At 41.6% G+C, this 72,089-nt stretch overlaps 1 protein-coding gene across 1 annotated transcript; it reads left to right on the top strand.

Annotated features, from left to right (window-relative positions):
- The first annotated feature begins 14,927 nt into the window (after positions 1-14,927).
- On the top strand, positions 14,928-58,245 carry MRPS31 (mitochondrial ribosomal protein S31). Its single transcript, XM_004469429.5, has 7 exons — positions 14,928-15,191; positions 18,192-18,479; positions 22,873-23,031; positions 24,396-24,536; positions 27,428-27,507; positions 41,843-41,986; positions 57,945-58,245. Exons 1-7 carry the CDS (start codon positions 15,067-15,069, stop codon positions 58,172-58,174), a joined length of 1,167 nt encoding a protein of 388 aa, XP_004469486.1. The 5' UTR covers positions 14,928-15,066; the 3' UTR covers positions 58,175-58,245.
- Positions 58,246-72,089: the final 13,844 nt, after the last annotated feature.

Below are 72,089 nucleotides of genomic sequence, written 5' to 3'. Positions count from 1 at the left end.
TCAGAGAGCTAGAGACTGGAAGATAGGCTTACAGGAAATCGGGGGTAGAGAAAGGATGTAAGCTGACATTTACATGGGTGAAATCTATGATAAGCTGGTGGTAAGTATGTGCACAAGGAAGAGATAAAATGGGGGCATAGGGTTACCTTTGGGTGGGGCTTTGTGGGTTTGAGGGGGGCTAGGGATGGGCAGATGGGTAATATTGCCCAAGAAATTGGGGGGAGGGAGGGGCAACATATGAACATAGGAGATTGTCAGGTGTTGGTTGAGAGTATAATGCTGAGAAAACCTTTTCAAAATATAATTAGGAAAGTTACCTGTTTAAAATACTGAAAGGGGATAATTTGACACAGGACAGACTCCTAGGGAACATCTGAATGCTCATTTTGCCAGAGTGGGTTATACCATTGGGTAGAGAACCATATAATGAGAGTGAAGGTAGACCCACATCCTGGGGAGGACTAATGCCATCAAATAGAGGGAACTGTATCTCTCGAGAGAAAGGGTGGCTCCTAGGGCATTAGGGCAGTTGAGCAAGTCAAGCCCTCAACACTGTTGCAAGTATCTCTGAACATGGCTCCTCAAGAAATGAAGATTGACTGTCACTGTGGGCCCCAAGGGAAGGGGGAAATAGATATTGAATAGATGAAACCAAAGTAAATGTGAGGGCAAAAGAAATGCTTCACAAGAGTACACAAGGATGGATATAAAACATGTAATATTACACCAAAAACATATAGGGGACGACAGACTAATAATGTAAAGCATAATGCAAAACATAGGATAACTAAAAAATTTAGAAAACTGTATAGCCTAATGTATAAACCACAATGTAAACACAAATGTTACCTTGTTTGAAAGCTAATGTCTCAATATCTGTACATCAGTTTCAGTAAATATATGAATAAATTAAAAGATTATCGCTGTGGAAGGGAAAAGGTTTTATAATGGATATGTGGGGGTACTGTATATTGTATATATGAATTACTGTGATCTAAGGCTCTTGTGAAGAGAAACTCAATAATTAGGAAAAAAGAAAAGAAAAAGATAGGATGTAGAATTTTTCCAAATCAATATGTATTCTATATTTAACCTTTAAACTCATCACTATATTCCATTTTACTGGTAAGGGAACCTGACATTATATTGGGCTTCACTTTTCAGGAAGTTTTGGATCACAGAGTGGTTCAACAATGGCAGGGGAGGAATACTGGCATGGGATGTTATGGACAGGCGATATATGGTTGACAGGGAGTTATACAGGGCATGTGTCCAGGGTGCATGGAAATGTTTGGATATACTCATAGTAGAAACAATTAAAAACAACAGCTGGCAGGGTACTGGGTTCCTGGCTGAGGGGGGGGGGGCCTCTGTCATGGTCCCTAGGGGAGCAGCAGCAGTCCCCCAGGTGCAACGGTAAGGACCAGGAAGGAATGAGGATCCAACAGTGAGCCCCTGATACTAATGACTATGCTTGTGAGCCTATACACCTGAAATAAGAACAAGGCCTAGAGCAGCACTGTGCCTAAGAGTTCCCTCCTGACAGCCTCCGTGTTACTCAAATGTGGCCAGTCTCGAAGCCAAACTCAGCATGTAAATGCACTGCCTTCCCCCCAGCGTGGGACATGACACCCAGGGATGAGCCCCCCTGGCACCGAGGGATCACTACCAAGTACCAGCTGATGGCGTAACTAGAAAATGACCTTGAATTAAAGGCTCCACGCGGACCAGCAGAATATCCCTGTCTACATATAATAACAGGAGTTTAAAATGCTGTTTGACCTAAAGTAAGGGGGAAATGGAAAGGACAAATGAGTTCATATGGCTATGAGTCTCTAAAAAATAGTCTGGAGGTTGTCAGAAGGATTGCCCTTATGCACACCTGAGCAGAGTCTCAGAGACAGATAAAGTATATACAACCCCAGATATTGGTCCTTTTGAGGGCTAAAGAGACCCACAGGTTCTATGGTCATGGCAGATGGGGTTCACTGCCATGCCAGTTGGCCCTTCTTTGGAGCTGGTGTTTCTGCATGATGGAGCTGGACTCAGATGGGATCTCTTTTCACAAGCCTTTCATGCTACTTTACTGGAATTGTAGTTGGTGCTGGGGCTTAAGATATATCTAGGGGATTTGAATCTCTGGACTGACAATATGATAGCCAGGCCCTGAGCCTCAACAGACTTCAGCTCCTACACTCTGATTTATTGGACTTATCCTACTCAGCTAACATGGAGTTGAAGAATGTCAACCACCACACCATGGAGCCTAAAGTGCCTACAACTGAAAGCAGGAGGATTGCATCCAATATCCATGTGGAATCTAAACCCCCTCTTGACATAGATGTGGAATGGACACAACCAAGCCAAGGTCCACAGGAAGGAGGAATACAGTAAGGATCAGAGTGGACTTAATGATATCCTATTCATGAACTATTGTGGTTAATAATCGATAAAATGTGGCATTGGTGTGGAAAAAGTGGCCATGGTGGCTGCTGGGTGCGAGGAATGGGAGGAAGAGATGAGATGTGGAGGCATTCTCGGGACTTGGAGTTGTCCTGGGTGGTGCTCCAGGGACAATTGCCAGACGTTGTATGTCCTCCCATGGCCCACTGGATGGAACGTGGGAGGGTGTGGGCTATGGTGTGGAACACAGGACATGGGGTGCAGCGATGCCCAGAGATGTACTCACCAGACACAATGGATGTGTCAATATGATGGGGGAGAGTGTTACTGTGGGGGTATGGGGGGGGGGGTGGGTGCGGTGGGGGTGAATGGGGACCTTATATTTTTTGAATGTAATATCTTTTTAAAAATGAATAAATTGAGTAGAATTTGAAAAAAAAATACAGAAAAAAAAAACAAACAATGCAAGGTCTATAAACTTTATTTAGGGGAAATGCAAACCAAATATGCTAAAAGCTTATCTAGAATGTATGAAGTCCATGCTAAAGGCTTACCTAGGATGTGGAAGATATATATGCTAATTCAAGCCTATTGAAAACTGAAACAAAGGGACCATTTGGCCTTTCCTCTCTGTATAAAAGGGATTCAAAAATCTTGTTCGGGGCTCGGAATTGAAACAGAAAGCTCCCAAGTCCAGCTGGCCATCAATAAACCGTTTTTCCTTCTCAAAATCATTCCTGAGTCCTGGCCTCTCTATACACAAATAATTGAACCTCTCTCAAATTCTACAACAGTTGAGCACTGGCTTCCTACATATGAGGTCCCAGATTCAATCCCTGTCCCCAGTACCTTAAAGAAAAAAAAAAAAATACATTAGCAGCATTCAGGAGCAGACTTGAACTGGCAGAAGAAGGAATAAACAAACTAGAAGACAGGACAATCAAAATTATAGAAGAACAGATAGAGAAAAGAATAGAAGAAATTGAGTAATGTTTCAGGGACTTGAATAATTGCTTGAAGAAATATATATGATATGCACATATACACATCATGAATGTCCACGAAGGGGAAGAGAAGGGAAAAGGCTCAGAAAGAACCAAAGCCTCACAATGAAAGACAAATATACACGTCCAAGGAGTGCAATGTACTCCAAACAGAATAAACCTTAAGATACCTACTCTGAAACAAATGCTAATCAGAATGGCAAATGGCAAAGATAGAGAATTCTGAAAGCAACAAGAGAAAAGTGATTTGTCACATACAAGGGATCCTCAATGAGACTAAGTGCAGATTTGTTATCAGAAACAATGGAGATGAGTTGGGAACGGTATGATATATTCAAGTTACTGGAAGAGAAAAATTACCAGCCCAAAATTCTTTATCTGCAAAACTGTCCTTCAAAAAATGAGGGAGAGGGAAGCAGATTGGCTCAAGCAGTTGGGCGCCTGTGTATATGGGAGGTCCCAGGTTCAGTTCCCGATGCCTCCTAAAGAGGAGACAGACACAGAAGAATGCACAGCAAACGGACACAGAAAGCAGACAATGAAGCGGGGAGAAATAAATAAAAATCTTAAAAAAAAAAAAAAGACTTCTGGTGAGAGGCAATAGCTTTTGCAGTGGACTCATCAGTTTCTTCTACTGTTACAGGTAAGTTTTCATTATAATTCCACTTATATTAACTCCTAACCAATTAAATAAAATCCAGAAAAAGAGGCCCTTCCAGCATCAGTGACACCCCTGGGCAACAGGCCTTTGGCTAAGGAATGTAAATTGAGTGGGGTGGTCCAACATAATACTGCGGGCTTGTCATAAATTTTGAAGGGAGCTGCTCAGAGGCCCAGTGCTTCTTGTCTGGGTGTACACTGCCCGTCCACACGGCCGCGCCGGGAGGAGGGAGCGTGGGTCGTGGTCTTGGGCCCTTCCGCCAATGAAAACAACCCGCAGGCGTGCACAGAACAGCAGCGCGGGTTGCACAGTTTGGAGAGTGCTCGAGCTGGCTGTTTGTCGCCGTGCGTTGCTTATGGAATTGTCACAATACCCCGTGTCCAAAAGGGGCCAAGATGTCATTTTAACATGGTTCGCTTTTCCGTGGAGCTGCCCCCCAGGTCTCTTGGACTGATGCGGGAGGACGGGGGTACTGTAGTGAGGGGGACCCCTGGGCCAGCCATGTGTTACACAGTGAATCTGGAACAGGCCTGATCTGCGAGCAGCGTCGTGGGGTCGAAACACAGCGAGGGAGCAAGGGCTGTAGCAGCCTGGCCTGATAAGCTTGACTGTCAGGTACACGTCGCGGGGAATCCCTAAAGCTATGGTCCCTGGCAGGTGCACAGGACGTCCTGGGTCAAGGTCTACTCTGGCTCAGCTGGGTCCGGCTTCTGAGAGCACGGCAGTGTGGCCGGGGTCGGGCCCACCGGCCGGCAGCCTTTCTGCCTGAAGGCCACTTGAGTGAGGTCGTCCGCAGCTTCCCCCTCACCGAGCCAGTCCCCTGGGCCCTCCCTGCTGCCTGACACTCGTCCTAACCCTCGCCACAATGCTGATGCTGACGGAGAGCCTGAATCCCGAGCTCGCTGTCCCAGAGGGACCCAGCCGCCTGTCCCACCACCCAGGTGAGACCCAGGCCGGCGGCAGGGATGGCCTTGGAGGCAGCCAGGCGGTGGCACCGAGCGCAGGCGGGGCGAGGCCTGCAGGGCCCTGGAGGCCGAGCTCACCTCCCGGGGCAGAGGGAGGGGGGACACGGCTCGTCCTCCCGGGCCACACTGTCCAGAAGGTTTGGGCAGGGCCTGGTGGCGGCCACCTAAGCGGGTGGGGAAAAGGTTTTCAGGCTCTGCCCTGGTCACGGCTTCCCACCAGGAAGGCTGCCGTCGCGTCAGGGCACAGACCCCCGAGACCCAGCCTCGCGGCCTGCGCAGCTCAGCTGGGGGCAGTGAGCAATGCTTTGGAAAAGGTGCTGGAAGCTTTACACAGGGGCGAGGGGAAAGGAGCTGGGAGGCCCCTGAGCGGCCAAAGGGACACAACACTGAGGACTGTTGGGTCAGTGAGCTGAGCTGCCCCTCTAGCGGGTGTGGGAAGCTGCCTCTGGCACTGGTGTTGTATCGGCCATCTTGTTACCAAACGCCATCTTAGACACTAACCCAGTTAGGTTTCTATTCCCCCATCCTCACTGAAGTAAGTTAAGTTTCTACTTCTCCTTACGCCACTCCCCCAGGCTCCGATTGGGCACTCCCTAAAGCGCGAAAGTTTTTCCGCGGACGTTGCCAAACAACCATCTGCGCATGCATGTGGTGCGAAAACTGAAAATCTAGTTACCCAATCACTTACCGACACATGCGCTGTCGTCAGTACGTGCTACCTCCTTCATTCCTGGCTATAAATACCCCTGATTGACCCTCAATAAACGAGACTTGATCAGAATCCTGTCTTGTCTCCATTCTTCTCTCTCTTGTCCCCCCAATTCCCACTCCCTCTTTCAGGTCCTGGTTCGACTGTCCCATGGGTCAGGTCAAGTGGCGCCTGGACAGGGACCTGAGAACAAGGGATCCCGTGAGGAACGCCAACAGAAGGGCCCACGAGTCAAGAGTTAAGAGCTGAGAAACCAGATCGCTACTGAGAGGCCGTCAGCCTCCGTATCAACATCCTCAGCAAGCAAGAGGACGCCGAGAGGGAACCTGCCTCCCAGTCAAGGCCTTGGGAAGTGATCGGCGCATATGGGGCAAGCAGTGAGCAAGCATGAGGCGTTTATAGAAGGCCTCAGAGAGGCGTTAAAGACGAGAGGGCTAAAAGTTAAGATAAAAGAATTACAGAAATTTTTTACCCTCCTAAAAGAAGCCTGCCCCTGGCTTCCCTAAGAGGGAACCATAGAGGAAAAGTGGTGGCGTAGGGTAGGAGACGCTCTGCAGGATTTTTACAAAACCTTTGGCCCTGAAAAGGTCCCTGTAACAGCCTTCCATTACTGGAATGTTATCAATGACCTCCTCGAAGTCCGTCACGCCAATGCCCTTGCCGCAAGCATAGTTGCAAAAGGCGAGGAACTTTTGGCACAGGGCCAGACAAAACCCCCCTTTTTTGCATATCCGGTCACAGAGAGGCAAACTGAGAGGCAAAACAATGAGGCAGATAATGAGGCAGATGACGAGGTGAGGGTAGTTCGTGTGCATTCCACTTCCCCCTTTAAATCTTTAAAAGAGCTTTTTCAGATGTTGCCGATGCTTTGCCTTATGTTAAACAATTATTATCCGGTAACATTACATGCTATTAATACCACCAGATACAAATAATCTGCAAGGGGTGTTGAGTTTTGTCCTGAGCCAAAAACCTTTTAAACTATTGAAAGATTTAAAACAGGTAAAAATACTAAACAAAGTCAGTGAAATCAGGCTTGTAAGAAAACTCTGTTGTTAAAATGTTAACTAAGATAAGGAAACTATTCTGGCAGCAACTCTGCAAACCCCCTGCTGTCTACATAACAATGTAGCTGTGGGCTAGTGGGGCCAATATAGCTAAGCCCCTGGAAAGAGAAAAACGTGGCAACATTTGTGTTTTGTTTTGTTTTGTTTCCATGCTGATTCTGATTGGGCTTATTTGACCAAAATAATAAAATTAGTACCAAATTTTTATCAAAGTCTAAAAAGAATTTTCAGTTTTAAATCAATAGTTTTCTCCAAAACTTCAAGTCTCAGTATAGTCTTACAGAGTAATAATCCAAAAATGTGTGTTAATGGTCTGTCTAAACTGCAAAATAAAAACTTAACTACATTTATGCTGCTCAAGTTATCCTAACTGATTGCTGATAACTAATAATGTTTCCAAGCACAAGCTTGAATGTTACAGGCAACATGGACTCCAGAAGAAATCTTAATAAGAACTTAAAAACAGCTGTACCAAGAAAGTAAGAATTATGAGTTAATTGCAAACTGTATGTTTCTGTTAATGTGTTGTAATTGTTCTGTATTTGTCTGTTCGTTCAATGTCAGTGTATATTTTGATACCTCCGGATGGTAATATAAATTAATAAAAATTTTTAAAAAAGCTCTATTCAAATGGTCAAAAATTAAATAAGCACTTATATTAATACTTAAGTTTAAATGTTAATAAGATCTCTACAATAATAAAAATTGTAAGTCTTGATTAACAAAATTAACTATAAGTCTTCATAAAAAGTTGTTCTTGCCTAGATTGAAATAAATAACTTATTTTTCTTCACAGGATAACATGAAGGATGTAAAACTTAAATGAATATTGGTTAAAAGTTTGTGAAAATGCTAACTGAAATTTAATAAGTTTTTGCAAAAAGATGTGTTTTGTCCTAAAGTAGGATGGCTACTTTCATAAACTCTTAAAACTTAATTTGCATGTGGCAAGTTATAGAAAGTATTGTGGTAACTCTAAGTAAAGAAATGTATTCTGTAAAGATAAAATTTGTCTTAAAGGTATAAATAATTATAAGAAGTTTTATAAAGCATTGTTTAAATTAAAGTGTTTAAACTAACCTGAATTAATAATAATAATAATAATAAAAGGTAATTTTATAACAGGAAAAATTGGCAACAGCCAGCCTCCCCTGCCAACTTGCTTCTAGGAAACTGTTTCTGATATTGCATGCTACTAAGTATTTAAAGAAAAGTTCATTATTTTAACAAGCTTGTTTAGTGTTAACAGTATTATGTTATAAAAAGTTTGCTTGATAACTTCGTATGTAGGCTATATGGAATGTGTTTTTATTGTTAAGGAAACAGAAGATGATTTTGTCCTAAGATAAAATAATTGATTATTGGAAAGAATAGAGTGTGGGACCTGAGTAAATACTGAAAGTGCAAAAGGTTAGTGGAAAAGGAATTTTTATGGGTAAAATTAAATAAGATTTGATAAGTCTATAAAATTTTAAAAGCTTTAGTATCAAGTAGTATGCTGATGAAAAGTTAAAAATTTTGTGCTTTCTCAAGGCCTCTCAAATCAATCTGTTTTGGTAAAAGTTCTTATCCTCAATAATCAGTATACAAAGAAAGTCTGTTTTATCAAAATAGCTCCTTGTGCTTCTTGTGCTCATCATTTCCTCAGTGTTCCAAGAAAGGAAGGTTTTCTCTCTTTTAAAGGAACATAATGTTCAAAACTGCTTTCTCAAAACCAAATCCTGAACAGTAGCCTTTTATTACAAACTAATTATAAGAGATTTGTTCTTTTACCTTAAAAGAAAAATTAAAGTAATAATTGAGTTCATTTAATATGTTATAAGTTGAATAAAAAGTGTTTTAAAGTGTTATAAAATTAACAAGTTTTTTCTTTAACCCTCTGTTAATTAAAGTTGTGTGAGTAAAAAGTTTCTATAAATGCTTAAAAGTGTATAAAGCTACCAATATTTCAGCATAATATTAAAGAGAAGTACAATGTGGTTATTTATAGTTGTAATTATAATAAAAGAGTATATGTCACAGAAACAACCTCTTATCATAGATTAAAGTAACAACACTGTAGTATGCAGCAATCCCAAACACTGCTAGTTTATGGCAAGAAGTTAACATCCAGCTGTGTTGCTATCACTTTGTTTTAAAACTTGCTAAAACTTTCTTTAGTGTCTTCTTAAACAACTCAAGCCAGCTGCATTCCTCTATCTGTGAAAAACCCAACAATAGACTTTTGCAGTGCTTTTCAGGGCTGTGTGCATAGCCCAATCATCTTGTACAGTATTTACTGATAGTAATAGTAATAAAAAAGCAGCATACGTTACTTCTCAAAAAGAACAGGTTTGGCAAACTCCTTATTTGCTCAATGCACAGAGCTTTGAGCCAGCATTAAAGTTTTACAAATGTTTTAAGGCCCTTAAACATTGTCTCTGACTCTAAATATGTAAGTCTTACTGTCAAGCATATTAAAACAGCTCATATCTTTGCTACTGATGAGTTATCTTAACTTTTCACTGACTTGCAACATCTCATCAGGTTAAAACAGCATCCTATTTACATTACTCACATACGCTCTCGTACCTCTTTGCCTGGTCCTATGGCAGCAAATAATGCTCAAGCTGATTTATTAGTAGGGTGTTTACAAAGTGCTCGTGATTACCATGCTTTAACTCACATTAATGCTAAAGGCCTATGAAATAAATATCAAAAGTTAACAAGACTACAGGCACAAGAAATTATTCACACTTGTCCTACTTGTGGACCACTAACAGCGGTGCCTTTTCAGGCTGGAACTAATCCCAGAGGCCTGACTCCTAATCAATTATGGCAGATGGGTGTTACTCACATACCATCCTTTAGTAAACTACAATATGTTCATGTTTATATTGACACTTATTCTTATTTTGTGTCGACCACTGCTCAAAGTAAGGAACAGTTGCATCATGTTCGTTCACATCTATAGTCTGCTTTTGCTGTAATGGGACGCCCTCTAAAAATTAATAATACACCTTCTTACATTAGTAAATCCTTTGACTCTTTCTTTTTAGAATATGGTATTCAACATGTTGCTAGTATTCCTTATAATCCTACAGGTCAAGGCATAGTTGAATGCAGCCATCATGCCCTGAAAACTACACTTTTAAAACAAAAAGGGGGAGATAATGGTATTATAACACCAAAAGATTAATTAGCAAAAGCTTTATTTACTTTACATTTTCTTAATGTTTATAATTCAGTAACACCTGCGGAATGTCACTTTGGAAAATGTCAAACATCTACAGTAGACACAGGAAATGAAGATCAACCAATATTCTAGAAAGATATTTTAAGCAATGAATGGGGGAAAAGGCAGGATTAAAGTAAGGGGGTGAGGCTATGCTCTTATCATTTCAGAAAATGGAGAACAAATTTAGTTACCTGCAAAAAGGATTAAACCCCAGAATGAAGAGATGGAGTCTTCTACAACTTCTGATGATGGTGATCGTAAGTAATAAGGAAGCTGCCGGTAATTACACTTATCGGGCCTATATACCTAACCCCCCGTTACTTACAGTGTTAACCTGGAAGAATCCATTCTTTCATATATATCTAAATAAAACCCATATATTCCCTAAACCAATTAATAATCAATTGCCAATTAAACCCTATGAAGAAAGACAAAGAATCAATAACCTCATATTACCATTTGATTATCAACCCTTATGCATTGGTAACCATATTTCCTGTATGTATGTTAAAAATCAGGCCATAATTATCTTCAAAAATAATAATACTCAGTTTATTGTGACTTTGTTTCCCTCTTACAATTTAATCATAACCAAAAATCCTACTTATAATTGTTGGAAAATTAACTATAACCCAAAAATGCTCTATTCTATAAAAATAAGGCCTTGCCTCCTAGTAGCCACTACCCCGCAACTAACATACTATGGAGAAGGCAAACAAAAAAAATTTTACTATCCCCATCTGTGTCAAAGAGCGCCGCCTCCCTATATTAGTAGGAATTAGCCTCACAGCTTCAGTCACTGCAGCCGCCACAGCCACTGCACAATCCCTTAACTCTCTGCAGCGGCAACTAACCTCCCTTGACCAAGTAACCTTACAAAACCACAGAGCCTTAGATTTACTTACAGCCGAAAAAGGGGGTATCTGTTTATTCTTGCAGAAAGAGTGCTGTTACTACGTAAACGAATCTGGCATAGTAGAACAAAATATTAAGAAACTTAAGGATTTACACAACGGCTACTCACCTTACGCCAAACGTAATCCTTTCATCAACTGGTTCACCTCCCCAGTCATGGCCTGGCTTGCGCCTTTAATCAGCCCCTTTATCACAATCATTATGATCTGTGCTTTTGCACCCTGTCTTCTTAAGTTCTTACAGAAACGTATGGAAGCCATATCAGCTTATGCAGTATACGTCGCCCAGCTGCGGCAGTATCGGCCACTCAAACAACAGGAAGACATCACCTAGAAACAGCATGCTTACGCTTCTCCCCAGGCCTGCTGTTCCCCCTCTTGGAACCCCTGCTTGGTTTACTAATACTTCTATTGCTAGGACCTATTCTCTTTAACAAGATTATGGCCTTTTTAAAGCAACAACTGGATGCCATAAAAATGCAGCCCGTCCAGGTCCATTTTCATAGACTGGACAGGGCCGACTACGATGAGGGGTCTGACCATTACTTGCAAATGGATCCAGCCGGTAGGCCTGATCCCAGACCATGAATATCTCATCAGTATCTTCTGAGGTGCTGGACTGGTTAGTCAATGACGGGCAACTGGGCAAGGCATTCTCACGATAGCAATCGCCTAAGACAGGGACGTGGCCTTTCGCTGCCACGATTCTCAATGACGGGTAAGGTCTAATGCGATTGTCTTTTTGCCAGCCCTGACCTAAGACAGGCACAGTCCCCCCAGAACGGGCCGTCTTGTCAGTCCTTTTCTGCTAAAAATATTAAAGAAAAGGGGGACCTGTGGGAAGCTGCCTCTGGCACTGGTGTTGTATCGGCCATCTTGTTACCGAACGCCATCTTAGACACTAACCCAGTTAGGTTTCTATTCCCCCATCCTCACTGAAGTAAGTTAAGTTTCTGTTTCTCCTTATGCCACTCCCCCGGGCTCTGATTGGGCACTCCCTAAAGCGCGCGAAAGTTTTTCCGCGGACGTTGCCAAACAACCATCTGCGCATGCGTGTGGCGCGAAAACCGAAAATCTAGTTACCCAATCACTTACCGACACATGCGCTGTCGTCAGTACGTGCTACCTCCTTCATTCCTGGCTATAAATACCCCTGATTGACCCTCAATAAACGAGACTTGATCAGAATCCTGTCTTGTCTCCATTCTTCTCGTCTCTTGTCCCTGCAATTCCCACTCCCTCTTTCAGGTCCTGGTTCGACTGTCCCGCGGGTCGGGTCAAGCGGATGCAGAGAAGTTGGGTGATGTTCACCCAGCCCCGGACCACCCCCAGGGACAGGCAGAACGGTCCTGCGACGACCACACAGGAACACCCAGGACGTCCCCTGCATCTGGAGAGGGACCATGCATGTGCCACGCTGATCCCGTGGCCCGGCCCTACCCTCACAAGGTGTCCAGGAAATCTCTGGAAGGTCCTTTCAGGAGGCCACCACGCACAGCCCTGATAGCCTCCCCAGGGCGTCCCGCTGTGGGGGATCCCACCCCACATCACCTTCCTCAAATAACACACACCTGGTGGAATGTAGAAGCGCACCATCGATGCGACAACACAAAGACAGCAACAAGAAGTAAGAAAAAAAGAATAAAATTTTTTAAAAGTACAAAGACAAATTTAAAAAGAAAAGGAAGAACAAAGGCAGCACGCTGGAGAACCACGGGAAGAGTGACAGCCTCCTGGAAGGGGAGCAGAGCCCAGGGGCCTGCAGGAACGCAGGTGTGGCCGTCAGTCGGCAGGGGTTTGCAGTTCCCGTGAGACGACGCACAGGGGCCGCAGGGGAAGGAGAAGCCCACCTGCCGGAGGGGTGGGCGGAGGGTGTGAGGCCACAGGGAGTCTCAGTTTCCCACCCCCAAAGGAAGGCCCCAGGGTCGCCCCCCAGTTAAGGCCCCTGCCTGGGAGCCGTTCCCAGCAGGAGGGGGGGTCGGGGCCCTTAACTTCCCCACCATGGAGCCTGCCCCCACCCAAGAGGACCCTGCCTGGTTGCACGGCGACGGCCCCCACGATCTCCGTGACTTCTGGTCCTGCCCAGTTCTAGACTTTCCTAGGCAGGCTCAGCACCACCAGGAACAGACCAGGAACTTCACAACTAGTTTTGTTGGGGACGCCCGTGGGTCAGGGGATGTGCTCCCCACAGGCCTCACACCCTGGCCCGCAGGCTCGAAAACGTTTCCTCGTGCTGCAGTGGGCGCGCACGCCCTCCCGGGCCTCTTCTGTCGCCTGCCTGTGTGCAGGGCCAACAGAGTGGCACCTCAGAGGCTGTAAGGGAGGCTCCTGTGCCGGGCCATGTCCTCGGATCCCTTCAGGAGGTGCGATGTCGTCCCAGGGCCTCCCATAAGGGGATGGACAGTGGCAGTGGTGACACCACCGTGCCCAACAACATATGGGACTTCAAAAATATTCAGGCTGAGAATGCACAGGAAAAGATGCTCATCATTAGCCACCAGGGAAATGCAAATCAAAACCACAATGAGATACCACTTCACACCTATTAGAATGGCTACTGTTAAAAAAAAGAAAGAAAATAAGCATTGAAGCATTGGAGAGGATGCGGAGAAATAGGGACTCTCATTCACTGCTGGTGGCAATGTAAAGTGGTGCAGCTGCTGTGGAAGATAGTTTGTCAGTTCCTCAGAAAGGTAGGCATAAAATTATCATATTACCCAGCAATCTCACTCCTGGGTATATACCAAAAAAAAATTGAAAGCAGGAAATCCAACAGAGATAAGTATTTGCACACCAATATTTACAGCAGCATTAGTCACAATTGCCAAAAGATGGAAGCAACCAAGTGTCCATCAATGGATGAATGGATAAAGTGTGGTATATACATACAATGGAACATTATTCAGCCATAAAAAGGAATGAAGTCCTGCTACATGTAACAATATGGATGAACTTGCTCTGCGTGAAAGAAGCCAGACACAAAAGGACAAATTTAGTATGATCTCATTAATTATGTGAAACAATTAGAATAAGCAGTTTACAGAGTCAGAATCTAGAATATAAATTTACTAGGTGATGAACCAGGTGGGGATAGGGAATGGGAATTTAAGGTTTAAAATGTATAGAAATAATGGAAATATTTTGGTAAAGGATGGTGGTGATCGTAGCACAACATTTGGACACAATTAACAGCACTGAAATATATATCTGAATATGATTAAAAGGGGAAATGTTAGATTAAATATATGATAACAGAAAAAAAACTTTTTTTTAATCCATGGAGCTACCTCACACAAACCGTGAACCCTAAATTAAACCATGGACTTTATAGTTAATAGCATTTTTTAAATATATTATCATCAGTTGTAAGAAACGTTCCCCACCAGTGCAAGGTGGTGGTGATGGTGAGGGGGCGAACGGGGACCCTGTCTTTTATGCATGACTGTTCTGTAATTCCACAACCTCGCCAATGAAGAAAAAACCCCGCTGGTCCTTATCCCGGGGCAACAGCAGGGGCCCCGCGGGGTCGGCGGTGCGGCCCCGGGCTGCGGGTCTTGACCGCTCAGAGGGTGCGCGCCCCTTCGGGCGTCCTGGGACTCGCGGTGACGGCCTGGGGCGGCCCCGCAGGGCGGCCCCTCCGAGGAGCCCGCGCCCGCCCGGGGGGCTGGGGGCTGGCCGGCCTCGGCAGGCGGGGGGCGCGCGGGCTGGCGACCGCCTCCCCTCTCCCTGGCCCCGGACACGGGGAGCGTCCACCCGCGTCTCGGGTCGAGGCGCCGCGGCCAGGCGCCGGCCGGAAGCCCCGGAGGCCCGGGTACTGCGCGGTCCCCCAGGGGCTGGGCCGGACAGCGGGCTCTCCCCTCAGCTGACCCGACCTTGCGGCTGTGGCTCACTTTGAGGACGTCACTCTGTGGCCCCGCCCCCGGCCGGAGCCGCTGCAGCCCGCGCATGCGCGCCAGCCAGGAACCCGCTCCGCCCGGCGTCGAGGCCGGAACGCAGCGCCGGTCTCTGTTGTCCGCCGGAGCAGCAAGGGCGGCGCGCGCCCCCGGCGGGGCACCGGAAGCGCGGGGGGCGGGTTTGCCGAGGCACACGCTGCTCCCCGCTTGCCAGGTGTGCGGCGTTTTAGACGATGATTCCACGGGTCTCGGCGCTCCGGCCTCTTGGCCCACGTTCCTTCCCCGCTTTGTCGTGTGGAAACTCCGAGGCTTCCTCGCCAGCGATTCGGCCTCGCGCCGCTCGGCTGGGACCGGCCAGGTACGCGCCGGACCTGAGGGCCCCGCAGCCCCGAGCGCCCCCCGCCGTCCTGTGGCCTCAGGAGTCCTGGTGTCTACGTCGTAGCTCGCCGGACCTTAGAAGCCATTGCTTTAAATGTGAGGGGAAAGCGCTCAGAAAGATAAAGTGGCTCAGGTCAGCGAGCGAGTGCAAACGCGACCGCAGGCCTCGCCTGCCGGGGGCTCCGTGGCTCGCCGAGCCTGACCCTCTTGCCGCCGCCGCCTCTCAGCTAATGCAGGCCCTGGAAGTTGTTGCGTTTTGCTTTTGCCTTCTCCTTTCATGGTCTCCCTCTTGCCTCTCGTTTGCTCTTTATTCGTTGTTGAGGGCGCTCACAGTGTGCCGGAGCTGGTGCCACGCCCCCGTGCGACGGCGCTGCCCCGCAGAGCTAGGGCGTTCCCGCGGGTCCAGGCGCGGCGCCGTGCGTGCCGAGCAGGGCGAGCGGGGCGCGCGTCACTCGCTCAGCTCGCGCTCGGGGAGACAAGGGCGCCTGACGCTTGCAGGAGGCCTGCGAGGATCCTTTCTGGAAGAAAGGTGTGATAGAACCTCGAGGGGGACCGCCGGTTGGAGTTGCCGTCCGCTTGGTTTGGCTGTTCTTTATCCCCAGAATCCTCATGATTATGGAAAGTTAATTCCGCTGCTCCCGTGCCGGGGCGATCGGGGGCCAGTGTGGGCAGGAGCCTTGCAGACGCAGGTCGGTGGCCTTGGGGACGCAAAGCTCGGTTGGCTGGCGGAGGAAAATTGCGCCGGTAGAACTGATAGATGTTACATAGAGCACAGATTCCAGTCGGTGTCTTGGAGGATCAGGGCACTATTAATGAAAAAAGAAGAGTGGAAGGAGCAGACTTTGGAGAGATTTTTAAACATGCCATGGTTTTTAGAATACATGTACCTGGTAAGAGGCCCAAAAGATACCGAAGGGTGAAAAATAAGTCGGTCTCAGAGGGGAGCTCTGGAATGTACTTTCGGATGTGTTGCGTTAGAAGTGCTGAGCAGATGCTCTCAGCAGAAATCAACTCACGTGGGAGGCTAGGGATAGAGTGTCATCTTCTTGCTTTAGTTTTGCGGGGTTACTTCCTATACATGATTTAACTGTAATAAATACAGATTTTCTGTGGTACTGTTGTAGTTTTGAAAGGAAACATTGAAGTAAGGGTTTTATGGGAAATTTGTTCTCCTGATTGGCACCTTTCTGTTCTAATACTTTTAATAACAACTTATCTTTCAGTTGTAAATAATAACTAGGGCATTTTCCTAAATTGAATTGTACTGTAAACTGAATGATATTATGAGTGTCGGGTGTACTGATTATGAGGATACAATTGTTCAATTGATTTTTCATTCCAGTTTTTAAGTGCTTGATGTGCTAGCCTTTGACATTTCCATAAGCAGATCATTTCGTTTGTTTCATTCTTGGAAACTGCCATTTTTCTTTCAGTAAAGGCCTAGGTCCCCCGGTGACTCATACCTCTAAAGGTTTAGAGCCACTGACTTAGCATCTCTGAGTAGCAGTGTCCTTTTTTTTTTTGTAAAATGAGAATAATAAAACCTGTCCTGTCCTCTGATGAGCAGCATGACTGAACCTGGGACCTTGTTACAGCTGCAGGTTCTTGAGTCTCACCCCAAAGCTACTGACTGAGTCAGAACCCCTTGGTAGAGCCAAGAATCAGTGCTTTTCTGTGTCCTCCAGTAATTATGTCCATTAAAGTTTGGGAAGCAGTACTCTGTAGCTTGCTAGCTCTATCAAGAAAAGGACCTTGAAATTCATATTTACTAATACATCTTCAGTGCCTAATTTAGTGTCCAGCACAGAGTAGATAAAATTGTGATGAATGAATCACTTTTTACAAATTATACCTTCTTACCAAAACTAACTCATTCATAAGTTTTTAAAGTTCCATATGTTTGCTCTTCAGTATCAAATACCAAGAGATTTTTTACCTTCATGAAATAAAATTTCTATAAAATGTATTCTATTTCTCCCCCCAGAAAATGATATAGCCATTGCCTCTTACCTTTTTCTTTATATTGCCTCCTAAATCCCTGGGTATTGGGTCAGGCTTTTCTGATAGCTAGAGATGTGTACACTTGGTGTTCTATAGTTGAAGATGTCTAGCTATTTCTGTTACTTAGCATTAGGAATTCTTTTGCATGGGTCTGAAATAAATGTACTCATTTGCATTGCTCTTTTTCATAATTGTATCTAATTTAGAGGGCAGAATAACAACCGTAATGACTCAATATTCTCTTTTCGGTTCCATTTTTGCTTAGCTTACAAATGGTGATTGGTTAAATAGTATGTTTGAGCTCAATGAGAAAGTTGATCAGATTAGAATAATACTTAGAAATTCTTATTTCAAAAGAAATTAATTCCTTTACTGCTTAAAAACTTATTTATTTTTGTTGTTTAATTATGACTTTTAAAGAGATGTTATTATATTATGCTAAGTACAAGGCTTGAGAGGCAGTCAGATTTGGGTTTGAGAATAATAGATTGCCATTTATTAGCCATATCGGTTTTTCCCAACCTTTTTACTGCCATAGAAGACATAGAAAATGTTACTTGTACAGAACCCTGGGGTAAATGAAGGGACAACAGACTTGGCAACACTGGTAGCCCCACTCCCCACATGGACTCCCCAGGGACCAAAGGATTAGCTCAGCACTCACACCCATGCAGGACATACCATGTGACCTTGGACAAGTGACCATCTGATACCCAGTTTCCTTATCTGCAAGGTGAGGCTAATATCTACCTGGTGGAGCTGATGTGGCTATGAGACAGTGTATATAAACTATGTCACACAAGGCTAGGCACAAAGTATAAGCTCATTAGTTAGTAATGGTTGGCACTATGGTTGCTAATAAAAAGCAAATGAAAAGGGCTTGAAGTGAAAAATTTAAAAACATAGAAGCAGTTTTTGAGTTACTGCTTTATTATTTTGCTTTGTATTTTTCTTTTTTTCTTCAATATGTTTTTCCTAGGACAAAAAATAGTATCCAAAGAGATTTCGGCACTAACAGCGCGATCTATAGCAAGAAAGATGAACAATCTGTTCCAACCGATGAGATTTCCAAGAAAACTTCAAAGAGCCAAGACAATGTAAAAGAGAACATGAAAAAAGACTTGTTAAATATTATTAAGAACATGAAAGTTGAATTAAGCACACTAAATGTACAAACAAGCAAGCCACCCAACAGAAGACCACTTAAAAGTCTGGAGGCTACAATTGGCAGCCTTAAAATAGCTACAAACGATACTGCAAAAAAGAGGTAAATTAATTGAAATTTGAATGGTCTTATTTGAAATTAAATTTTGAAACTCCAGTAAGTTTTCTCTTTCAGAATTTTTTAAAAATTAGAGTGCATGGGAGATATTTAATCAATGAAGAATAAATATCATGTTGTGATCACAGAAACTAATGTTTGAGGAATGTTTTTATTGTTTTGTATCTAAATAAGAAGGGATATCTGTGTAAAATCTATAGTAAGGGGGAAAGTAGTGATCTAATCAAGAATTCACACATTGTCTTATCTATTCATCTATGTTATTAACTGCTATTTAATTGCCTCTTTAAGCTGTTAATTAACAAATACCTTTTACAACATGACTTGAAGGTAGTTTCATGTTTGCAAAGGACTTGCTTAGTTGAAGTCTTCCATTTTAAAAATTCCATGTTAGATATAAGTTTATGCTTACTTCTAATCGATAATTATCAATGCTCTCAGTTCTTCTATGGTTTCCTCGGAGTATTGTTACTACTTCTGCTTATTAAAAGAGTATTACATTACGGTGATTCTGAGTACAGAGAACGGTGTCTTAGCATTACATTATAGTTTAAATGGCATAATTTTATTTTAGTAATAAAGCAGTGATGTGTCTTACATCGATGTCATCATCAATTCAGGTCACCAGGTGGCGTTTGGACACCCATCAGTGACTTCTGTTAGTGGAACAAACAGTCATCTTAGTTCCGTGTCTTCCAGAATGACTTAACACTTTTATGGAACTAGTTTTCTACAGTGTATTACATATATCAAAAGGGGCTTTGGAAAGTATAATTGGGTATAGAGAGTAGGTTAATTCAAGCAGTGGTAAGTGCCCGTAATAAGGACCACCTCTCCTTTTAGAAACAAAAACAAATAGTGATATATAAATATTTATAAATAAATAATACACCATGTATAAATATATATAAATGCAAAAGTCACTCTTGTTCTCTAGGAAAACATTTTTAAACCATAAAGAAATAACTCATAATCCTATCATTCTGAAATAACTTCTTTTTACACTTTAATGTTCTAATTTTTTCTATGCTCATAGATCTTCTATCTTGTAACCTGATTTTTGCATATAGCGATTTATTGTGAACATTTCCCTGTGCTAGTAAATATTTTTACAGCATAATGCATGTGGATACATAGCACACATTTTTTTAATCTGCTACCTCTAGCGTGACTGACTTGCTGGCATAAATAATCCCCAATCTCCCTACTTACTGCTTGCCGCTCATGGGCGGTGTTGTGAACGTCTCCATGCCTGTCATAGTGAGGTTTTTATGACCCATTGTGGTTTTTCAGTATATTATGCAATTTAATCAATTAGTATATAAATAGTCTAAATGATTTGAATGTTTGAATGCTTTGGAAAGATTCAATAAAGGTAATTTTTAAAAAACTGCTTTCTAATTAGGTATGAATGAGATAAGCATAAAAGTCTAGGAGAAAAACTGAAACGGAAATGTATAGCATAGCAAACACTCTTGTGAAAAGTAAGTATTGTCAATGGTGCATATATGAGAATGTTTATCTACGGATCAGAACAAATATATGTTAATGTTATAAGATGTTAATATTAGGGTTATATATGGCAAAAATATAAGCAAAATATATTACGGACACTAATGCATAGTAATAGTTTAATCATCCTTCAGTGCTAAAAATAGATGTATAATAAGTGAAAGAAATTAGAAAAATATTATATATTAAATACTGTCTGTACAAAATGCAAATTCAGATAAATTATAGAGATGAAAATAGATTAGCAATTATGTATGACAGGAGAAGGTAAGCAAGATTGAGAGGTAAATAAAAAGGGATAGCACTTTCTGTTTTTAAAAAAAAGGTCTAGGAGAATCCTGCGAATTGCTTTGTATGTACTTTTAAGTGCTTGCTCCACTTTTCTAGTTCAAGGAAATCAAAATTGGAAATATTGGAGGATGCATTATGGGTTTGGTATATATAAAGATACATATTAAAACTCCTATTAGTGGGCCTGTGTTCAAAGAGAGGCTTTGGCCCTACATTAAAAAATTGGTGAATGAAGTACATTTGTTTTCAGTTTAAAAAATCTATCTTTTACTCTCATCATTGCTTTAAGCATGCTTGCTTTCATTTTCTTATTGTAGAATATGTGGAACCCTCATTGAAATAGTTACCATAACTGCATAACAAATTACCTCAAAACTTAGTGGCATAAAGCAACCATTTATTCTGCTCATGAATTTTGTGGTTAGCAATTTGGACAGAGTGCAGGGAAGGCTCGTCTCTGCTCCATTTGTCATGATTTGGCAGACTTGGAAGTCTTGGGCTGGAGTCACCGGCAGGTTTGCCCGCTCCTGTGTCTGGTGGTTGATACTAGCTGTCAGCTGAGACCTTAGCCGGGCTGTGAGCAGAGCCCTGCATGGGGTCTTTCTTTGTGGCCTGGACATCTTCACAGCATGGTGCCTGGGTTCCAAGGGGGAGTGTCCCAAGAGAAGGGGAACCCAGAGAACATTGTATTGTTTTTTATGACCTAGCCTTGAAGTCATATTGGATACCGTCACCCAATTTCCTGTTCCTATCTTCACAGAGATAGGATATCATCAAAAGGAATGTAGCAGTCTCATGTTAAAACTGTGAACTGCCTTGAGAACCCACATGGTGGTTCCCTGAGAGCCCTCTTGTCTTTGTGCTGCTCCAGCAAGCCTGAGGACACCGGGGGGGCCCCGAGGTCTTTGGGCCACACCCTTAGAAATTCTCCTGTAGGAGTGAAAGGCTCTGTGAGGCACATTTTTAAGTCTTCTAAGATCTTAAGAGCATTTTAGATCCTGTTTTCTGGCAATATGCTGGATTTGATCTCTGCCCAGCAGCCCTTAGCATCATTTCCTGTCTGGAGGACAGGGAATGAGGAATAGCAAGTCTGGAGTCCTTTACATGGAAGAGTTCTTTCTTAGCTTGTTTCTCCCCCCTCACGTTTTCCCCAGGCAACTAAGAAGCAGGAGGCACCTTCAGCACTGCCTGGAAATCTCCTTAGCTAGATCATCCAATTCATTAAGTATGTTTCCCGTTTTCCACGTTATCCTAAGCAACAGTGTTATTAAAAGTTCCCAGGCGGGTGGTGGGTATATAGGGACCTCTTTTTTTTTTTTCTCTCCCCTCCCCCCCCCCATTGTCTGTTCTCTGTGTCTGTTTTGCTGTGTTTTCTTCTTTGTCTGCTTCTGTTGTTGTCAAAGGCATGGGAATCTGTGTTTCTTTTTGTTGCGTCATCTTGTTGTGTCAGCTCTCCGTGTGTGCGGAGCCATTCCTGGGCAGGCTGCACTTTATTTCGCACCGGACAGCTTTCCTCACGGGGCGCACTCCTCGCGCATGGGGCTCCCCAGCGCGGGGACACCCCTGCGTGGCATGGCACTCCTTGCGCGCATCAGCACTGCGCATGGGCCAGCTCCACACAGGTCAAGGAGGCCCGGGGTTTGAATCGTGGACCTCCCATGTGGTAGACGAACGACCTAACCACTGGGCCAAGTCTGCCGCCAGACCTCATATTTTTTGAATATAACATTTAAAAGAAAATAAAGAAGAAAAAAATAATAAATAATAAAAAAAGAAAGTTTTGTTATATGTTATGTAAAGTAAAATACACCCACATACACACGTTTCTGACCTTTGTTTTAACACAGATATTAGGAGACTACAAACTAAAAAATGTTGAGTATGCAAATGTAAGTTCTCTGGACTAAAAATTGATGACTAAATTCACATTGTAGGTATTATAGAATTATTGATTATAAGTATTTTTGTGAATATGCTAATGTAAAATGCTCCGAAAGGTAATTTAGCAAGAATTTTGCCATAAAATAAATAAATGTGCTATATTCAAAAAAAAAAAGTTCCCAGTTTCCAATAACATTTACTTTCCTTAAACCCCTCACTGGCCCTTCCTCTAGGGCCATCAGGCTTTTAACAGACTCTCTGAGGACCTTTCTGTTTTTAAAAAATATTTCCCTAACATTTGCCTCAACGTCTTTCAGCTTCACTGCGTTCAATATTAAAGCATTTTCATTATTCCAGAAAAAAGGTGATATTTGCTTGCAATATAGTTTTTGAAATAAAATTACATCTCATTAAATATTCCATAAATTCAGAAGTTTTTAGGCTAAAGCCTCACCTTGTTCTGAGTATTGTGCTTCAACGAGTGTCCATTAACCCTAACTTTTACCATTCCAGAGTTTATCTAGATCTAATACGTAATATTTGAGACTTCTTGCTTTTGTCAGAAATTGAACTGTGATACTTGATACTTCTGTGAATGACAAAAAGTGTTCCCCCAAAATCACTTTACTTTTCACTGAACTTTGGAATAATAAGTAATGCTTCTTCTTCCTTTCTCATTTGTTTTTCTTTTCAGAAATGAGTCTCTCAGTCCTGAGTTAGTGGCAGCTGCATCTGCGGTCGCTGAGTCTCTCCCTTTTGACAAGCAGGCAACCAAGTCAGAGCTGCTCAGGCAGCTGCGGCAGCACGAGGAAGCCTCAAGGGCACAGAGAGAGAGAGAAAGACAGAAGGTTAGGTAGGTGATTGAGTAGCTTTCTCCGAATGCACATTTATTACGTACATTTGTATATAAAATGCTCCTCAGAAATAGAATTTTAGCAATTTGACTTTTTTATTTAAAAACCCCGTATCTTAAGATTGTAGCTTTTAAAAGACCAGTTGAGTGGTGGCTAACCTTTTCTTCTAGGAAGTTAGGTGATTTCTTCTCCATGAAGAAAAAAAAGGTGAATTCAGTCACGTTATTATAAGTAAATAAATCACAGCTACAGTGGTTATAGGCTGCTCATGCAAATACCATGAGAGGGGCTGGCTTAAACATTGGGGATTTATTTACTCCCTGTTTTGAGGCTAAAAGAAAGTCTAATAGAGGCATCGTCGAGGAGATGCTTTCTCCCCAGAGGCCGGAGTTCCTGGGGCTGGCTGCTGGAGTCTCCAGGACCTTAACTTGCCACATGTCAGGTCTCTCCCTTCTCTGCCAGGTTCAGCTTCTGGTTTCCTGTGGCTTTCTCTCTCTCCATCTGAATTCCTTCTGCTTATAAAGGACTCCAGTATCAGGACTAAGACCCACCCTGACTGGGCTGGGCACTCCTTAACTTCCGTGGCCTCATCACCAGGTCCTACTCGCAGTGGCTCATACCCACAGGAAGGGATCAAATCTAAGAAATGTTTTTCTCAGGCGCACACACCTCCAAACCACCACAGACAGGTTCTCTGAGAGGATTCACTTTTTTCAGTTAAATAATCTACTGGTTGTGTGCGTAGCGTGAACAGCTTCAGGCCTGTCGTCCTCATGTTTCTCCTCTTGAGTCAGCATCTTTACACTCAGCCGCTCCATCACTGGTTCCTTTATACCAGTTATATTACTTGCTGCTGAAACCTATCGGTGGTGATGCTTCTTTGCTTTAGTGAGTGGTCTCGGTAAGTAGTTGTCAGTGAGGGTGCATACCAGTTTTATCTTGGGAAGTTAAAAGAAATATACAAATATCTGCATTGTCAGTCAAATGACCCATTTTATCTGTGTTTGAACAAATAAAGGACAATAAGTAAATACGGCTGAATTTGAACAGGCACTGAATCTAGGAGAGATGGGTTGAGAAGTTGCTTGTAATTTCCTTTCACCTTTTCTGAATGTTTGATGTTTTTTCATAACTGACGCTTTTAGTTTATGTTTTAAAGGAGGATTCCAGAAAATCATCTTTAAAAGAGAGAAATGAGCATAAATCTTAATGGTTTATGTTTTCCTTTTGACTTAACTTTTATGTTGTATAAGTGAATAAAAGTGAAATAAGAATTGAATGATGTGAATTGCCTGTTTAAGAAAGTTTATTACTGTTACATAGCTAAAATTTTGTAATATACTATACCTCTTCATTTTTCCAGTTACAGTAACATAATATCAGACATGAAAGTTGCCAGATCGACCACAGCTAGAGTTAGTACAAGACTACAACATCAGATTCAATTTGACGAAGAATCAGAACATTATATTGATGAAGAAAAGACCACTGACCTTAGGAAAAGGTATTCAGGCTTTGCAGCCTACCTGGTTTTGTTTGCTTGGTTTGTTTTTACATTAATGATAGATTTACTTTATTGCTTAAATGTAATCATTGCTGATAGGTATCTGAGCAGTATTATTACTATTTTTTTTTTTTTTAAGATTTATTTTATTTATTTCTCTCCCCTTCCCCCCCCACCCCGCCCCAGTTGTCTCTTCTCTGTGTCCTTTTGCTGTGTGTTCTTTTTTGGTCCGCTTCTGTTGTTGTCAGCAGCACGGGAATCTGTTTCTTTTTGTTGTGTCATCTTGCTGCGTCAGCTCTCCATATGTGCAGTGCCATTTGTGGGCAGGCTGCGCTTTCTTTTGCGCTGGGGAGCTCTCCTTATGGGGCGCACTCCTCGAGCGTGGGGCTCCCCTACGCGGGGGGCACCCGTGCGTGGCATGGCACTCCTTGTGCTCATCAGCACTGCACATGGGACAGCTCCACACGGGTCAAGGAGGCCCGGGGTTTGAACTGCGGACCTCCCATGTGGTAGGTGGATGCCCTAACCACTGGGCCAAGTCCGCTTCCCTATTACTTTTTTCTCTAGGTGCCGGGGATTGAACCCGGGACCTTACATGTAGGAAGCCCACGCTCAGTCACTGAACCACATCCGCTTCTTCTGAGCAGTATTAATGCATTTATGTTTGTTTTCTTACTCTCCATACACCATTTCCTAGGGAGAGAACATTTTTCAGAGTTTAGCAGTCCTACATTTTTCTATTTCATAAATCTGAATGGGCCCTGCTTCACATCAAACCACACTGAATAAGGGTCTCCTGATTTAAAATAAGTGGAACTGACAATTCTGATGAAATGAATGTTCTATGTGAGGTGTTATTTTTCATTCTGAATATAAGTGCCTAGCAATGTGTATGCAAATACTTTTTATATCTCAATATGGACATCTTTCTTCATACCTTGGAGAAGTAACCCAGCCACAGAAAGAAAAAAGAAAACATTTAATACCTTATAGTAGTATACTGTGGAAATCTGAATTTGGTAATTTTCAGTTCTTAAAGATAATAAGCAACACTTATATAGTTATTTGGTAATTGAAAGTTGTTCTTTATTTAAATACAGTTTCTGTTCTCTCCTTCAAGCCCAGGAGGTGGTCATTGAAAAAGGGGAATCACATATTTGAAATGGCTTGACAAGGACTAACTCAATTTTATAGCAGGATGTTCTCACAATTGGAGTGTTTCCAGTGCTTTGTATATTCCCTGGAATTTGTTTGAAGTATAATCTCAGAAACTTGACTTAACCCTTTCGGGTGTTAAATTATTGATTTGTACAGGAGGGTTGGAAAAGGATGATCAGATCACACAGGAAGTTCAAAAGGTTAAAGTGACTTGGGAAGATTAATTTGATTACTAATTTAAAGTGATTATTATCTAAGACATATCATTTAATAAAGTAGACTATATGGTCATAGTTTTATTTTAAGATTCCTGAAGAATATTTAACTGAACCAGTCTTTTTTTAAATGATTCCATACATTGCAGCAGAGTGGTATATTGTAGTTTGATTTCTGATGATACTAGCTGCCGTTCAGTATAACAAAGCAGCAAGGAATAAGCTAAAAGTAGGAAAAGGGTTTCATGGTTAAAGAGACTATACTTAAAAGCTGACTAGGCAGTGTTGAAATACCAAGTTGCTCACCCTCCTCAGACTTGGGCAGGAATCACAGGGTGATTGGCTGAGGTAGCCTGGGAGACCCTGGCCGGGCTCACAGCCCAGGCACCGCCACTGACTGGCTCACACCTCCATCAGTGTCCATTTCCCCACCTATGAAATGCCGATGGTGGGACCTTAAATGGTTTTCTTGGGGAATAGAAAGGAAACCTATGTAAACAATCTAGTATTAGTAGGCGCTCAGGAAATGTTACCTTCCTTTTCTCTGTAGTACATCCTCAAAAATTCCACTCTGCAAGGCAGCCAGTCCTGTGAGTCATTTCTTCTTTATCCCAAGTGACTTTTATCCGTCATCCAGCTGATATGACGCCCAGTTGAAGGAATGCTGAGTAGGCAGAAGAACGCGTGGTGCTGAGGATAGCTCTCGAACACAAATACCTTTGTTAACAAGACATGGGACCCTGCAAGGGGAAGCATATGATTTGAGATGCTTAATCTAGTTTTAATATGGTATTTGCATTTTTCAGTTAGTTTCATGTAGTAGAAAAAATAATTTGATCCAGAAAAGAATTAAAAGTTACTTTTATAATTAGCCCTCTAATTTATAAACTGGTTTTTAATCTGCCAGTAAATTTATTCATTACAAATAGGAGTTGATGCATAAAATAGTTGATTAAAATACACAAGGAAAAACTATATGAGCGCTGACATTAATTTCCATAGTTAAGTGAAAAATAGTTTTATAAATGAAATTGTTTTAAAATTGCAGAATAACTGCCATTACTTAAAATGTTTTGATTTACATGTGCAATCTTTTATAATTAAAATTTGTAATTAAACTTTGCAGTGTTTTCTCCCTTGAAACTAAGACAAATGCTGACTTTAGTAAGTTATAATTTAGCATATTTGAGTAGATTTCCACAGCATTAAGTTTTAGGAAACCTTAATTTGAAATGGATCAAATAAAAATTGTGGCAAATTAAGCTACTGTTTTCAGTTAAATATTGTGGAAATTAAACTACTTTAACTGGTCTATTGTATTATGAAGCAAACATTCAAGTGCATATATTCCTATTTTTAGTTATCCTAAAAAGGTGACAAATTAGTCATAATGTCTGGTGTGAATCAGTGGAATTCTTTTAATTTCTATACTGAATATTTCATGTAAAATTTTTTCCATAAATGATTTAATAAATATATTAAAATATTCATTAAAATATTTGTTTTTTTCTTTCTTAGTTTGAAGAAAAGTATATTCAAGGGGAAGAGACTTAATATTTTTGAGATTAAGGCAGTTACTGAAGAGGCACCTGAAACAGGTTTGTTAAGTAAAGAATAATGATGTTTTTCAGATGGAGAAACATTCTCTTTCAAACACATCATTAGTGTGTCAGGATGGCCAAGTGGTCTAAGGCGCCAGACTCAAACACATCATTAATATGTTGATTTCATGACAGTCAAGCATTTTAGGAGAATCTTACTCCTGTAGGTTCTAGTCTGGTCAGGTTTCCCCACAGATGTTGGGTCCTGCGAGACAAAGGAGGTAAGTGCTCCTGGACCCAGGAATCCAGAGCTACAGAAGTAACTGACTCAGGTGGTTTGGTGATTGTTCAGAAGATGACAAGAAGAGCATTCTGGGAATGTATTTATCAGTAGCATGGTAGGAAGTCAGATCTTTCACATTTGCAGTTTTAAGGCTAATTGAAAGAGAAATAGGAGTGCCTTCTTGTTTGACATTAAATTTGGTTTTCTGATAAACTCTTAATACAGATGGTCTCCAACTTACAAGTGACTTGCATTCCAAAAAATTGCAAATTAGCTTTTTGGACCTTGGTAGAAGCAATGTTAAATATATTGTTTAGGTTCCTAGGCTAGCCTCAAATTGCTCACTTAATTCTTCTGTCAGTTACTTGTGTAAACATCTGATTTTCCCACTATTTGGTAAATTCCTTGGTATTAGGGGTTAGGTCTCATTCCTGTTTGTATACCTTATAGTACCTAGCTAAGTGATTTACACAGAGTAAGAATTATCTTAAACCTATTATTCAACAAATTGGTCCTTAAGATATAATCCATTGAGGAAAGAAGTTCCTTCAGTAAATGTTTGTTCATTTGAACTGAAGGTAAAACTGAGAAAATAGACCCCTTCTTTTACTGTGAAAAGTGCGTTCTATTGAGTATTATGAAAAGAAACCATAAAATGCAATTACGGAAAATGGATCACCTCTCTCTGTTGAAGTGGCATCTGTTACGCTCACCTTAAAAGGCAATTTCTTGTCAGGGCAGCTGCTCTTGTCTACCCAGTGAACAGCCAGGAGGTACATGGATTCTTGAGGATGCCAGCTGGCTTTTTAAAATCTGAAATTTTATTCCTGAAACAGATGTTAGCTGGCAAGGAGGCACTGAAATTCTATGCATTTTATAAAACAGTATGAAATGATTATATACTAGTAATGAAAATGCACAAATTTATGCAATAATTTACTCTACTGAAGGGACTGTTTAATAAGCTGTGCTTGCATGAATCTAAAGAAGGTCTTTTGTTCCCAATTAAATCCAAGGATAAGACAGTATGGAAACTTAATTAATTGTTCACTGGTGTTTCCCCAGCACCTAAAATAATGTCTGACATATAGTTGACCTGCAGTAATTATTTATTGACTAACTGAATGAATGAGTTCCTCTGTCCTGTGATTCCCACATCTCACTCCCTACAGAGCTCTTATCACTGTAACAAAAGATATAGTCATAGGCCCTCCTGGTTATCCTAGGTAATCTAGAGTTGAGAGGCTTAATTAAGCATAATTTAGTGGAAAGAGATTTGTTTGGGTGGATGTGGATTCAAATTCAGATTCTGCTACACTGACCTCTCAAAGCCTCCTTTTCCCCACCTATGAAATGGGGCTAGAACTTTTATTTCAAGGATTAAATGAGCTAATCTATGAAAGGTATCAGGTGCAGTACCTAGAAGACAGTTACATTCAATAAGTGGTGCAGCTATTAGCAAGTATACTGCTGCTACAATAAGTGATGCAGCTGTTAGCAAGCATACCACTACTACCTTAAGTTCTGCAGCTGCCAACATGTATACTACTGCTACAAGAAATGGTGCAGCTGCCAGCAAGCATACCACCGCTACCTTAAGTTGTGCAGCTGTGAGCAAGTATACCACCACTACCTTAAGTTGTGCAGCTGTCAGCAAGTATACCACTGCTACAATAAGTGGTGCAGCTGTCAGCATGTGTACCACTGCTACAGTAAGTAAGTGGTGCAGCTGTCAGCAAGCTTACTGCTGATATAGGTTGGTCAGTGCACTCTGTTTGAATATATTGTCATCCTACTATGGTAATGTCTCTATAAACATGGTTAATTAAACCTAACCGATCTTTTCTCTGTGTCAGATGGTCAAATGTTCTAGGCCACATTCTTAGTATCCACCAATCATTGTGTGGTCTGGCATGGTTATGCACATAAAGGCCCATAGAAGCAGTAAGAAAAAGCAAAGCAGGTGAAGTAAGGCTTATGTAGGTAGAAGAATAAATGAGCTGTTAGTTGGGATTTTTAAGGAGCTTGGCAAAGGTAGGTAGAGAAGCAGAAGATTGAATCATGCAATCTATGCCTTTGACCCAGAAATTTTGTTCCTAAGAATTTAAATAAATAATCATAGGTACGTACAAAAGTGTAACTATAAGGATGTGCAGCATTTAAAAGAAAGCTTGTAAATGATCAAAATGTTCAACAATAGGGATTCACTGTGATATGATACATCTATGTAATGGGGTATTTTTTTTTGTCTTTATTCATTTTTTTAATATTACATTCAAAAAGTATGTGGTCCCCATATACCTCCCACCCCCCTCACCCCACTACTCCCCCCATAACAACATTCTCCTCCATCATCATGAGACATTCATTGCATTTGGTGACTACATCTCTGAGCATCGCTGCATCCCATGGCCTGTGATCCACACCATAGCCCGCACTCTCCCATGTTCCATCCAGTGGGCCATGGGAGGACCTACAATGTCTGGTAATTGTCCCTGCAGCACTACCCAGGACAACTCCAAGTCCCGAAAACGCCTCCATATCTCATCTCTTCCTCCCATTCCCCACACCCAGCAGCCACCATGGCCACTTTCTCCACACCAATGCCACATTTTCTTCGATTACTAATCACAATCGTTCATGAATAGAATATCAGTAAGTCCACTCTAATCCATATTCTATTTCTCCATCCTGTGGACCTTGGATTGGTTGTGTCCACTCCACATCTATGTCAAGAGGGGGCTTAGATTCCAGATGGATGCTGGATGCAATCCTCCTGCTTTCAGTTGTAGGCACTCTTGGCTCCATGGTGTGGTGGTTGACCTTCTTCTTTTTTTTTTTTTTTTTTTTTTTACTTTACTGCTGTTTTATTTATTTATTTATTTTTATTGACTTTGTAATAATATTACATTAAAAATATATATGTGAGGTCCCATTCAACCCCACCCCCCCACCCCCCCTTGACCTTCTTCACTTCCATGTTAGCTGAGTGGAGTAAGTCCAATAAACCAGAGTGTAGGAGCTGAAGTCTGTTGAGGCTCAGGGCCTGGCTATCATATGGTCAGTCCAGAGATTCAGATCCCCTGGGTATATTTTAAATCCAGCACCAACTACAATTCCAGTAAAGTAAATCCAGCACCAACTACAATTCCAGTAAAGATGCTTGTGAAAAGAGATCATATCTGAGTCCAGCTCCATTACACAGAAACACCAGCTCCAAAGAAGGGCCAACTGACATGGCACTAAACTCCATCGCCATGACCATAAAACCTGTGGATCTCTGTAGCCCTCAGAAGAACCGGTACCTGGAGTTGTATATACTTTATCTGTCTCTGGGACCTCTGCTCAGGTGTGCATAAGGGCAACCCCTCTGATAACCTCCCGGCTCTTTTTCAGAGACTCATAGCCATATAAACTAATTTGTCCTTTCCATTTCCCCCCTTGATTTAGGTCAAAAAGCATTTTTAACTCCTGATATTATATGTAGACATAGATATTCTGCTGGTCCGAGTTAACCCTTTTATTCAAGGTCATTTTCTAGTTACATCATCAGCTGGTACTTGGTGGTAATCCCTCGGCACCAGGGAAGCTTATCCCGGGAGTCATGTCCCATGCTGGGGGGGAGGCAACGAATTTACATGCTGAGTTTGGCTTCGAGACTGGCCACATTTGAGCAACACATAGGCTCTGAGGAGGTAACTCTTAGGCACACTGCCACTGTAGGCCTTGTTCTTATTTCAGGTGCACAGGCTCACAAGCATAGTCATTAGTATCAGGGGCTCATTGTTGGACCTTCATTCTTTTTTGGTCTTTGCCATTGCACTTGGGGGATTGTTGCTGTTCCTTTAGGGACTATGATAGAGCTCCCCTGGCTAGGAACTCAGCACTCCCTCAGTTGTTGTTTTTAATTGTATCCACTATGAAAGTATCCAAACATTTTTATGTACCCTGAATATATGCCCTGTAGAACTCCCTGCCAACCATGTGTTCCCTGTTAATAACATCCCACAGCAGAATTCCTCCGCTGCCATTGTTGAACCACTCTGTGATCCAAAACTTCCTGAAAAGTGAAGCCCAATATATTGCCAGGTTCCATTAATAGTAAAATGGAATATAGTGATGAGTTTAAAGGTTAGATATAGAATACATACTAATTTGGAAAAATTCTACATCCTATCATTTTCTTTTCTTTTTTTCTAATTATTAAGCTTATCTTCACAAGAGTTTTAGATCTCAGAAATTCATATATATAATACACAGTACTCCCACATATCCAACATAAAACCTTTTCCCTTCCACAGCAATAATCTTTTAACATATTCATACCATATTTACTGAAACTGATGTACAGATATTGAGACAATAGCTTTCAAACAAGGTAACATTTGTGTTTACATTGTGGTTTATATTTTAGACTATACAATTTTCTAAATTTTTAGTTATCTTATGTTTTACATTATGATTTACATTTTAGCCTGTCAGCCTCAATATATTTTTGGTGTAATTTTACATGCCTTATATCCATCCTTGCATACTCTTGTGAAAGGCTTCTATTGCCCACACAGTTACATTGGTTCCATCTGTTCAATACCTCTTTCCCCCTCCCCTTAGGGCCCACAGTGACAGTCAATCTTCATTTCTTGAAGAGCCATGTTCAGAGATATTTGCAACAGTGTTGAGGGCTTGACATGCTCAACTGCCCTAATGCCCTGGGAGCCACCATTTCTCTTGAGAGATACAGTTCCCTCTATTTGATGGCCTCAGTCCTCCCCAGGATGTGGGTATACCTTCACTCTCATTATATGAGTCTCTATCCAATGATATAAGCCACTGTGTCAAAATGAGCATTCACATATTCGCTAGGAGCCTGTCCTGTGTCACATTATCCCCTTTAAGTATCTTAAACAGGTAACTTTCCTTATTATATTTTTGAAAAGGTTTTCTCAGCATTATACTCTCAACGAAATGCTTGACAATCTCCTATGTTCATATGTTGCCCCACCCTCCCGCCAATTTCTTGGGCAATATTACCCATCCTCCCATCCCTAGCCCCCTCAAGCCCGCAAAGCCCCACCCCAGGGTAACCCTATGTCCCCATTTTATCCCTTCCTTGTACACATACTTACCTCCAGCTTATCATAGATTTCACCCATGTAGATGTTATCTTACATCCTTCCTCTACCCCCCAATTTCCTGTAAGCCTGTCATCCAGTCTCTAGCTCTCTGAGGCAGCTTGGTTTATTTATTTCATATCTTTCAGGTCATGTAGTATTTGTCCTTCAATGCCTGGGTTGCTTCACTCAACATAAGGTTCTCAAGATTCATCCATATTATCACGTGTGTTTGTAGTGTATTCGTCTTAAAGCTGAGTAGTATTCCATTGTATATACCACATTTTATTTATCCATTCATCTGTTGATGGGCATTTGGGTTGATTCCAACTTTTGGCAATAGTGAACAATGCTGCTATGAACATTGGTGTGCATATATCGGTTTGTGTCCTTGTTTTCAGTTCTGCTGGATATATATCCAGTAGTGGAATTGCTGGATCATATGGTAAAATCTATGGTTAGTTTTTTGAGAAACCGCCAAACTGTCCTCCAGAATGGTTGGATCCTTCTGCATTCCCACCAGCAGTGGATGAGTGTTCCCTTTCCTCCACATCCTCTCCAGCATTTGTAGTTTTTTGGTTTTTTTCATAGCTTCCAATCTTATGGGAGTAAGATGGTATGTCATTGTAGTTTTGATTTGCATTTCCCTGATAGCTAGAGATTTGGAGTATTTTTTCATGTGCTTTTTAGCCATTTGTGTTTCTTCTTTGGAGAAGTGTCTGTTTAAATCTTTTTCCCATTTTTTAAATGGGTTGTTTATCTTTTTATTTTCACGATATAGGAGTTCTTTATATATGCAAGTTATAAGTCTCCTATCCGATATATGATTACCAAATATTTTCTCCCGTTGTGTAGGCTCTCATTTCACTTTCTTGACAAACTCCTTTGAGGTGCAGACGGCTTTAATTTGGTGGAGGTCCCATTTATCTATTTGTTCTTTTGCTGCTCATGCTTTTGGTGTGAAGTTCATGAAACCATTTCCTATTACAAGGTCTTGTATATGCTTCCTTACACTGCTTTCCAAAGTCTTTATGATCTTGGCTCTTATATTTAGGTCTTCAATCCATCCTGAGTTGATTTTTGTATAAGGTGTGAGATGATAATCCTCTTTCATTCTTTTACGTATGGATATCTAGTTCTCCAGGCACCATTTGTTGAAGAGGCCATTCTCTCCCAGTTGAGAGGGTTTGGTGGCTTTATCGAATATTATATGGCTATATATATGAGGATCTATATCAGAAGTCTCAATTCGGTTCCATTGGTCTATATGTCTCTCCTTGTGCCAATACCATTCTGTTTTCACTACTGTAGCTTTGTACTGTTTTGAAGTCAGGTAGTGTCATTCCTCCAATTTCATTTTTCTTTTTCAATATGTCTTTGGCTATTCGGGGCCTCTTTCCTTTCCAAATAAATTTCATAGTTAGTTGTTCTAGTTCCTTAAAGAATGCTGTGTTGATTTTTATTGGGATTGCATTGAATGTGTGCGGCGGCTTGCTCGGTCGGTAGAGGTGGGGTCTGGCTGCGGACGAGGGGTCGGTCCAGCTCTGGACGAGGGGTCGGTCCCGCTTGGGACGAGGGGTCGGTCCCACTTGGGACAAGGGATCGGTCTCACAGGGGTTGCGCGGTTCGGCTGACGGGGTCGCCCGGCGAAGCCGGCGACGAAGGGGTCGCCCGGAGAAGCAGGCGACGAACTGGGGACAAGGGAGGCCAGGCCCTTGTCGGGGGCTCTCAGGACTGGAGGGCGCACGGCAGAAGAAATACTGCGGAGACAAGGTAAACACGCAAGTCCAACTTTATTGAGGGAGAGGCAACAGTTTTATAGGGGCTGGGGAAGGCTGATTGGTCGAAGCCACGCCCTGTTCTGATTGGTTGCCGGAGAAAGGTCAGTGGGAGGTACTGGACGGGGGAGGGGTGGTGGTTAGGGATTGGCTGTCGCTGTTGCTGGGGGAAGGGGCAGGGTTTAGGGATTGGTGGCTGCTGTTGCTGGGGTGGAGGGCAGACTTGAGTTTCCCGCCCACGCCTGGCTGTTGCTGCTGTTGGGGGAGGGGAAAAGGGCAGACTGGATTTTTCCGCCCACGCCTGGCTGTTGCTGCTGTCGGGGGAGGGGAAAAGGGCAGACTGGATTTTTCCGCCCACGCCTGGCTGTTGCTGCTGTTGGGGGAGGGGAAAAGGGCAGACTGGAATTTTCCGCCCTGCGCCTGCGCAGGGAGAAAAAAGAAGAAGGGTGCCGCCCCACAGGCATCGTGTGGCGCCATCCGGGAGGAGGGGCTGCCGCGGAAGCATGGCTGCCGAGAAGGGGAGACCCGAGGGCACTCTGCGCCCATGCCGAGCTCCCTTCAGGGGTGGCGGTGAGTCCGACCAGCCACCCTATTATGGGGGCAGCGGCTTGGCCTGCCACGGCTGCTCCCCCGCCAGGCCAGCAAACCACACTTCAGCCCGAGGGGTGACCGCAAATGTGTAGATCAGTTCTTGTACGATAGACATCTTAATAATATTTAGTCTTCTGTCCATGAACAGGGAATATTCTTCCATTTATTTATGTCTTCTTTGATTTCCTTGAACAGTCTTGTGTAGTTCTCTGTGTATAAGTTTTTTACATCTTTACTTAAATTTATTCCTAGGTATTTGATTTTTTTATTTACTATCGTAAATGGTATTTGTTTCTTGATTTCCTCCTGAGCTTGCTCATTATTGGTGTACAGAAATGCTACTGATATTTGCGCATTGATCTTATAACCTGCGACTTTACTAAACTCATTTATGAGTTCTAGAAGCTTTGTTGTAGACCTCTCAAGGTTTTCTATGTATAGGACCATGTCATCTGCAAATAATGAAATTTTGACTTTTTCCTTTCCAATTTGAATGCCTTTTATATCTGGTTCTTGCCTCAGTGCTCGAGCAAGTACTTCTAAGACAATGTTAAATAGAAGGGGAGAGCGTGGGCATCCTTGTCTTGTTCCTGACTTTAGAGGTAAGGATTTTAGGATTTCACCATTGTGAATGATGTTGGCTGTGGGTTTTTCATATATACTTTTTATCATGTTCAGAAAATTTCCTTGTATTCCAATCTTTTGGACTGTTTCAAGAAAGGGTGCTGTATTTTGTCAAATGCTTTTTCTGCATCTATAGATATAATCATGTGATTTTTTTCCCTTCAGTATGTTTATATGGTGTATTACATTGATTGATTTTCTTATGTTGAACCATCCTTGCATACCCAGAATGAATCCCACTTGGTCCTGGTGTATAATTCATTTAATATGTTGTTGAATACGGTTAGCAAGTATTTTGTTGAGGATTTTTGCATCTAGGTTCATTAGAGAAATTGGTCTGTAATTTTCCTTTCTTGTGGTGTCTTTGTTTGGCTTTGGCACTAGGGTAATGTTGGCATCATAGAATGAGTTCAGTAATGTTCCTTCTGTTTCGATTTTTTTGAAGAGTTTCAGCAGGATTGGTGTTAGTTCTTTCCGGAATGTTTTGTAGAATTCACCTGTGAAGCTGTCTGGCCCTGGGCTCTTCTTAGTTGGGAGGTTTTTAATGACTGATTCTATCTCTTGTGATTGGTTTGTTGAGACCATCAATTTCTTCTTTCGTCAGTATAGGCTGCTTATGTGTTTTTCGGAATTTGCCCATTTCCTCTGAATTGTCATTTTTGTTGGAATATAGTTTTTCAAAGTATCCTCTTATGATAGTCTTTATCGCTATGGGGTCAGTGGTGATATCTCCTTTCTCATTTCCTATTTTGCATATTTGCATCTTCTCTCTTTTTTTCTTTGTTAGTCTCGCTAAGGGTTTGTCAATTTTATTGATCTTCTCAAAGAACCAGCTCTTGGTCTTGTTTATCTTTTCAAGTGCTTTCTTATTTTCTATTTCATTTAGTTCTGCTCTTATCTTTATTTCTTTTTTCTTCCTTTTGGGTTACTTTGGGTTTTTTTTACTAATTCCTCCAAATGTGTGGTTAGTTCTTCAATTTTTGCTCTTCTTTTTTGATGTATGAATTTATGGCTATAAATTTCCCTCTCAGTACTGCTTTTGCTGCATCCCATAAGTTTTGGTATGTTATGTTATCATTATCATTAGTTTCAAGGTAGTTATTAATTTCTTTTGAGAGTTCATCTTTGACCCACTATTTTTCTAAGAGTGTGGTGTTTAATTTGCATATCTTGGTTTGAAATCTGGCCCTCTGGCTCTAGCAGATTTCCAGTTTCACTCCACTGTGGTCAGAGATATTATTTTGTATGATTTCGATCTTTCTGAATTCATTAAGCCTTTCTTCGTGGCCTAGCATATGGTCTGTCTTGGAGAATGATCCATGTGCACTTGAGAAAAATGTATATCCTGCTGTATTCGGGTGTAGTGATCAGTATATGTCTATTAGATCCAGCTCCTCTAATAATACTGTTCAAATATTTTGTTTCTTTAGTGATTCTCTTTTGAGATGTTCTGTCCAAAGTTGATAGTGGTGTATTAAAATCTCCCACTATAATTGTAGAGGCATCTATTCTTTCACTTAGTTTTTCCAGTGTTTGCTTCATGTATTGGAGGCATCCTTGTTAGGAGCATAAATATTTCATTCTTCTTGAGAGACTGTCCCTTTCACTAATATGTAGTATCCTTCTTTGTCTCTCACAATTGTTTTGCATTTAAAGTCTATTTTGTCTGATATTAATATAGCTACTCCTGCCTTTTTTTGGTTATTGTTTGCTTGTAAGATTGTTTTCCAGCCATTCACTTTCAGCGTCCATGAATCCCTGGGTCTAAGATGTGTTTCTTGAGACAGTATATAGATGGGTCATATTTCCTTATCCAGTGTCCCAGTCTGAATCTTTTGATAGGTGAGTTTAATCCATTGACATTCAGTGTTCTTACTTTCAAGGAATTATTTATGTTAGCCATATTTTGATTGGACTTGTGTTTGTCATATTTTGTTTGTTTCTTCCTCTTTTGTCTTTTTTGTTGCTCTTACACTCTCCTCCAAATCTGCCTCTCCTGTTTTTTCCTTTCTTCCTGCAGAACTCCCTTTAGTAATTCTTGAAGGACAGGGTTCTCGTTGCCATACTCTTTCACTTTCTATTTATCTGTGAATATTTTGAACTCTCCATCATTTTTGAATGCTAGTTTAGCTGGGTAGAGTATTCTCGGTTGGAATTTTTTTTCTTTTAGTTCCTTGACTATATCATACCACTGCCTTCTGGCCTCCATGGTTTCAGATGAGAAATCAGCACTTAATCTTATGGAGCCTCCCTTGTATGTGATGGTTTTCTTTTCGCTTGCTGCTTTTAGAATTTTTTCTTTGTCTTGAGTGTTGAATAATTTGACAAGTATATGTCTTGGGGTGGGCCTGTTGGGGTTTATGATGTTTGGGGTGCGTTGTGCTTCCTGGACATGTACATCCATCTCTCTCAGTAGATTTGGGAAGATTTTAGCCATTATTTCCTGCAACATCCCTTCTGTCCCCTTTCCCTTCTCTTCTCCTTCTGGGATGCCTATAATACGTATGTTTGTGCATTTTGCATTGTCATTCAGGTCCCTAAGTCGTAGCTGGATTTTTTCTTTCTTTTTATTGGTCAATTCTATTATCTGTTTGATTTCCGATGTACTGTCTTCCACATCGCTAATTCTCTCCTCTGCGTCTTCTAATTTGCTGCTATTTACTGAGAGTGTATTTTTGATTTCTTGAACTGTGGTGTTCATCCCCATCATATCTGTTATCTTTTTGCGTATGTCTGCAATTTACTTTCCATGTGTTTTCTTCATATTGTTTAACTCTTCCTTTACTTCATTAAATTGGTCTCTAATGTATGTTTTGAGATCTTTAATTACTTGTCTGACGTTCTGCTCCCCTTCCTGGTTTTTAGTTTGTTCATTGGATTCAGCCATGTTTTCCTGATTATTGGTTTGGTTTGTAGTTTTTTGTTGCTGTCTGGTCATCATTTTATCTTGATGGGTTAATCAGTTCCTTAGCTTCTTTGTCTAGTCTTGGGGACTAATTAGTTGTTATTCTTGCGTTAAGTGTTATGTCTTCTCTTTGTCACTTTGTTCTTACTCTAATTCCTTGTAGCTGGCTAAGTTCACTTTGAAGGAAAATATTAGGGCCAGGGAAAGCAAATTGTGTAAGAAAAGAAGATATGTAAAGTAGTATTGGTAATAAATGTTAACAGAGCAACAATGTGAGATCTGGGAGAATGGATATTAGACTCATGTAAGTTTTGTAGAATTATAGCAGTAAGTAGAGTACCTACAATAAGATAGTCAACTGAATATGGGGCGGAGTATAGTATGAATTAAAAAGCCAGTGTTTTCATGAGAGAGGGAAAGAGAAAAGAAAGTCAATAATATCAAGAGTAGATAAAAGACAAAACAGAACAAAGGTATTAGAAATTAAAAGTTAAGACAATTTGGGGACCAAAGAAAAGGAGGTGAAATGTAAGAGAGACAGTTGATGATGGAGGAAAGCAAGATATGGGGGAAAGGGGATAGTGTAGGTGGCCAAAATCAATTCACACAGAAACGAGGAAATGGAGGATGAGGAAACACAGCAAATTTGAGGCACTCCCTGCAGCTCCTATTGTATAAATAAAATAAAATAAGAAGAAAAAGAGAGAAAAGAGAAGAAAAAAAGGGGGGGGGGGTTGGGCAAAGAAAAGGAAGGGAAACAAGAAAGAAAAAGAAAAGAGAAGAAAAACCTAAATAAATGAAAAAGGACCTTGGGGGATACAGTGGGAGAAAAGAGCAAGAGATAATGCAATATTAGCAACCAAGACAATAAAAAAAAGAAAAAAGAGAAAAAGAAAAAAAAACAGAAACGCCAAGGGCTAGGACAATCAAGGACCTCAGATGGGCCTCAGGGCGTGGTGGATGCAGGGATGGGAAGTCTGTGATATTGCAGAGTCAAGAGGTGTGAGTCTCTGGGGTGTGGGCCACCAGGGTTTAGGGGACACAGACCTGGGAACCAGACATCTGGTTAACAGGGAGCCTGGGAGCTCCGCAGCACAACACAGCCTTCAGGGATCCCCACAGCTGTGTGCCAGCCCTAGGGGGAGGGGTCATGCCCACAAACTCTGGCCTCTGTGTCAGAAACCCAAAATTCCACCTCTCACAAGAGTCTCTTCTGTCACTGTCCCACCAAATCGACTTGCAGACACCTCCCGCCCTGCAGTCCCCCGAAACAGCCTGCTGGGAGCCCCGCTGCACTATAAACAATTCAGGCACCGCAGCAGATGGGCTGCCAGCCCTAGGGGGAGGGTCTCTAGGCAGAAGCTCTGATCTCCATGTCAGAAACCCAAAATTCCACATCTCGCAAGAATCACCTCTGTCTCTGTCTCCCCAAATTGACTTCCAGACACCTCCCACCCTGCAAGCCCCCGAAGCAGCCTGCTCAGGGCTTGGGGACTCCCCTGCGCAGCAAAGCCTCCAGGAGTCACCGCTCCGGGCCACCAGCCCCAGGGGGAAGCGTCCTGCGCGCAGCCCCGATCCCCGTGAAAGAGACCCACAATTCTACCTTTTACAAGAATCTTCTCTGTCACCGTCCCACTAAATCGACATTCAGACACCTCCTGCCCTGCAAACACCCGAAACAGCCCAGTCCAGCAGGATTCCAACCCTACTCAGCCACTTCTTTGCAGGAGAGATTATAAGGTGTACTCCCTCAGACGCCATCTTGCGCTGCCTCCTGTAATGGGGTATTAAGGCAGCCATTTTCAAGTGAAAAAGGAGGTCACCAAACTATATGATCCTAATTTATTTTAAAAGCAATATTACACAGAAGAAGAAAAAGAGATCACAAAGACTTAGGAAAAAAAAAACGGATAAAATTTTAGGGGAAAATTATGGCTAAGACATAGCTATTGATGTCACTCATTTACCCTTTTTTTATAACTTTACTATTTATGTGGAACAAACTACACACATTTAAAGTGTACAATTTGGTAAATTTTGAAAATACGCCACTGTGGCCGCGGTCCTGAATGTCTGCTCAGACGGTCCTCCTGCCCCTTCTCAGTCCACCCCCCATCCCAGTCCTTAGACAATTGTCAAGTGATCAGCTTCCTCTCAGTGTGGGTCAGCTTACATCTTCTCGAATTTGATGTGAATGAAGTCACACAGTTGTGCTCAGGGCTAGCTTCTCTCATCTGAGGCTTATCCATGCCATTGCGTGAATACTAGAGTATGGATATACAATTTGTGTCCGTCCTCTTGTTGATGGACATTTGGATTGTTTACAGGTTTTGGCTATTACAAATAAAGCTGCTGTGCAAGTCTTTTTATGGACATCTGTTTTCTCGGGTAAATATTGAGTGAAGTGGCTGGGTCATGTAATAGACATGTGCTTAACTTTTTAAGAAACTAGTTGTATAATTTTACAGACCCACCAGCAGTAAATGATATGACTCATTCTTGAATTTCAGAAGCAAGGGAGAAATGGAAGTGTGTGATGCCACAGTGGTAGTCAGCTAAGCCACCATACTGCCTTGCTCACAGAGTGGGTGTGAGGGTAGGACGAGCTGCTGCCCAGTGCCCAGGAGGAATATCTTCATTATTATTTTTACAGTGAATCTGTTGGCTTCTTTAATCTTTAGTAATGGCAGTACATTAGCACTGTTCTTCACAGACTCTAGAAGGAAACGGGCTGTAGTTTAAAGATGAAAATCACATGCTCTATAAAAGTTGTCCACATTAGGTTAAAACATCCTTATACAAAATACAAGTTTAATTTTCCCTTTACAGTGGAGGGGGCAGTGAGACTTCAGGGACTGGTTACCTGACACTGAATTAAAACAAAAGTTAAGGCTTAGGAATTATTGTAGAAATAAGCTTTGTATATCATTTTAATTGTGATTTTAGCCCTCAGTGAGTGATCTTTCATTATTCAGATACTATTTAGTTATGAGTGTCAAGGTCTGAAAATGTAGTAACAATTCAAATTTGATTGTCACATTTTTTTTAAAACAATATCTTTGCATTGACTTGTGCTTATTTGAAATGTTTTGTTGTACAGAGACATTGCCTTCACTTTGGGATGTGGAATTTGCTAAGCAGTTAGCCACAGTCAATCAGCAGCCTTTTCAGAATGGTTTTGAAGAGATGATCCAGTGGACAAAAGAGGGGAAACTGTGGGAGTTCCCAATTAACAATGAAGCAGGTAGGTCTTCAGGGGTTTTGTGAAATTAATTGATGGACTTTATTTCTGGTAGATGTTTAGTTTTAGAGTCTGTATATTTACACGAATTTCAAAACTTTGGGTAAGCATGGTGTCCTAAAAGAAATCTGACAGTATCTTAAAAAAAGAATGGAGTTTTATTTAATTCTAGATGTCTGGTAAGGTAAATGAAGAAATAAAAGCATATGGCAAAATAGAATCATGAATTTTGATTAAAAAGTGTCAAGAATACTTGATGACAGTTACCTAGTTGGTCAGCAGATTACCTGGTGAATCTTTTAATATACAAAATACTGGGTATGAGATCAGACTTCAGTTTTGCATAACCTCACAACTTTTAGTCTTCTGTTGTTTTTTATTCATAAAATATTACATTAATAAGGTGGAAGGTACTTAGTCAAAGCAAAACTGTCAGGAGACTGGGATTCTTTGGAAATCTTTGAACTGGTAGTAAGCTGTTATCTCCTTTCCCAAGGATTTCCCTGGAGATATTACCTTTTCCTCACCTAAAAGAAAAACAGTATTAGTATGCTATTTGGTTTCTTAGATTTATTTTTATTTATTTATTTATTTAGCCTCCCCGCCCCCCATTGTTTGCACTCTCTGTCTGCTCATCTTCTTTTTAAGAGGCACTGGAAACCAAACCCAGGACCTCCCATGTGGGAGGAAAGCACCTGATTGCTTGAGCCACCTCCACTCCCTGCTTGTTGTGTCTCTTGTTGTTTCCTTATTGTGTCTCTTTGTTGCATCAGCTCACCATATCAGTCCATCATGTCATTGCACTATCTTGCTCATCTTCTTTAGAAGGCACTGGGAACTGAACCCAGGACCTCCCATGTGGTATGCGGGTGCCCAACTGCTTGAGCCACATCTGCTTGCCTGCTATTTATTTTTTATGACACTCACGTTGTTATCAACTAAGGAAATTCACAGGATTTTATAGATGCATTTTTTTAAATAAAATTATATTGAATTTTATACATACATGAACATACACAAACAAAAGGTATAATAAAAGTTGTGAATTATACAAGGCTCCCATACATTGCCCCACCAACACCTGACATTGTTGTGAAACATTTGTTAGAAACTATGAAAGAACATCGTCAAAATGATCCTAGTGGAGGGATTGTGGGAAGATGGCAGCAGACTAACAGGCAGGGCTTAGTGCTCTCACAACAACAAGGAGAAAGAACCAAAAGGCTGTATGAGGGACCTGCTTTGGGGGTCAGCAGACCAGGACAGTGCTACACAACTCCCAGGAGGATGAGGGACAGAGGAACGAAGACGCCGACAACAAATACAAATGTGAGTTACCAAGTCCCCATGGTGGCCCGGAAGGGCCCCCTCCCCCACCCCCCAGATATTACGCTGCAGTAAAACCCCTGGCTCAGTGCAGCTGCTGAGAGGGGAGCATACATCTTCCTCCCTGTCAGTTGTTTCAAGGGAAGAGGGAGAAGAAGTCAGGGTGCTTTTCTGCCAGCAGAGCCCACTTTGAATCTCTGATCTGGAGATTCAACACAGGAACAGAGGAAAGCTGAGACTGAAACACCTCAGTGCAAAGGTGTGCTGACCAGAACCACCTGCTGACGAGTCTGGCGATTGTATGGACAAAAACTATTCTCAGCACTCTATATCCTACCCCTGGAGAAAATCTGTACTCCACTAGTGAGTCCTGGCCCAATTTTGATAAGCTGGGCAGTTTTAAAGACTTAGAATAGTTGAACCAAATATCAAAGAGCTGGGGGGGGGACAACAATAGGCAAGAGAAATTGACCATCAGAGTAAATTCACCAGCATATTCAGATGCGTAGACATCAAAAAATTACAAGCCATACTAGGAAACAGGAAGAGATGGCCCAGCCAAAAGAACTAACCAATATCCTGAAGAGGTACAGGATTTAAGACAATCAGTGATAATCACACAGCTCTCCTAAATCATTTCAAAGAATTTAAAGAAAATCTAACTAAAGAATTAAAGGCTATTAAGAAGACACTGGGTGAACATAAAGAACAATTTAAACACCTGCAAGAAAATTAACAGAGCTTATGGGAAGGAAAGACACTATGAATGAGATTAAAAATACATTAGAGGCAGATAAGAGCAGATTTTAGTTGCTTGAACACAGAATTAGTGATTTGGAAGACAACACCTAAACTGGAAAGGACAGGAGAACAGAAACAGAAGAGAATGGAAAAAAATGGAACACAGTCTCAGGGAATTGAGTGACAACGTGAAATGCACAACCATTTGCATTTTTGGTGTCCCAGAAGGAGAAGAAAACAGAAAAGATATTTGAGTAAATAATGACCAAAACATCCCAACCCTTTGAAAGACATAAATATCACCTCCAAGGACAATGCACCCCAAACAGAATAACTCCAAATAGGCCTATACCAAGACATCTTTTATTTCTGAATGACAAATATCCTAAATAAAGAGAGGATGTTGAAAGCAGCAAGAGAAAGCGAAGTATCACATACAGGGGAAACTCTATAAGATTAAGTGCCAACCTCTCATCAGAAACCATAGAGGTGAGAAGAAACTGGTATGATGTATTAAGATACTGAAAGAGAGAAACTGCCAGCCAAGAATTCTGTATCCAGAAAGACTGTCCTTCAAAAATGAGGGTGAGTTCAAAGTCTTCACAATAGAACGAACTGATAGAATATGTTATCAAAAGACCAGAATTAACAGGAGATGCTAAAGGGAGTGCTACAACCTGAAAGGAAAAAAAACAAGGGCAAGAGATTTGGAGAAGAGTTTAGAAATGAAGATTATTAGGAACTGTAAAGGATAAGAAGACAGACAATGGAACGATATGTCAACAGAGAGCTGAAGGACAAAATGGATGAAATAAGTAATGCCTTTACAATAATAACATTGAATGTTAATGGATTGAACTTTCCAATCAAAAGACATAGACTGATAGAATGGATTAAAAAATATATGAACTGTCTATATGATATCTACAAGAGACCCACCTCAGATGTAAGGACACAACCAGGTTAAAAGTGAAAGCTTGGGGTGAACGAGCAAGATGGTGACGGAGTAAGGAGCTACTAGAGTCAGCTTCTGCTACAGGGCAGTTACTAAACACCCAGTGCCCTCTGGAGCTAGCTGAAGCACCTGTTTGGGACTACAGGAGACCAGAAGAGGATCCTGCAACATACTTGAAGGAATGGAAGGAGGAGACTGCCCATCTGCAAAGAAGATTCGTAAATAGAGCACTCCACGCCATGGAAGCCAGTGCCATCCCACTGGAGGCACGAGCCACCTCGGGAGCTATTCCATGGCTGGAATTGAAAGCTCCACTTCCCAAAAACGGGAGGAAGAGATGGCTGGACACAGACTTCAACTATTGATGAGTAAATTGAGCAGGCTAAAGTATAATCCTGAGAACAACTAAAGTTTGAACCTGTCCAAGCCAGAAAAGAGGCTGGTAGCGACTATCTTAACTCCATGCCTGGCATGAGGAAAAGCGGGGTGGACTGAAAATCACAGTGCTGGTAGGAACTGGCTTCTTTCCATCCAGGTCAGATTGCAGCAGTAGCCTAGGCCCCAGCCCCTCTTCCAGCAGGCAGGAAGCTGGGGGAACCTGTGCCAGCCTCTCCAGGAAATTACCAGCCAAGCCACGGAAGCTGGTGGTCATCCTACTTTGGCAGCAGAAACTGCCCAGGAGCTATTCTGTGGCTGGAATTTGAAGCTCTGTTTCCCAAAAATGGGAAGAGGAGATGGTTGGCCACCGATTTCAGCTACTGATTGGTGGATTTGGCTGGCTAGCGTATAACCCTAAGAACAGCTAAAGTTTGAACTTGTCCAGGTCAGAAAGAGGCTAGTAGCTGCCATTTTGACTCCACAGCATGAGTGGAAGCCAGGCTGACTGAAAATTACAGTGACGGTGGGAAACAGTTTGTTTCACCCACATCACCCTGCAGCTCCAGCCTAGGCACAAGCCCCACCTCTGGCAGGGAGGAGGCTGGTGGGCCCTGCACCAGCCTGTCCAAGTAACTGTGGTACCTTTTGCCGGCATAGACTGAATAATCAGAAGTCTGTCGGGGCATCCACAGTCATCTTGGACCCGCGCTGCATAGATTGTTGCCCACACCTGCAGTTCCTTACCCACCCAGGCAGGGGAGAAAGGGGCATGAAGCTTCATCAGTCTCTCTGGGCAACTAGAGTCTAGACCTGCACAACGTGGATTTTTCCACACAGCCGTGACTCCGTCCCTACCCCTGGCAAAGGAAGAAGTTGGGAGGAGCTTCATTGGTCCCTGGGGCAATGAGAGTAGCTTGAGCCTCCATAGCTTATAGTACTAACTACATCCTTGGCTCCTGCTGTATAACCAGCAAGGGAGAAAGGGCAGGAAGCCCTAAACTAAAGAGAGAAACTGCACCCAAAATAAATACTTTAGTAAGCCAGATGCCAAAACACCAACAACAAATTACAATCCACACCAAGAAACAGGAAGCTGTGGCCCAGTTAAAGGAACAAGGTAAGCCTCCAGATGACATAAAGGAGTTGAGACAACTAATCCTAGATGGTCAAACAAATCTCTTTAATAAATTCGGTGAGATGGCTGAAGAGATTAAAGATATTAAGAAGACATTGGATGAGCACAAAGAATAATTTGGAAGCATACATAGAAAAATAGATCTTATGGGAATAAAAGGCAAATGAAATTTTTTTATAAATATTGGAGTCATATAATAGATTTGAGGAAACAGAAGAAAGGATTGGTGAGTTTGAAGAAATGGCCTCTGAAAGTGAACATACAAAAGAACAGATGAAGAAAAGAATGGAAAAAATTGAACAAGTTCTCAAAGAACTAAATGACAGCAAAAGACATGTCAACATACCTCCTTCTGGATGTCCCAGAAGAAGAAGAGAAGGGAAAGGGGGCAGAAGGAAAATGTGAAGAAATAATGGTAGGAAATTTCCCAACCCTATTGAAGGACATAGATATCCACATCCAAGAAGCACAACGTATGCCCATCCGAAAAATACAAATAGAACAACTCAGAGACAGACACTAATCAGAATGCCAAATGCCAAAGACAGAATTCTGAGAACAGCAAGAGAAAAGCAATACATAACATATAAGGGATACCCAGTAAGATTAAGTGCTGATTTCTTACCAGAATCCATGAAGGCAAGAAAACAGTGGTATGATATATTTAAGATACTACAAGAGAAGAACTTCCAGCCAAGTATCTTATATCGGACAAGATTGTCTTTCAATAATGAGGATGAGATTCGGATATTCACAGATAAACAGGAACTGAGTGAATTTCTAACCAAGAGACCAGAATTTCAGGAAATACTGAAGGGTATATACTAGAGCCCAAAAAGTAAAGACAGGAGAGAGAGGCCTGGAAGAGAGTCTAGAAATGAAGATTGTATCAATAAAAGTAAATGTATCAAAAAAGTGGTGAAAATGATACATGACAGATAAAACTCAAATAGGAATAAACTTAACCAACGATGTAAAGCACTTGTATTCAGAAAACTGCAACTCAGTGTTAAAATAAATCAAAAACAGCCTAACTAACTGGAAGAACAGTCCATGCTCATGGATTGGAAGACTAAGTATCATTAAGATGTCAGTTCTACTCAAATTGATATTCAATGCAATCCCAATAAAAATTCCACCAGCATTTTTTTAATTGAAAACACGATTATCAAATTTATTTGGAAGGATAAGGGGTCCTGAAGAGCCAGAAACATCTTAGAAAGGAAAAGCAAACCCTCGTCTCCCAACTTTAAATAGTATTTCCTAGCTATAGTGGTAAAAACAGCACAGTACTGGCATAAGGACAGACACATAGACCAATGGAACCAAACCGATGGTTCAGAAACAGCCCCTCGCATGTGTATGGTCAAATCGTTTTTGACTAGCCTGTCAAATCCACACAGCTCGAGCAGAACAGTCCATTCAACAAATAGCCAAAAGAAGAAAAGAGGACCCCTATCTCACACCTTATCCAAAAATTAACTGAAAATGGATCAAAAAACTAAAAAGCATGAGCCATAAAGCTTCTAGAAGAAATTGTAGGAAAATAGCTTCAAGACCTAGTGGTAGATAGTGGATTCCTGAAGGAGATTCTTAAAGGAGGAGGACTGAGATGGACTACTGATGTTTAATGTATGTAGAAGTTTTCATTAGCTTTACTGTAAAAGTGTGGAAATGTATAGAGTGGATGGTAACAAATAGTAACAGCTAGTTTATAAATGGGGATGTAACTGAAAATGGTAATATAGTTATATAAATGCCAATTGACAGAATGCTAGAGAATAATTTAGGAAATGAATAGCACAGTAAACCAAGAAGTTGAGAACTGTGGTTGATGATACAGATGCAAGAGTGTCCTTGTGAGCTAGAGCAAATGTACATCACTACTGCAGGGTGGTGGGAAGGTGGAGAAGCATGGGAAAAATACAGCTGGAGTGACCTAGGGACTGTGGTTAGCAGTAATAATGTAATATTCTTGCATCTATGCCAAAGATGTACTGTGCTGATAATGTAGAAGTATGGAAAATGTGTGCCAACCATATACTATGGACTTGGTAATAATCAGATCATATTATCTTATCTGTAACAAATGTTCCACTACAGTGTGGTGTGTTGTTTGGGAATTCTGCACATGTGCATGATTGTTTTATAAGTTTGCAACTTCTGTCATAAGAAATATATTTTTAAAATAATAGGGTGATTGGGGGGGGGAATACACCAAATGTAAAATAAGGACAGTAATTATTAGTAAGATTTTGACAAGATTCTTTCATAATTTGTAACAAACATCTCACAACAATACAGGGTGTTGGTGGAGGGTTGATACATGGGACCCCTGTATGATGTTATGCATGTTTGCTTTGTAAATTCAAAACTTTTACTATATACTAATTGTTTATGTATGTTCGTATATAAATGATATAAAGATAATAATAATAGGGTGGGTTGGGGGAAAAATACTTTGGTTAGTAGTAATATTTTGACAATGTTCTTTAATCATTAATTAAAAATGTTTAACAACAATGCAAGGTATTGATGTTAGGGTGCGTTATGAGAGTCCTGTATGATATTACATATGTTTGTATTGTAAGTTCACAACTATTACTATACACTTATCGTTTATGTATGTTTATGTATGAGTGATATACTTCAATAAATTTGTTTTAAATGTGTTGGGTAATTTTCCCTCCTTTTCAATTTTTTTGGAAGAGTTTAAACAGGACTGGTGTTAATTCTTTTCAAAATGTTTAGTAGAATTCACCTGTGAAGTCATCTGGTCCGGACTTTTCTTTGTTGGGAGATTTTTGATGACGTATTCAATCTCTTGAAATGTGATTAGTTTGAGTTCTTTTATTTCTTTTAGCATCAGTGTAGGTTGTGCCTTTCCAGAAATTTGTTCATTTCATCTAGGTTGTCTAGTTTGTTGGCATACAGTTTCTCAAAATATCTTCTTATAATCCTTTTTATTTCTATGGAGTCAGTCGTAACTTCCCTCCATTTCTTTTTTTATTTTTTTTAAGATTTATTTTATTTATTTCTCCACCCTGCATTTCCCCCGTTGTCTGCTGTCTGTGTCCACTTGCTCTGTGTTCTTCTGTGTCTGCTTGTATTCTCATTAGGCGGCTCCGGAACCGATTCTGGGTCCTTCCGGGGATGAGGAGAGGCGATTACTCTCTTGCGCCACCTCAGCTCCCTGTTCTGCTACGTCTTCTTATTTTCTTTCCTCTGTGTCTCTTGTGTCATCTTGCTGCGCCAGTTCTCTGCGTCGGCCGGCACTCCTGTGTGGGGCGGCTTTTCCCACGTGAGGCGGCATTCCCACGCAGGGCGGCTCTCCTGTGAGTGGCCACATTCCCACATGGGCCGGCACTCCTCAGGCGTCAGCTCGCCCTCACCGGGAGGCCCTGGGCACGGAACCCTGGACCGCCTGTATGGTAGACGGGAGGCCAATTGGTTAAGCCACATCCGTTTCCCCCATTTCATTTCTGATTGTATTTACTTGCATCTTCTCTATTTTTTTTGTTTGTTTGTTGATCTAGCTAGGAGTTTGTCAATTTTATTGATCTTCTCAAATAATAAGCTTTGGTTTCATTGATTTTCTCTGTTTTTTGTTCTCAATTTCATTTATTTCTGCTCTAATCTTTATTCTTTCCTTCTGCTTGCTTTGGGATTGGTTTGTTGTTCTTTTTCTAGTTTCTCCAGTTATTCAGTAAAATGTTTGATTTTTAGCTCTTCTTTTTTCATATAGGCATACGTGAATTTCCCTCACAAGACTGCCTTCATTACATCTCATAAGTTTTGATAAGTCGTGTTCTCATTTTCACTCATCTCAATATATTTACTGATTTCACCTGCAATTTTTTCTTTGACCCATTGATTATTTAGGAATGTGTTGTTTAGCCTATACACATTTGCAAATTTACCTCTTTCCTCTTATTGATTGCCAGTTTCATTCCGTTATGATCTGAGAAGGTGCTTTGTATATCTTTTTATATTTATTCAGAGCTGCATTGTGCCCTAACATGGTCTATCCTGCAGAAAGATCCATGGGCACTTGAGAAGGTAAAAAACTGCCAAACAAAATTTTCAAGACTGGCTGTATCATTTTACATTCCCACAAGGAATATATAAATGATCCAGTTTTTTATCCATTCTGATAGGTATATAGTGATATCTCATTGTGGTTTTAATTTGCATTTCCTTAATGGTTAATGAACTTGAACATCTTTTCATGTGTTAGGTTGCCATCTGAATATCCTTCAGTGAATTTGTCTGTTCATGTCTTTTGCACATTTTCTAATTAGATTTTTGTTTTACTTTTGAGTTTTGAGGGTTCATTATATATTCAGATACTAGCCCTTGAGTAAGAGTGGCTGAGAGTAGATCAGGCCTTGTTCCCAGAAAGTCTGCAGTCGTTTTCCATTAAGCATGTTTGTAGATGTTCTTTATCAAGTCGGGGCAGTTCTTCCCTATTTCTAATTCTTTCTAAGAGAGTTTTCTTTCATCATGAATGGATGTTGGATTTTGTTAAATGCTTTCTGTGTCCATCGATATGATCATATTTTCTTCTTTAGCCTGTTGAAACAGTAGATTACATTAATTTTTTTATGTTAAACCAACCTTGCATACCTGGAATAAATCCCACTTGGTCATGGTCTATAATTCTTGGATTATAAGTATATAAGTCTGTTTGGGTGGTAGTTTTTGTTTGTTTGTTTTTTGTACCATCTTTGATTTTTCTAACAAGGTAATAATACTAACTTCATAAAATGAGTTAGAAAGTGTTCCCTCCTCTTCTATTTTCTGGAAGAGATTGTTTAAAATTAGTGTTAATTCTTTAAATGTTTGGTAAAATTCTGCAGGAAGCCATTAGGGATCTAGGGATTTCTATTTTAAGACCTCATAAATTACAAATTCCTTTGTTAAAAAATGGTTATAATACTAGTCAGATTATCTCTTTTGGCTGAGTGTTACCAAGTTTATGGTTTTGGAAGAATTGGTCCATTTTTTTTTTAAGTTGATTTGTGAGCATAAAGTTACCTGTAGTATTCCCTTATTATCCTTTTAATGGTTTCAGGATGTATAGTAATAACCCCTGTTCATTCCTGATATTGGTGATTTATGCCCTCTCTCCTTTTTTCTTTGTCAGATTTGCTAGAGATTTATGAATCTTATTATTTGAAGACACTGATTTTTTTTCTCTACTTTCCTTTTTTCAGTTTTATTGATTTATGCTCTTAATTATTTCCTTCTTTCTGCTTGCTTTGGATTTATTTTGCTCTTCTTTCCCTAAATTCTTTTTTTTTTTTTTTCATTTATTTCTCTCCCCTCCCCCCCCAGCCCCAGTTGTCTGTTCTCTGTGTCTATTTGCTGCGTGTTCTTTTGTCCGCTTCTGTTGTTGTCAGCGGCACGGGAATCTGTGTTTCTTTTTCGTTGCATCATCTTGCTGCATCAGCTCTCCATGTGTGTGGCACCACTCCTGGGCAGGCTGCACTTTTCTTTCGCTCTGGGCGACTCTCCTTACGGGGCACACTCCTTGCGCGTGGGGGTCCCCTACGCGGGGGACACCCCTGTGTGGCACAGCACTCCTTGCGCGCGTCAGCACTGCACATGGGCAGCTCCACACGGGTCAAGGAGGCCCGGGGTTTGAACCGCGGACCTCCCATGTGGTAGACGGACGCCCTAACCACTGGGCCAAGTCCGCAGCCTTTTCCTGGATTCTTGAGGAGGAAACTTAGATTATTGATTTGAGACTTTTCCTCTTCTAATATATATATTTAGAGCTATAGATTTCCCTCTGAGCACTTAAGCTGTGTTCCACAAATTTTGATATGTCATTGTCAACTGAGAAATAACAAACCAAGCTATGGGGCAACAAAGGTGTTTATTGGAGTCTTCGAATTCCAATTTGGGGAGCACAGACTCAAGTAGCAATCCAAATTGTGTCCCATCTTAGTGCATCCGTGCAAAGCTTTCTAAAGAAAAAGAAGGTACATAGTTGTTGTGATTGGTAGCTATTCAGAGTGCTCCCGCGTCCTTCAGGTTAGGTGGCGTTCTTATTTATCTTGCGGTTTGTGGTCCGGGTGTCCCTGGGTCTTGAGGGGCGCTCTTGCTTGTGGCTCTGCACCCCCTGGCGGGCGTTTGTGACAGCTGGTGAGAGGCGCCCGCGGGGCCTCGGGTGCGCTTCCCGCTCCACTTGACATCTTTAGACGTAGAGGCTCCATTCTGCTAATGTCTTTTCACACTGTTTTCATTTTCATTCAATGGTATGTATTTTTTTTAATTACCTTTGAGACTCTCTCTTTGCCCCACCGATGGTTAGGAACACATACTTAATTTCCAGATGTTTGAAGGCTTTTCCTGTTGTCTTTTGTTATTTGTTTCTAGTTTGCTTCCATTATGATTGGAGAACATACTGTGTTTCAGTTATTTTAAATTTGTTGAAGTTTGTTTTCTCACCCAAGTATGGTTTAGCTAGGTCAGGAGTTCTTAACCTTTTTTGTTCCGTGGACCGCTTACTAAGTGCACACTGTATGTGTGTTATTTAGTAAATACATCACACCTACACCAACCCGTCCCCACAGGAATAGTGGGTTTTTAAATTTCTCTTCAAGCTCATGCCCCCCACTTAAGAAGCCCTGCTGTAGGTGAATATTCCGCAGGCACTTAAGAAGAACGCGTATTCTGCAGCCATTTGTTACCAGAGCTTAAAAAGACAAAACCAGTCATCTGTTTGATAATATGGATAAGTCATGCCTCAGTTGCTCTAAGCAAATCTACATGAAATTTCTGAATACAAAAGATGAAGAGAAAATCCTGAAAACTATTCTGAAAAAGTTGCTGTTAGGGGATGCTGAAATCCCTAACTATAATTTGGATTTTTCTGTTTCCTTACATTGCTCTCCATTTTTCTTTCATGTATTTAGAAACTGTAGTTTGGTGTATACTTACTAGGATCAATGTGTCTTCTGGGTGGATTGATCCACTAGATAAAATTGATCATTTATTATATATATAATTTTCCCCTTTGTCCCTAGTACTCTTTACTTTATCTAATATTTGTGTAACCACTACTATTTTATTTTTTTCAGTTAGTATTAGGAAGATATATCTTTTTCCATCCTTTTACTTTTAGCCTTCCCATGTTTGAAGTGAGTTTGTTATTGGGTAGTGGTTTTTGTTTTTTGGTTTTTTTTTTAATCCACTGCCAAGCTCTGTCTTTTGATTGGTATACTTAGCCCATTTACATTTAAATCATTGACATGTAAGGACTTAAATCTGCCATTTTATTTATTTTTTGTTCATTCCCTCTAATTTCTCATTCCTCTTTTTGTCTTTCTTTGTTTCTTATGGGTTATTTGAACTTTTTAGGATTCTATCTTGTTTTATTTATGTCATTTAAAAATATAGTTTGTATAGTTTTTTTAGTGCTTGCTCTAGATATTACAATATACATAGCCAACTTGTCACAGATTACTGATACTGACATTTTACCACTTCAAGGAAATAATGAAACCTTCCATTTAGGCTCCTTTACTCTCTCCACTTTTTACGTTTTTTAATGTTTTTTTTTTTAACTTTTTATATCAATGTTACAAGTTACACTGTAACACAAGGTAACTACAGTAACAATCTGTCTTGGTCATGGTTACGCTCCGCCCTTATTTTTGTTCACTCTTCAGTCTTGAGGGATTTGGGACCATGTCCACTCTGACTGCTTCAGGCTAAGGAGGGACGTAGGAATTACGGGGCAGGGGAAAGGAATTGTTTTGCTTACAGTTGAAGGTGCTCCTTGTCTTTGGGGTGCAACTTGTCCATCATCATTGTTTTATTAGTTGTCCAGGGCAGGCCCAAAGAACTGGAAAGTGGGCGTTGGCTGCAACTCTGCTGAGTTCAGGGTGCCGCCTGCATATGAGCAATCCAAAAATTAAGAAATGTATCTCTGAGAAATATACTTAGCAAGTACATTGAAATTGCAGAGTCAAATAAAAGGATAGAAGAATCGTGACTAGAAGTATTGTAAATGACTATAAGTACATCATATTGGGGAGCAGACTTTCCTACATTCCCAGCTAGGGTCCTCCGAGGCGGGGCTGGGTGCCTTGCCCAAAGCGCGTGACCTCCCGGGGCCCTGGAAGCACTTGGCTGTTCGAGGCTTAGTGTGCCGTGGCAGTTTGTGAAGTTTCCTGAGACCTGCGGAGGCACAACCTCAGGAGTGGGCTCCCAACCCACTTTGAAATCTCTCAGCCATAAAAACTATTTTATTTAATATTTTCCCTTTTGGTCAAAGTCTTTTCTAAATGCATCACTGGCAATAATCCCTCAGTGCTGGGTAGGCTCATCTCTGGACATTATGTCCCACATCTGGGGAAAGGTAGTGAATCTATTTGCAGTTTGGCATAGAGACAGGCCACATTTGAGCAACAAGTTTTCCGGAGGCAACTCTTAGGCATCAATTATCATTAGACTTAGCTTCACTGTTACAGAAATAAGGTTCAAAGTGTAGGCATTTAGATCAAGGGCTTAGCATATTGGCCTCTTTTCTTTTATTAGAAAATGCATATATGTTCCAGAGTTTTTTGCCATATTGAGAAAGTAGCAGGACTTTCCCAAGAAGTTTAATATTTTGTCAGCTACTGTGTGGACCTCTGTCTATCCAGAAGCATACCTCTGGCAACAAGGACACACTTACATCCCATAGAAGTATGCTTTAGGTGCATTTTCCTCATAGACCATCCCACTATCAAAACCCTGTACTAGTGATGTGTTGTTATAGCTCCTGGAAGAACATTCTGATATTTGCATTATTAGCCACAATCCTCAGCCTCCACAGAATGCACTGTGTTTTACACAATCCCATTTAGTCCTCTAGCCTACCTTCTAGCAACATGTATGCCCCAAAACTTGCCCTTTCAACCATGTTCACACACACACTTCAGCGCAGTTCATTACACTCCCACTGCCGTGCCACCATCACCTCTGTCCACTTCCAGGTATGAATTCTGCACAGACTAAGCACCAGCTCACCATTCTGTACTCCCTTTCCGTCTCCTGGGAACCTTCTTCCAAATTTTACCTCCATGGGTCTGCTCATTGGTTCATATCAGTGTGATCGTACAATATTTGCCCTTTTGTGTCTTGCTTTTTTTTTACTCAACATAAGGTCCTCAAGGTTCATCCATGTTGTTGCTTGCTAGGACTTCATTCCCTCTTAAAGCTAAGTAATAGTCCATCATACGTGTACACCTCATTTTGTTTGTCCATTCTTCTGTTGGTGGGCACTTGGGTTGCTTCCGTCTTTTGGCATTGCGAATAGTGCTGCTGTGAACGTTGGTGTGCCTGTATCTGTTGGTGTCCCTGCTTTCAGTTCTTCTGGGTATATGCCTAGCAGAGATGGCCGATCATATGGGAATTCTGTACTTAGTTTCCTATCCCTCTCCACTTTTTAAATATGATTATCTCGAGTAATTTCTCTAAATACATTGGACATCACAAGAGATGTTATAATTTTTGCACCAGCCATTATAAATGATTTAAGAAACCAATGTGAAATGGATAGTCTGTTATATTTACTCTTTTTTTTTTTTACCGATTCTGGAATTCTCTCCTTTCAGACGTTCCAGACTTCCTTTGGTTATCATTTCCTTTCTGTTTGGATAGCCTGCTCTAGCCATGCTTTACAGTTAGTCTGCTAGCAAGAAATCTTCCTTGATTCTTTTGTCTGATAATTTCTCCATTTCCCCTTTATTTCCAGGTGATAGTTTTGCCAGATATAGAATTTGAGGTTGACAGTTCTTTCCTTTCAGCACTTAAAAATTATTGTACCACATCTTTCTGATCTCTTTGCTGTCAGATGAGAAATCCACTGTCATTTGAAGTAGTGTTCCCCTATAAGTAAGGCATCATTTCTGATTGCTTTTAGATTTTTGGTCTTTATCTTTTAGAAGTTTAATTATGTGTTTTGGCATGGATTTTGTTTTATTCTCGTTGGGGTTCTCTCAGTTTTTTGAATCTGTAGGTTTGTTTTGCCAGATTTAGAAGTTTTCAGCCATTATTTCTTTAATTACATTTCAGACCCACGTTCTTTCCCTGCTCCTGGGGTTCCAGCCGTGGGAACGTTACATCTCCTGTAACGGCGTCCCTGAGGCGCTTGTCCTTGCTTTCAGGTCTGCTTTCCCTCTCTCAGGTAGAGCAAGTAATTCTATTCATCTCTCCCCAAGTTCAGCTCTGCTACAACCTCTGTTTCCTTGCTGAGTTTGCTTTTTCATTTGTCTCACAGGAATTCATAATTACTTGAAAGTGCATTTATGATGCCCACCCCAAAATCTTCGTCAGATAATTCCAGCATCTGCCCGTCTCAGTGCTGGGGTCTGTTGATGGTCTTCTCTCATTTAAGCTACAATTTTCCTGGTTCTTGTCACCATGAGTGATTTTTCTCTTGTATCCTCAGCATTTTAAAAGTTATGTTAAGCAACTCTCGATGCTGTTTGAATATCCTCTTTGAGCAGCAGTTGCTTAATTAAGGTTAGCATGTAGATCTGGGGCCCTCCTGGGCAGTTCCTGGGTCTCTGCGGAGCGCAGGCAGGACCATGGCTTTCAGTGGTGGGGGGCGATGGATTGGGCAGCTTGGGCCCACCCATTGTAGAGTCCGGGAGGGCAGGTAGGTCGGCCCCCAGCCCCCGGCCCCCAGCGTGGCACTCTCTACCAGGTCCCTCCCGGGCTTCCCCAAGCGCCTGCCAGCCTCTTCCCTCCTGCTCCTTTTCTGTCTGTGCTGGCAGGTGCAGTTGTAGGACTCCCGGCGCCCAGTTCTGCCTCTGCAGCAGGTAAAATGAATCAGGGCACTCACCACAGTGTCCTTCTTTAAGTGTGCTTCCTAGCCAGTCTGTCTTCTCTCCACCTTTTATGGATTTCTGTTAAATTATTTCCAGGGTGTTTAGTTGTATTTAGGAGTAGGGAAAGTGCGTTTCAGAACCAGAAAACCAATTGGTAATGTGTTTGCCCTTTCTTCATAGAGAATAAGTAATGGTAAGTCTTAGAATTGATGGTTTTTAGCTTGTTTGAAATACAGTACTTGAAATTTTTTCTGTGCATATACTTTATTTTTAATCAAGCCAATGCATGTTTTAGAATATACATTTTCATATACCAGGCATTGGAAAAGAACTTTTATATATATTAGATTTATACAATCTCTACAAAAACTCCATGAAAAGGTACCATTTTTGTCCTCATTTTTATACTGGAGGAAGCTAATGCATAGAGAAATTCATTAATTTGCCCAAAGTCACACAGTTGTTAAATTGGGAGGCAAACCAAGGGCTAACTCCAAAGTTCGTGCCTTTAACCATAATACTGTATTACCTCATTAATACTAATTTTATAATGTACGTTTTACATTCAAAATGATACTTTTTTTTCTCATTTCCTAGGTTTCAATGATGATGGTTCAGAATTTCATGAACATATATTTCTGGATAAATACCTGGAGTATTTTCCAAAACAAGGACCAATTCGCCACTTCATGGAGTTAGTGACCTGTGGCCTTTCCAAAAACCCGTATCTGAGTGTTAAACAGAAGGTTGAACACATAGAATGGTTCAGAAATTATTTTAGCGAAAAAAGGGATATTCTAAAAGAAAATGACATACAGTTCAATTGAAGATCATGCAAATTTTTATTTCAAGCTATCGGGTATGGATTTAATCACTAAATAAAATAATTTTACTAGAATTTTTCCTATTTTTGTATTAGTTACTACATCCAATTTGGCATAAATATTAGTTTTTAAAATATATGAAAAATATTCTCTTGCTGTACAAACATCATCAGCATTCACAGGTTCAACTAGTAATTCCTAACAAAAAGTATCTACGGGAAGGGGAGTGGCTCAGCTGATGGAGCGTCCGCCTGCCATATGGAGGTCCAGGGTTCAAGCCCAGGCCTCCTGACCCGTGTGGAGAGCTGGCCCGCACGCAGTGCCGCCACACAGGGGCACCCCACCTAGGGGTGTACCTCACGCAAGGAGTGTGCCCCGCAAGGAGAGCTGCCCCACGTGAAAAAAGTGCAGCCTGCCCATGAGTGGTGCTGCACACACGGAGAGCTGGCACAGCAAGATGACGCAACATAAAGAAATGCAATTTCCTGGTGCTGCCTGATAGTACAAGCAGATGCAGAAGAACACACAGCGAATAGACATAGAGAGTGGACAACTAGGGCGGAAGGGGAGAGAAATAAATAAACCCTTTAAAAAAAAAAATCTGACAATTAGTAATAAGTTTAAGACAAATGTATCTTTTTTTTTTTTTATTCAGTGACCATACTTCTTTGGAGTACAGTTAAGAGCCATATATCATGTGTGAAGATGTCATAGTATTATAACGTATGAGATGATTTATATGTCCAGAACATTATGCACTTATATATATATACACACACCCATAACTACCTGCAAATATGCATATTAACATTTTATTTTTCATGCTCAATTAATTACCATTGCCTAAGTCTGGGTCACTGTAGAGTAGTAACCTTGTTAGAAATAAACGGCTTTTTCTTATCCCTTCTAGTACATTAGGTCTTCTTCATGCCAGAGTTAGAACTTTGATTTTCCATTATGGGTCTGAGCAGTGTGACAAATTCATACAAGAAGATTCTGAAGGGAAAAAAAGCTCTAAAGTTTACGTTGGTCCCAGGCTAGTAGTGTCTCAGGTGCCTGGCACAAGCAAACAAAACTTACCTCTGGGAGAATCCACCAAAACCCAGACCCTCAGATCACAAAGCACCATGAATGCGCAGCAGCAGGAACTACACTCAGTTCAGGCTCGTGAGGCCTTCCAGTATTGGGCTTTACAGATTTGGAATATAAAATATATACAAGGTAGAATAAAATACATAAAGTGACCAAGTAGATTTGAAAGTAATTAAGAATTTAAAGAAGGCATTTAACAGCAGATTAGACCCTAGAAGATAAATCTAAAGTATCCACATGAGGAAGAAGCAAAAAGAAAAGAAATGAGTAAGGTTTAGCATAAGAAAGTAACATATGCAATCAGATTTCCAGAAGGTGAAGAAAGAAAATGGGTCAAAGGCTATCTTTGTGTAGTAAATGGTGAGAAGTTTTTACTACTTACAAAAGACATCAATTCCCAGATTATGATCTTTTGGTCATACATAGAAACTATCCAATAACAGCAGAATACATTCCTTTCAAGTACACATAGAGCACAATTTTTATTTTAATTTGGATATTTAATTAATTTGTAGTTATAATTACTGATAGAGCTGGATTTATATCTAACACTTTTGTGTACCCTTTCTGTCTTTTCTGGCCTTTTTATTATTCCATGCTGAATGGAGAGGGGGCTACAATATAAAATACCTTCTTGTGTTTGTGTCTCAAGCAGTTGAGTGCCCGCTTCCCTCGTGGGAGGTCCTGGGTTTAGTCCCCAGTGCTTCCTAAAAAAACAAAAATAAGCAAAGCAAACAAAAACATCAACTCAAAGGGCCTGATGTGGCTCAGGGGTTGCACGCCAGTTTCCCACATAGGAAGTCCCAGGTTCGCTCCCTGGCCCCAGCACCTCAAAAAAGGGGGGGAGGTGCAGGGGCTAAATACGTTTGTCAGACAAAAAGCATCAGCTTCCAGCAGGTCCTCATTTAAAAACTAAAGGTGTACTTAAGGCAGAAGGGAAGTGACCCCAAATTTAAGGTCTGGGGTGCAAGAAATGCTGAAGAAAGGAAGTAAATGTGCTGGCTAATTCTACGCAATAACAACTGGAAGGTCTTAGGCAATTAATTAAAATGTACAACAATAATTAAGTTGTGGGAGGTGGGTGGAGCGGGGCGAACGGGAATCCCCTCTTTTTTATGTAACATTTTGTAATCTGTCTTCAAAAAAAAATTTTTTTTAAATAGAATATGTCAAGCTGGCTTTTTTTTCAATGTTAATTTCCAAGAGGCTAAAACACAAATACAGAAAGGTTCAAAGTGAAAAGGAAAACTATATCAGGCAAATGTTAATAAAAATTATAGCTGTGTTGGTATCAGAAAAATAGACTCCAAGACTTTAGAGATAAATTATATTTATCATGAAAGTGTAACAATTCTAATGGACTCAAAATGTAAAAGGCAAAAAAAAAAAAAAGACTACCATTATGGTGAACATTTTAACATAGCTCATTAATTGATGAATCAAGTAGACAAATCAAGCTTTGATATACCTAATTAACAACCTTGACCTAAGGATATTTTTAGAACATTGTACCTAATAGCCACAAAATACGTTCTTTTCAAGCATACACATTTATCAAAGTTAAACACAAACCTGGCCAGAAAGCATGTCTGAACAAATTTCAATGAAATGCAGATCATGTTCTCTGATCAAACTGCAATTAAGTTAAAAGAGCAGTTTACTGAAAGCTAACAAGAAAGACCTCATATGTTCAAAACTAAGAAACACTTCTAACTCAGGTCAAATTAAAAACAATGGTATGAACTGGTGGGATACAGCAGAGTAGTACTTGGAGGAAAATAATATGTTAGAAAAGAAGAAAGACTAGAAAGTAATGAGACGAACTTACAACTTGAAGATATTAGAAAGAAAGAATAGATCTAATAGATAAAAATGAAAGCAGAAATTAATAGAAATAAGAGAGGATCAATAAAGTCAAACACTGGTTCTTTAAAAGATACAAAACCAAATCTCTGTCAAGATTGACTTTTCTTGAAAGCACTTTTCTTGAAATACATTCACATACCATATAATCTATCCAAAGTGTACAATCGATGACTTTTAGTATAATAACACTGTTGTACCATCATCACAACAAAAAAATTAGAACAATTTCATTCCCAAAAAAAGAAAACTTCCACATCCCTTAGCAGTCACCTCTCAGTTCTTCTATCCTTCTTCAAGCCTACATAACCATTTGTATTTGTATTTCTTCTTTGGACAAATGTCTACTCAAGTCTTTTGCCCATTTTTCAGTCGGGTCATTTGTCTTTTTGTTCAGTTATAGTACCTCTTTATATATCATGGATATTAAACCCTTATCAGACATGTGATTTCAAAATATTTTCTCCCATTGAGTTGGCTGTCTTTTCACCATTTTAACAAAGTCCTTAGAGGCGCAAAAGTGTTTAATTTTGATGAGGTCCAATTTATCTATGTTTTCTTTTGTTGCGTGTGCTTTGGATGTAAGATCCAAGAAAGCACCACCTACCTCAAGGTATTTAAGACGTTTCCCTACATTTTCTTCTAGTAGTTTTATGGTCTTGGCTTTTATATTTAGGTCTTTGATACATTTTGAGTTGATTCTTGTACAGGGAATGAGATTAGGGTCCTCTTTCATTCTTTTGATTATAGATATCCAGTTTCCCAGCACCATTTGTTGAAGAGCCTGTTGTGTCCCATTAACAAGGATTTAGTAGGTTTGTCAGAAACCAGTTGACCGTGTAGGTAAGGGCTTATTTCTGGGTCCTCAGTTCTATTCCACTGATTGATGTGTCTGTCTTTATGCCAGCACCATGCTATTTTGACCATTGTAGCTTTGAATTATGATTCAAGGTCAGGCAGTGAAAGTCTCCCACATTGCCCTTCTTTTTCAGAATGCTTTTGGCTATTAGGGTGCACTTTTCCTTCTAAATACATTTGGTAATTGCCTTTTCTATTTCTGTGGAAAAGAATTTATTTTTTTTTAGAAGGTACTGGAGATTGAACCCAGAAGGTACTGGAGATTGAGCCCAGAACCTCCTACATGGGAAGCAGGTGCTCAGCCCCTGAGCTACGTCAGCTCCCCAATGAGAGTTGGGTTTTTTGTTTGCTTTTAGGAGGAACTGGGGATCAAACCCAGGATCTCATACATGGGAAGCAGGTGCTCAACCACGTGAGCTACATCCACTCCCCTGGAGTGTTGATTGGTAGTGCGTTGCATCTATAAATCAGTTTGGGTAGGATTGACATCACAATATTTAGTCTTCCAATCCATGAACATGGAATGGTTTTCCATTAGTTTAGGTCTTCTTTGATTTAGTTTAGCAGTGTTTTGTTGTTTTCTGAATATCGGTCCTGTACTTCTTTGGTTAAATTGATTCCTAGGTATTTGAGTTTTTTGTTGCTATTGTAAATGAAATTTTTCCCCTGGTTTCCTTCTCAGATTGTTCAATACTAGTGTACAGAAACATTACTGATTTTTGCATGCTGATCTTATATCTTGCCATATCCTGCCACTTTGCTGAACTCATCTGTTAGCTCATGTAGCTTTGTTGTAGACATTTCAGGATTTTCTAAATACAGGATCATGTCAACCACAAATAGAGTTTTACTTCTTTCCTATTTGGATGCCTTTTATTTATCTTTTTTTTTTTTTTTTTTTTTTTTGTCTAATTGCTTTAGTTAGCTAGCTAGAACTTCTAGTACAATGTTGAATAACAATGGCAACAATTGGCATCCTTGTCTTTTTCCCGATCTTAGAGGCAAAGCGTTCCACCTTTCTCCATTGAGTATGATGTTGGCTGTGAGTTTTTCATATATGCCTTTTATCATATTGAGGAATTTTCCTTCTATTTCTCTTTCAAAGTGTTTTTATCAATAAAGGATGCTTTATTTTGCCAAATGCCTTTTTTGCACCAATTGACATGATCATGTGGTTTCTTTCCTTCAATTTGTTAATATGGTTTACTACATTAATTGATTTCCTTACATTGAACCAGCCTTGTATACCAAGAATAAATCCCACTTGGTCATGATGTATAAGTCTTTTGATATGCTGTTGGAATCTATTTGTAAGTATTTTGTTGAGAATTTTTGCTTCTATGTTCATTAAAGAGATGGGTCTGTAATTTTCTTTTCCTATAGTGTCTTTATCCAGCTTTGGTATTACAGTGGTATTGGCTTCATAAAAGTTTTGAATAATTTTCCTCCTCTTCAGTCTTTCAGAAGAGTTTAAACAGGATTGGTGTTAATTCTTCTCGAATTGCCTTGGTAGAATTCACCTGTGAAGCCATCTGGTCCTGGACTTTTCTGTTGGGAGATTTTTGATGATGGATTCAGTATCTTGAAATATGATTGAGTTGTTAGTTCTTGTGTTGTTGTTTTTCCTCAAGGTAGAAAGGCAGGTCTTTCTTTCCTTCTAAATTTATTTTTTAAATTTATCCTCGAACTTTACTGCCATCACTTTTTGAACTTATTTTCTGATACTTTTCCAACTTTTCTACAAGTACTCCAAGAAAATGAAATGCCTGTATGGAGGCTAGTGGGAGAAGTAGAAGTAATAGCAAGAAATAAAAATCACCTTTCTCATCAGGATGTTTTCCATACTGCAGACTCTGTCTGCCACATCCTTCCAGGGACAGCTACAATGTGCTATTAGCATACACGTTATTTTGATGTGCTGCTTCCCAAGACTGGAACAGACCCAATCTCAAAACTGGGAACATAAACAGCAATTTTTGCATGCTGATCCAGGCAGGGGGAAAAGGCAAGAGCGCGTGTATTTCCTGTAGAGTCAGTGAGGCTGTTTGTGAATGTCTAGGAATTTGTCCATTTCATCCAGGTTGTCTAGTTTGTTGGCATACAGCTTCTCATAATATCCTCTTATGATCTTTTTTTTTTCCAAATTCTACTCAATTTTTTTAAAAGATGTTACATTAAAAAAATATGAGGTCCCCATTTGCCCTCACCGCCCCCACCCCACCACTCCCCCCACAGTAACACTCTCCCCCATCATCATGACACATCCATTGCGTCTGGTGAGTACATCCCCGGGCATCGCTGCACCCCATGTCCCGTGTTCCACACCATAGCCCACACTCTCCCACGTTCCATCTTATGATCTTTTTTATTTCTGATTGTATTTATTTGCATCTTCTCTTTTTTTTGTTTGTCTAACTAAGGTTTGTCAATTTTATTATTATTCTCAAAGAACTGGCTTTTGGTTTTGTTGGTTTTTCTCTATTGTGTTTGCTGTTGTTCTCTATTTATTTTTGCTCTAATCTTTTTTTTTCCTTCCTTTTGCTTGCTTTGGGAATGGTTTGCTGTTCTTTTTATGGTTTATTCAGATTTTAAGTTAGATATTTGATTTTAGGTCTTTTATAATAGAGGAGTTTAGGTCTATAAATCTCTTTCTCAGCACTGCCTTCACTGCATTCCATAAGGTTTGATAAGTTGTGTTCTCATTTTCATTCGTCTCAGAGTGTTTACTAACTTCACTTACAGTTTCTTCTTTGACCTACTGAGTGTTTAAGAGTGTGTTGTTCAGCCTCCACACATTTGCAAATTTTCCCCTTTCCTGTCTATTATTGATTTCCAGTTTCATTCCATTATGATCTGAGAAGGTGCTTCGTAAAATTTCAACCTTTTTATATTTATTGAGACCTGCCTTTTGCCCTAATATGTGGTCTATCCTCGAAAAAACATTCATGAGCACTTGAGAAGAATATATAACCCGCTGATTTGGGGTTTAAAGTTCTGTATCTGTCTGTTAGGTCTAGCTCTTCAATCATATTGTTCAAGGTCTCTGTTTCCTTGCTGCTCTTCTGTCTAGTTCCGGGGTTCTTAGCAAGGGGTCCATGAGCTTGAATGGAAATTCAGAAAACATTATTCATGTTGGTGCGGGTGTGATATATTTATTAAATAATGCACATATAGCATGGACTTAGCAAGGGGTCTGTGGTTTGCACTCGACTGGCAAAGGGGTCCCCGGAAGAAACAGTCTAAGATCCCGCGGCAGCTGTTCCTGGGATGCGCGCGGCGTGCTGAGGTCGCGGCGCTGCTGCGGGGGTGGCCACTTCTCCCCTCGGTGCTGCCTCGCTCGCCCCGGCAGTTGGGGCGCCCTGGCCCCTGGCTTCCGTGGCCCCGCGCGTCTTCCCTGGGCCAGCAGGTGGCGCTCCTCGGCAGCGTCCAGGTTCAAGGTCGGGCGCGTGGCCGCCGGCACCGGCTCCTGCGGCGGGGCGCCTGCGCGAGGCGGGACGTCCTAACGATGTAACAAAGCCTAATGAAGGCAGTTCTCCAGCCTTCCCTGGAGCCGCCTTCCTCCCTTTCCCGCGGAGGGAAGATCTCCACGCCCCTGCGTCCTCAGCCCGCAGCCGGGGCCAGCGGAGGGGTGAGGGGCGGGGTCCCCGCGGCCCACAGCGCGGCCCTGGGCGGGAAGGCCCGGGCGCAGGGACCGCTGAGCTGACCCGCTCGCCCGCTCCTGGCACGTGGGTCCTCGCGCGCGGGGGCTTTGCAGCTGCCCCCCCCAGGCCTGAGAAGCCCGAGCTGCCCCTTCCACCAGGGTCCTGTGGGTCTCTTCCCTGTGCCCCTGTCTCCTCCCGGCGGCGTCCAGCCCTCCCTTGGTGTCCGAGCCCCAGAGCGTGTTTTTCCAACCTGTTTCTGTCTGTCCTGGAGCTGAAAGTCCTGTGTCTTTCTAGGCCGCCATCTTCCTGGAAGTAAGGTCTACTTTTTAAAAGTGGAGAAAAACTTAGTAATAAAAATGGCACAGCTCATTTCAAAAAAATTACACACTGTTATTTTTTTATGAATGTAAATGCAAAAAGTCCAAAAATACTAGCAAACCAAATCCAGCAACAAGGGTAGTTCGACATAAACTCAAGATTAATAGTATGCAAGGTAAGCTGAGTGCCCATGAAAAAAGAGGCAAATTCATTAAAAAAAAAAAAAAAAGATTAGCAGTGTTAGAGGCTTGCAACAATGAGCAAGCTCTAGCTCAGTTCCCCCTGGTCTGCACTGGGGAGAGGCTCACCCCATCCCCCGTAAGCCTACGTGTCCAAGGGCAGGCGCTCCCCCACAGTTAAATAAAGAAACCACATAGAGATGGAGTAAAGGGAAATGGAAACTTTCCCTACCTACATAGCAGAGGGAGATTTAAAAAAACAACCCTTTAATCCCTACAGATCAAAGAAACCTCTGCTCCTGCAGCATTCCAGGAAACCGTAACTCCCTAACCACTGTCCTCCAGCCACTGTCAGGGAGAGTTCCCGCCTCTGGGGCTCCCTGTTGGCCCCTGCCCTTCACTGGGACCCTCGACCCCGCCCGCCAGCTACCATTTCCCTGCCTAGGAAGCTCTGTGTAAATCCAAATCCCCCCTTCCAGGGGTGGGCTGAAGTCTTCTTCAGTCCCCACCATCCTGGTGGGGGGGCTGCAGGCTGTTCTTCAGACCCCCTCCCTTGGGAGAGCTTCTCAATAAATTCTTTCTCTGCCTGTGTTTAATCAGTCTCCGTGTCCCAGTGAGCGCCGTGTTTCTCCAACATTTGGTGCTGAAACCCGGGACTGGGGTCATGCTGAGACAGATTGACCAGCGAGGACTCTCCCCTCTGCCACGGCCGAGCACCCACCCAACCCCGGACAGCGAATCTCGGCTGGTGAGTTAAGGGTTTCTCCACCGGAGGATCCTGCTGCCTCTCTCTTCCCTATTCTGTTGTCCAGGAGAACACTAGCGCTGGGTCAGGATCCTCACGTTCCCCGCGGGCCACGGTGGGCGGGAGGCCTGCGTCCTGGTGGGAAGAAGCCCCGTGGCTCCGGAGACGTCTGGCTCCAAGCACGGTTTCCTGTTTCCTTCTTTCCCTGGGTGATCTCTGACTGATTTGGGGACACCTGTCTCACTCAGAATCTCCCCCGTCCTAGAGATCCTTAGTCTCACCCAGGCCACCTAAAGTGGGGAATCAGTTTCAGCCCCCCCAAAACCACGCCTCTGGGCTGTCTCCTTCATAACCTTAAAACTCTGTACCTGGAAGGAGAATAAGACCCAAAAAACTCATTTTCTAGTCAGCCTCTGTGTGGCTGCAATACAAATTGGACAATGAAAGTCAATGGGCAGAAAACGGCACTTTTGATTTCAAAGTTCTCCAAGACTTCGAGAACTTTATCCAGCGCCATGGCAGATGGCCAGAGAGCCCTCACGTTCAGGCGTTCCTTTTCCGTCTTTCGCTCCCTTGCCAATCCTGTTCTTCCTACCAAATCCTTTTACCCCAGAAACTGCCTCAGAAATCTTCCTCCTCCTCACTTCCACCCCTTAAAACTTCTGAAAACTCCAACTTTGACCCCTCAGATCTCCTCCCCTGTACCTCCTCCATATAATCCTCCGGGGTGAACTCTTGACTCACCCTGCACCCCTTCTTCCTGCCCCCTCCGTCGCTGCTGCATCTCCCCTCCTCACAGGTGCTTGCGGAGACGACCCCTCGCTCTGCGCCGCAGCCCCCCACCCCCATCGGCCTGCAGGCCCCTAACCACACACAGACCCAGCTCCTCTCACCCCTCCGGGAGCTGAAGGAATAGCAGAGCACACGTTCCTTTCTCACTCTCAGAGTTAAGCCAGACAGAGAACCAGTTAATGTCTTTCTCTTGCAGCCTCTGCATCATTCTTTCCACCTGTCTATCCCCAGGAAAAAAAAAACACCATATTTGGTTTGCAGCTCAAGCCCTTGCAAATACCCTAAACCAGCAAAACTCTGCCAAAAGCCCTGTCAGAGCCACAGCAGTCACCCACAAAAAAAACCAGCTGTAAATCCTCCACCCTCCAGAGTTCCCGACAGACCCTCCACTCCAGGCAGGTACAAAAAAACCCACCGAGACCACGCTTCAAAGGCAAAAAGCCTGGGCACTGAGCCAAGCTGTGCCCAAACCCACAGCCTCCTCCAAGGCCGTTCCCGCTGTGCAAGCAAGAAATCCACTGAAAGTCTGATGTCCCCAGGCCTCTCAAGGCAAAAGGGCATCAGTTACCCAGTCAGAGCCAATCCCTGCTTCAACCCCCAGACCTGCTGGAACCAGCAACAGATGATTAAGGTACCCCAGAAACTGTGCAGACCCCCACGCCCATCTCCACAGCAGAACCACAGGTAACTCTGACGGCAGCAGCTAAGCCAACTTCATTTCTTATTAATATGAAAGCCACTTACTGTGCCCCTCCCAAAATCCCTAAACCCTTAACTCGCTCCTCAGTCTCAATGGTGAAAGTCAATAGTTTCACAACCCATCTTTTACTGTACCCAGTGAAAAGCCACCTGCTCACCCACTCACCCCCTCCTCTGCTCCCCCTCTTTCCGTCAAACTGTCAGTCCTAAAATCTAAAATACTCTGCCCATCACAAGCCAGTCACAGCTCAACTCAAAAATCCTACCCACACCCCATTCAAACCCCAGTATTCTGTCCTTCTTGATATCCTGCAAAGTATCAAATCTATAATCCTCACCTTTTACAAATAAACCTTTAGTTTACTCCTGAACTTTAAATCTAAGTGTACTCCAAAAAAATAATAATTCAAAATATATGTGCTAAATATCTATCTAAACTGTTTTAAAGTTTAACTGCATTTATCATGCTCAAATATTCCTAACTGTGGCTGATTACTAGTAAATGTGTTTACAAAAACAAGATTGCATGTTACAAGCAACACTGATTCCAAAAAAATCTCAAAAGCAGTAAAAATAGCCATACCAAAGGAGTAAAAATTATGAACTTTATGTTTCTGTCTGTGTGCCATAACTTTTTGTGTTTGTTTGTTTACTGGCAGTATATATTTTAATATCTCCAGATAGTAAGAAAATTCCTTAAAAAACTCTATTCAAATGGCCAAAAATTAAACAAGTGCTTATATTAATAAATAGGTATAAGTGATGAAAATTATAAGTCTTGACTGATAAAATTGCTACAAATCTCTTCATAAAAGGTGGTTCTTATCTAAATTAAAATGAAGTTTATTTTTCTTCACAGAATAAAATGTAAAGTATTGAAAGAAGTGAAAAATTTGTAGGAGTGCTAACTGAAATTTGATGTTTGTTCAAGGTGTGTTTTGTCCTAAGATAAGATGGCTGGTTTTCATAAAATCAGAATGGAAGTATGTAAGACAAAACTTGAATGCATATGGTAAGTTGTAGAAGGTGTTGAGGTAGCATTAAGTAAGGGAATGTGCTCTGTAAAGGCAGAGTTTGTCTTAAAATGAAGTAATTATACTCTGTGTGGTTATGAATAGTTATAAAAAGTTTGTAAAAGCATTACTTAAACTGAAATATTCAAATGACTAATTACAAAAATCATTATTAAACAGAAACTGAATTGATGATTAAAAGCCACCTCAATCTGCATATTACAGTGGTAATAGGGAAAAATAACTTTAATTTCATTAAAAATCTTAAGTTTTGGGAAGCAGACTTGGCCCAATGGATAGGGCGTCCACCTACCACATGGGAGGTCCATGGTTCAAACCCCGGGCCTCCTTGACCCGTGTGCAGCTGGCCCACGCTCAGTGCTGATGTGCAAGGAGTGCACACAGGGGTGTCCCCCGCGTAGGGGAGCCCCACGCGCAAGGAGTGCGCCCCATAAGGAGAGCTCCCCAGCGTGAAAGAAAGTGCAGCCTGCCCAGGAGTGGCGCTGCACACACAGAGAGCTAACACAGCAAGATGACACAACAAAAAGAAACAGATTCCCAGTGCTGCTGATGAGGATAGAAGTGGTCCCAGAAGAACACACAGCAAATGGACACAGAGAGCAGACAAATGGGGGGGGGGGGGGGGGAGAGAAATAAATTTAAAAAATAATAAGTCTTTTTAAATAAACTTTTCATAAAATAATAAAAAAGTAGTTTTTTCTGCAGTGCTAAAATAAAATACCTGTTAATTAATGTAATCATGATTATTATGTGTTCTAAAAAGTTTACTTTGAGCATAGTTTCCAAAATCATTTTAGTAACTTATGTATGTAGGGTGTATAGAATGTATTTTATTGTTAAGGATCCTAAGAGCCTAAAATAGGCAAACAATTAGAACAAACTACAAAGTCCTGACTGTCTATCACATTCTCAAATGGTGTTAAGTAAAACAAAAAACTGTACCCTCTGTTATAATTGATGAAGTAGAAAGTTTATTAAGGTACTGAAAACACTTCATCCCTCATTTAGCTCAAATAGTAAAACCATTATATGTGTTTATCAGAAAAAGTTGTGCATGGCAATGAGAGCCCCCTCCCAGCAGGCTGCTTTTTAAACAGTAACACAGGCTCAAGCAGTGAGGGCGGGGCTTCGCTCACCCTGCGAATCCGTGGAGCCAGGACAGTGCTGGCTTTGGGTGGGGTTTCTGGCAAAGGCGACTTTCTAAACAAATGCCACTTGAGTTTTAGTCACAAGTGCAAGATGAAACCTAAGTGCAAAACAAGAGCGATGGCCTGATGTGAGCTGCCCTCTGGGGAGAAGGGAAAGCTGTGGAAGCGCATCTGGGACGCCAGCGGCAGCAGCTCGGGCCATCACCTCGCGTGTCCATCGCGCTCGCTCCAGTGGCTGTGACGTCACCTCCCTGGACGAGACACTGGCCGAGCACAGACTCCAGCAGCACGATGGCAAGGGGGTGACATCGGTCCCCTCCCTCTCTCAGAAGGGGCAAGATATGTTTCCAGGGCTGCGGGCACTGCAAAGGGACCCTTGTAACCTTGTAACCACATCCTTACAACAGCAGACTGAGTTCAACCTACAAGTTAAAGTGCCAGCTGCTCCAAGCCCAAAAGGGAAGTAATAATAATTGTTGTTGCCTATGCTTCAAACTATATAAACTGGGGGAAATGTGGCCATTTTGATCACTGTACTGGTCTATGCAGCTCTGCTGGTTGGGAATCTTAAATCCATTTTTAAAAATTACTCAAAAACACTGTTATGAAACCACAGCTAATAATCTAAAGTCTTTTATTCCGACTAAAACTCTATAAATATAAGCCCATCGAATCATGTAATTTCACTGTCAACTATTAATGCCATTAATATTCAGTGCTGACTGTATAATCTTATTATTCCTTCTCCTCAGACTCCTGGAGGCGATAACCCCACAGTCCACCCCAAATTTCCTGGTTAATTCCTATCCTTTTCACAATGTTCACTCTCATCCTCCTCCTATCAGCAGGTCCACGCATCTTCCATGCAATGACTCAGTTATCCAGACAGCCGTCCAGGATGTCACCTTCTTGTCCGATTCACACGCCGAATCACAGCCAGCAACCCAGGGAGACGTAAACGGCGTCTTGCTGCCGCGTGAACAATAACCCTGTGGGACCTGAAACCACAGCCCACTGCACAGGGTGGAGGGGACTGCTTTTCTCCACCCCTTGACAGCAGGAAGTAGCCAGAATGGAGCCAACGCCCCAAATCCCCTCACCCTCCCATCCTGCCCAGTACCATACACCCCAATACCCAGGTCCACCTATATACACACACACACACACACACACACACACACACACATATGAACAAAGAGTTAGGAACGTTAGAGGCTTGCAACAATGAGCAAGCTCTAGCTCACTTCCCCCTGGTCTGCACTGGGGAGAGGCTCACCCCATCCCCCGTAAGCCTACGTGTCCAAGGGCACAGCACTCCCCCACAGTTAAATAAAGAAACCACGTAGAGATGGAGTAAAGGGAAACGGAAACCTTCCCTACCTGCATATCAGAGGGAGATTTAAAAAAACAAACCATTAATCCCTACAGATCAAAGAAACGTCCGCTCCTGCAGCGTTCCAGGAAACCCTAACTCCCTAACCCGCTGTCCTCCAGCCACTGTCAGGGAGAGCTCCACCTCCGGGGCTTCCTCTTGCCCCTCCCCTCGCGG

Source organism: Dasypus novemcinctus, chromosome 23, assembly GCF_030445035.2.
Source record: "Dasypus novemcinctus isolate mDasNov1 chromosome 23, mDasNov1.1.hap2, whole genome shotgun sequence".
Classification (NCBI taxonomy): Eukaryota; Metazoa; Chordata; class Mammalia; order Cingulata; family Dasypodidae; genus Dasypus; species Dasypus novemcinctus.
Note: the sequence above shows the minus strand (reverse complement) of the source record. Positions and strands in the feature narration are given on the sequence as shown.

Excerpts from the sequence above, each read along its gene's own strand:
- MRPS31 (XM_004469429.5), top strand. The coding sequence starts at position 15,067 with ATGATTCCACGGGTCTCGGCGCTCCGGCCTCTTGGCCCACGTTCCTTC. Across the intron at positions 15,192-18,191 it reads GCTCGGCTGGGACCGGCCAG|GACAAAAAATAGTATCCAAA; the intron begins GTACGCGCCGGA and ends TGTTTTTCCTAG. Across the intron at positions 41,987-57,944 it reads CCCAATTAACAATGAAGCAG|GTTTCAATGATGATGGTTCA; the intron begins GTAGGTCTTCAG and ends CTCATTTCCTAG.